This window comes from Ipomoea nil, unplaced genomic scaffold (assembly GCF_001879475.1).
Source record: "Ipomoea nil cultivar Tokyo-kokei standard unplaced genomic scaffold, Asagao_1.1 scaffold1769, whole genome shotgun sequence".
Lineage (NCBI taxonomy): Eukaryota > Viridiplantae > Streptophyta > Magnoliopsida > Solanales > Convolvulaceae > Ipomoea > Ipomoea nil.
The window spans coordinates 292,186-364,274 of NW_017618197.1; the positions used below are offsets into that span (position 1 = coordinate 292,186).

At 39.5% G+C, this 72,089-nt stretch overlaps 4 protein-coding genes and 2 non-coding genes across 6 annotated transcripts; 4 read left to right on the forward strand and 2 right to left on the reverse strand.

Annotated features, from left to right (window-relative positions):
- Positions 1 to 16,988: 16,988 nt before the first annotated feature.
- Positions 16,989 to 19,226, reverse strand: LOC109192133 (zinc finger BED domain-containing protein RICESLEEPER 2-like). Its single transcript, XM_019342726.1, has 4 exons — positions 19,020 to 19,226; positions 17,283 to 18,929; positions 17,146 to 17,218; positions 16,989 to 17,044 (listed from the first exon to the last, which is right to left on the reverse strand). Exons 1-4 carry the CDS (start codon positions 19,224 to 19,226, stop codon positions 16,989 to 16,991), a joined length of 1,983 nt encoding a protein of 660 aa, XP_019198271.1.
- Positions 19,227 to 21,027: 1,801 nt separating this feature from the next.
- TRNAR-CCG lies at positions 21,028 to 21,100 on the forward strand. Its single transcript has one exon. It is a non-coding gene; the product is annotated as a tRNA-Arg (tRNA).
- Positions 21,101 to 23,322: 2,222 nt separating this feature from the next.
- On the forward strand, positions 23,323 to 23,395 carry TRNAR-CCG. Its single transcript has one exon. It is a non-coding gene; the product is annotated as a tRNA-Arg (tRNA).
- An 11,918-nt stretch (positions 23,396 to 35,313) lies between these two features.
- On the forward strand, positions 35,314 to 36,477 carry LOC109192117. The gene has a single exon (XM_019342718.1). The coding sequence runs from the start codon at positions 35,615 to 35,617 to the stop codon at positions 36,338 to 36,340; it is 726 nt and encodes a 241-aa protein (XP_019198263.1). The 5' UTR covers positions 35,314 to 35,614; the 3' UTR covers positions 36,341 to 36,477.
- A 1,814-nt stretch (positions 36,478 to 38,291) lies between these two features.
- On the reverse strand, positions 38,292 to 42,092 carry LOC109192109 (probable LRR receptor-like serine/threonine-protein kinase At1g67720). Its single transcript, XM_019342710.1, has 9 exons — positions 41,779 to 42,092; positions 41,127 to 41,673; positions 39,728 to 40,185; positions 39,421 to 39,556; positions 39,226 to 39,297; positions 39,072 to 39,140; positions 38,905 to 38,976; positions 38,720 to 38,791; positions 38,292 to 38,609 (listed from the first exon to the last, which is right to left on the reverse strand). Exons 1-9 carry the CDS (start codon positions 41,855 to 41,857, stop codon positions 38,576 to 38,578), a joined length of 1,539 nt encoding a protein of 512 aa, XP_019198255.1. The 5' UTR covers positions 41,858 to 42,092; the 3' UTR covers positions 38,292 to 38,575.
- Positions 42,093 to 64,389: 22,297 nt separating this feature from the next.
- On the forward strand, positions 64,390 to 65,438 carry LOC109192134. The gene is made up of 2 exons (XM_019342727.1): positions 64,390 to 64,665; positions 64,920 to 65,438. Exons 1-2 carry the CDS (start codon positions 64,390 to 64,392, stop codon positions 65,436 to 65,438), a joined length of 795 nt encoding a protein of 264 aa, XP_019198272.1.
- Positions 65,439 to 72,089: the final 6,651 nt, after the last annotated feature.

Here is a 72,089-nt window from a genome sequence, read left to right on the forward strand (position 1 = left end):
CCTCTCCACCTCACCAAGTTGCATTGATAATCGCTCATCGTGTGAACCAACCATTTCGACATACCTTGAACCCTCGCTCATACAAGCAGAGACTACAAACACACGCTATTCGTAGCGATCCCCACTAACGGTGCCAATGATAGTTTTGTTGGAATCTAGTCCACCATAAACCAGGTATATAGGTAGAATGGGGGTAGGAAAATAATAGCTTTATTACCCAGGGGTGCTGGGCCCAAAAGGTATGCGTACAAAACCAGAGGTACAGGCCTAGCACCCCGTACTCTTTGTATCGTATTTTGGGATTTAATGAGGTTCTACCTTTATTATATAAGTTTTAAAAGTCTTGAAAATCTGGGGTGTTACAGGTACCTTGTGTACTATGAAATTGGTGGTCTCGTTGGTGGTCGTTGGTGGGGGACGACGGTCCCGGAGGGAAAAGGTTGGACTAAGAAGTACAGGGGTCCTGGAGGTAATGGCTGGAAAGAAGAAACAAGGTTGGGGGTAGCCATAAGGCAGCCATATCAACTCGTGATGGGTGATGTCACGAGGGCTATTGTAGCCAGTGTTGTGTGTTCTTCTCTTGTGACGTGTGTAGTCACAGAGGCATGTGTTGCCTTGGCATGTGTTGCCGGTTGTGTAAGTCTTATTCTTTTGAGTTGTACTTGTCGGATTTTGATCTATTGAGTGATGATGGATCATGCCTTGACTCATTTGTGAGTCGTGTTGTTCTTGTGGTCTTGGGATGTGCTCCCGTGTGGTTTGTTGAGAGTGTTGAGTCGTATGTTGGCTTTGACTCTTGGTTTTACACTTATATATATGTATTACGTTTCGAAAATGGTTTGACAACTTATATCTTACCTATTTATGTTATTTCACATGTATTGGTGGGTTACCAGCATTATTCGCTGACCGGGCGTCATCCCATGTTTATCTTTGTGATCTTTCAGGTGATGTCTAGACGAGAGCGCGATGTCTAGTGCCCGATAGTGTAGTATCTTTCCCTTGCTTTACGGCCTGTGAGCCGATTTAGCTTTAGACTATGAGTTTTGGATAGTTGTATACCATGCAGATTTGGCCGTAGCGTTTATGTAACACCCCAAAATTTCAGGACATTTAAAACTTATAAAATAAAGGTGAAGTCTCATTAATTCCCAAAAACATAGCATAAAGAGTACGGGGTGCTATGCCACACCTGAGCTAGAGAACTCAAGTGCACAGGCCAACTAACTAATATCCTTAATAAAGTAAATGCATAACATGGCACGCAGGCCGAAAAGGGAAACTATCTACATCTACGCTCCAAAATCTAGCGCGCTCCAGTGACTTATTCTCCTGTGCCTGAAAACCAAATATATCTGTTCAGCGAGAGATGCTGGTAACCCACTCCAACGCGTTGAAATACAATATATATATATATATATATATATATATATATATATATATATATATATATATATATATATATATATATATATATATATATATATATATATATATATATATATACGAAAAGTCATTTCGAAGCATGAAGAAATATCCTAAGAGACTCTAGCTTTCAAATCAGGGAACCGACTCGTCAAGTAGGGGTACACGCAATCTGCAGTCATAACCTAGCATATACAATTCTCACATAGGAAACAGTCATAGATAAGCACAACCAATAATTAAGCATGACCAGCAAGAGTCCTATAGTCACGTTTCCATAATAGTCACCACATCAATCCTTCTTATCTCATCACATAGCACACTTTGTTGGCGCCACAGGACCAATCGCATGCCCATACATGAGGGTCAGCGCATATAGCTCTGACACGGCCCCGCAGCACCCTGCCCCGTCTCACAATACGGAGGGGTCGATCGCAACCGACCGATGAGCCGCAGCTCTATATAATATTTATATACCTGACCGGTCTTTACCAGCCTGGTTAATAGTTGGGATGGTTCTCAGCCCATTCAACTGCCCGTATAGTGGACCTTTGTCCTATATAATATTTATATACCTGACCGGTCTCTACCAGCCTGGTTAACAACTGGGATGGTTCTCAACCCATTCAACTGCCCGTATAGTGGACATTAGTCATATATAATATTTATATACCTAACCGGTCTCTACCAGCCTGGTTAACAGCCGGTATGGTTCTCAGCCCATCCGACTGCCCGTATAGTCCGATTGATCTCAACAAAATCGGGGTAACATGCACACATAACACATAGCAAGCACATGCAACCCACATTAACACATTGGGAAGGGGGGAAAACGTATAACAAAACCTACGCGTGATCCTTCACATACTAAGAATAGTCCTAAGGGGTTCATACTTCTTTCTCCTAGGTCAACGGGAAACCAATTCAACTAGCATGCAATATATAAGACTCATACGACTTACGAACGGTACCCGAAAATCAAACTAGACATAGGCACGATAGACGGAGTCCGTTGGGACACCACGGGGGTCGGGGGAACATCAAACGGGGAAGCTTGGGTCCCGAAGTGGGTTACAAACCAGCGGGTAGCCGGTGGGTGAGGGGTCACCCGCCGGCTGCCCGCCGGCGTTCTACTATTCCAGGCAGCGGGTGCCCGGCGGGTAGCTGCACGCCCGCCGGCTGCCCGCTGCCGGTGTTGCCAAACTTGGCCGTGGGTAGGTGGCGGGTCCCCTACCCCCCACTGACTCTTCTTCACCAAAAACGCCCCGGGAACCTTTGTGGAACTCGAAACCATGCTTAGACACTTTTAAACGCAATTGATAACACACGTAGACAATTAACGGATCAAAATCAAGAAACATATGGCACATAACCTATCACGCTTTTCTAAACATGACCAACACCCAATCATGCGAATTCCCACCCAATAACCAAGAATAATACCATACGGATTCCACGATATAACCTAGGGTTCTAATTATTTTTAAATCAACAAGAACACAATTCATCTTCCAAAATCAAGATTCGGTAGGAATATCATATAACTATCAAGAACCTCATATAATCATTAAGAACATCAAGAACACCATATAATTATCAAGAACGTTATATAATCATCAAGAACCCCATAATTATCAAGAACCTCTCATCATCAAGATCACCCATGGAATCAATCTGCCATTCATCAATAATAATAAAACATCAATACACAATAATATGGGGAAATCCTAAGAGGGGAATCATAGCTATGAAAATAGGTTTTGTTGAGACATGGGTTACCTCTTAGCCTTAATTAATTCCTTTGCTATGAAGGGTCTTTCTTTAAGCTTTCTTGCTTTCTTGATTTCTTCTAAGGGAATTCTTGGAGCTCTTTGGGTGGTGAGACGTTTATTGTGGTGGGGGGTTCTAGGTGCCTCTTAAGTCCCCTATTTATATATTTAGGAGTCCTAATTAGGAACTAATATTATAGGCTTGCTAATTCTATTCTTTTTGGGACTAAGGATTGGGTTTAGGGATAAGGGCCCATGGACTATGGTGGGCCTTTCCTAATTAATTATTGTGATTTAATTCTTTCTTTTGGGTAATTGGTTAAATGATTAATTAGTTTTTGGGGTCGTAACACAGGGTGTTACACTCTCCTCCCCCTTACGAGGGGCTTCGTCCCCGAAGCCCAGTGTGTTAATCCATTCTTTCACCCCTAGGCATCCCGCATCTTGGCCTCCCGGTTAGGAATGTGGCCCCACGTTTTGCCTTAGCTAGGGTAGACTGAATTTCTGGTGGTGTTGTGATAGAAGGGTTTTGGGTCTACCTTGGTCTCCTGCTCCTGAGCCGGACGCCCCGCGAGTGCCCAAGGTGGCCTCGGTTGCAACCACTCTCTGATCTAGTGCGCGTATCGTACGGATCAAGGATGAGAACCCTTCCTCCATGATTTGGTTTTGCCGGTTGAGCTGTGCGAGTATGCGTTCATTGATTGAGCCCTCGTTTTGCTCCCTTGGGTTCCCTCCTGATCGTGGTTGCACCGACGGGTTGGGTTCGTCATCATCCTCCTGGTCCTCATTTCCCTCCAGGAGTCTGCAATCTTGCATTGCCCGTTTGAGCTTCTTGTTGGAGATGTCTAATTGGTCGACCAATTCTCTTCGTTCATCCTCGGGTTTTTGGCAAATTTCTTCGAGGGTGAGGTAATGTCCTCCCTCGGTGTAGTAGATATCATTGTGGCGTAGGTTCTGGGCGTTAAAGACCATGCCATTTGCGGTCTTGACCTCGGTGTGGCTTAGGTCCACCCCCTTTTTCGCCATGATCCAACTTAGGATCATCCCGTAGGGTAGGCTAAGTCGGTTGCTTGATTTGCAAAACTCCATGTGCTTTAGCATGAGGGCCGGTAGGTTGAACTTGATTTTGTGGTTTAAGAAGTAGGCAAAGGTGCACTCTAAACTCCCCACGTCCTTGCTTTTATTGTTCGTGGGCAAGGGGCTATCGGTTACAATCATAACCAATATCTTTTGTTCCGCCAATAGCCACTTTCTATTCGGTCGTGTGGCCAAGGTGAATCCTTCCTCTTTCCCGAGGAGGTACCCGAGGTAGTCTTTGTACCCCGTGTTTTGGGTATCAATCCACCCCTTTCGGTCATAGCTTGACGCACCCGTGGTGGTCAACTTCAAAAGCTTGGCCAAACGGCCTTCGGAGAGTATGATTTCCTTGCCGCGGACCTTGGTGGTGATTTCTAGCTTATCGCCCCATTTGGTGGCTACAAGATGTTGATAGAATTCTTTCACCAATTCGGGGTACGTATCCCTCTTGATGGTGACATATGTATCTAAAAGCCCTTGGTGTCTAAGCATATCAACCAATTCCAGAGAAAATTGGTCGGGTTCAAAGGCTTTACCTCCGATCACGGTGTAATCGGCGTTGCTCCATTCCGGGGTGCGGGTTCCGAGGGGCTTTTTCGGCATTGTGGAGCTTCTTTTGGTGGAAAAAATATCCGGCGAACTTTCCGGTGGTTTTCCGGTGAGTCGGCGGCGAAGTCCCGGCACGTTTTCCGGCGAGGTTCCCGGTGGCGCGGTGTTTGCGAGGGAGACGGTGGCTAGGGGGGTTCCGGCGCCGGTGCGACGAGGGAGCGATGGCGGGGGCAGCGTTGGGCAGCGGCAGCGAGTTGCAGCTGGGCGGTGTTCGGGCGAGTGGCGGGTGGCGGTGGTGTGGCGGGTTGCTTCCGGGTTGTCGACGGCAGTGTACGGTGAACGTCGGCGAGGTGGCTGCTGGTGGTCCGGCTTAGTGGCGGTGGCTCGTCGGTTTGCTGGGTGGTGTCTTTTGGTCGGGAGGGGGGGGGGGGGGCGGCGAGATGAGATGGAGAGGAGGGGTGAGGGTGAGGGAGTGTGGAAGAAGGGGAAGAAGGATAAGGGTTTTTGATTTGGGGATTTTGTGGGTTTTTAGGGATTTGTAGGAGCTTTAACAAGGGAGTGTTCCCTTAAGGTTTCAAGAAACACTTATAGGCTAGTGGTTAAAGTCTTGGTCACTTAAGTGGGAGGTTAAGAGTTCAATTCTCATTGGTACCACTAAACTTTTTGATGATGGGGCCCTTGTCTTTTTCCATCTTTTGTCTTCTAGTGGTGAGGCTTGGCTAGATTGTATAGTTCTAGTTCTACCCCCGTAAATAGGACCGAATTTCGAACCGATCCTTTATTTATAATATCTCCGAAGTAATTAAGCTAAATAAGTAGTTCTACTACGAAGGTGATTACAAGAAATTGCCAACCTAGCCTAGACAGAATTCGTCTTCTTGGTTTTCTCCCACGGGGTTTGCGTGGTCCTCGTCTTCTGGGGTTAGGTTTCCTTCCTCGAGATTGCTCCCGTTCCCGAGGTCGGCTTGAGTGCGGCTCATGACGAATATTTTTCCGAGAGCGCTGTAGTTTCCTCGGTGAGCGGTGTCCCCATGTTGTCCCATGGTGGTAGTGCGTGGTCTTTGGGGTTGGGTGCAAAGGAAGGCCTTGTGTCCTTCTTCTCCGCAGTTGAAGCATCGCAAGGGATCGCCCATGCAATCCTTGCCTCTATGGTTCTTGTTGCATTTCGGGCAAGGAAAGCTTCTGGCGCTAGCGTCGTTGTTCCCCAGAGGTGGCCTTTGGTTGGTCAGGTTGCTTGGTCTTGTGTTGGCGTCGTTTCTTGTTCTCTTTACTGGTGGTGCCCCTCCTCCGGGGTTCCTCTTTCGTATTTGTTCCTGAACCCCGCGTTGGAGTAGTTGGATTCGGTAGAGATTTGCGGCACTGGAGTAAGCCTCGTTGAGAGTTCGAGGTCTGCTTACCACTAGTGCTTTTCGGGCTTCAAAGTTGAGGCCCGATACGAATCTCTCTATTTTGGTTACCTCGGTGGGGACTATTCTGGTGCGAAGCGTTCTAGTTCGAGGAATCGTTTGTGGTATTCCATGACGGTAGCTGTCCCTTGTTTCAGATGGAGAAACTCTTCGTACATGGATGCTCTTACGTGTGTTGGATAGAATCGCTCTCGTAGTCGTGTTTTGAGTTGTTTCCAGTTGAACCCCGGTTCTTGTTGGTAAGTGGGACCCTCGTGGATCCACCAAAGATCGGCCTCGTGTCCGAAGTAGAATGAGGCTATCTCCACGCGGCGTTCTTCTGGGCATTCTACTAACCCGAGAATTTTGTCGAGGGTTCGGATCCATTCCTCCAGGATTACGGGATCCTCTTCTCCTGAGAACGTGGGTGATCGATGGTTAGAGACTTGTCGGGCGAAGTCTGCGTTTGCGTTCGATGGAGGTGGTGGGGGCCTGTTGTTGCGGAGAGCCACGTCGCTTAGTGCTTGGGCGACTTGTGTTAGTTGTTTTAGTGTTTGGGTTAGGGGGTCGTGTGCGGCGGGTTCTGGAGTCCTTTATTGTCTTCTGTTGGGTGCCATGCTGTCGTCTTCCTGGGTCAATGTTTATAAGAATGTTAAATTAGGGCTTGGTGTCCTTCTTTGACGTGATAAGCGGGGGAAAGTTTTCTTCAGGTTAAGGGAGGAGAGGTTATGTGTAGGTCTCACAATCTCACCGCGCGTCCTATGTTCCTAAATATCTAGAGTTCAAGCTTAATGTCTTAAAGTCAAGTTTAAGAGTCTTATCCTAGGGTCAACTTAGGCTCTGATACCAACTGTAACACCCCAAAATTTCAGGACATTTAAAACTTATAAAATAAAGGTGAAGTCTCATTAATTCCCAAAAACGTAGCATAAAGAGTACGGGGTGCTATGCCACACCTGAGCTAGAGAACTCAAGTGCACAGGCCAACAACTAATATCCTTAATAAAGTAAATGCATAACATGGCACGCAGGCCGAAAAGGGAAACTATCTACATCTACGCTCCAAAATCTAGCGCGCTCCAGTGACTTATTCTCCTGTGCCTGAAAGCCAAATATATCTGTTCAGCGAGAGATGCTGGTAACCCACTCCAACGCGTTGAAATACAATACATACATATATATATATATATATATATATATATATATATATATATATATATATATATATATATATATATATATATATATATATATATATATATATATACGAAAAGTCCTTTCGAAGCATGAAGAAATATCCTAAGAGACTCTAGCTTTCAAATCAGGGAACCGACTCGTCAAGTAGGGGTACACGCAATCTGCAGTCATAACCAAGCATATACAATTCTCACATAGGAAACAGTCATAGATAAGCACAACCAATAATTAAGCATTACCAACAAGAGTCCTATAGTCACGTTTCCATAATAGTCACCACATCAATCCTTCTTATCTCATCACATAGCACACTTTGTTGGCGCCACAAGACCAATCGCATGCCCATACATGAGGGTCAGCGCATATAGCTCTAACACGGCCCCTTAGCTCCCTGCCCCGTCTCACAATACGGAGGGGTCGATCGCAACCGACCGATGAGCCGCAGCTCTATATAATATTTATATACCTGACCGGTCTTTACCAGCCTGGTTAACAGTTGGGATGGTTCTCAGCCCATTCAACTGCCCGTATAGTGGACCTTTGTCCTATATAATATTTATATACCTGACCGGTCACTACCAGCCTGGTTAACAGTTGGGATGGCTCTCAACCCATTCAACTGCCCGTATAGTGGACCTTAGTCCTATATAATATTTATATACCTGACCGGTCTCTACCAGCCTGGTTAACAGCCGGTATGGTTCTCAGCCCATCCGACTGCCCGTATAGTCCGATTGATCTCAACCAAATCGGGGTAACATGCACACATAACACATAGCAAGCACATGCAACCCACATTAACACATTGGGAAGGGGGGAAAACGTATAACAAAACCTACGCGTGATCCTTCACATACTAAGAATAGTCCTAAGGGGTTCATACTTCTTTCTCTTAGGTCAACGGGAAACCAATTCAACTAGCATGCAATATATAAGACTCATACGACTTACGAACGATACCTGAAAATCAAACTAGACATAGGCACGATAGACGGAGTCCGTTGGGACACCACGGGGGTCGGGGGAACATCAAACGGAGAAGCCGGGGTCCCGAAGTGGGGTACAAACCAGCGGGTAGCCGGTGGGTGAGGGGTCACCCGCCGGCGTTCTACTATTCCGGGCAGCGGGTGCCCGGCGGGCAGCTGCCCGCTGCCGGTGTTGCCCAACTTGGCCGTGGGTAGGTGGCGGGTCCCCTACCCCCCCTCCCCACTGACTCTTCTTCACCAAAAACGCCCCGGGAACCTTTGTGGAACCCGAAACCATGCTTAGACACTTTTAAACGCAATTGATAACACACGTAGACAATTAACGGATCATAATCAAGAAACATATGGCACATAACCTATCACGCTTTTCTAAACATGACCAACACCCAATCATGCGAATTCCCACCCAATAACCAAGAATAATACCATACGGATTCCACGATATAACCTAGGGTTCTAATTATTTTTAAATCAACAAGAACACAATTCATCTTCCAAAATCAAGATTCGGTAGGAATATCATATAACTATCAAGAACCTCATATAATCATTAAGAACATCAAGAACACCATATAATTATCAAGAACGTTATATAATCATCAAGAACCCCATAATTATCAAGAACCTCTCATCATCAAGATCACCCATGGAATCAATCCGCCAATCATCAATAATAATAAAACATCAATACACAATAATATGGGGAAATCCTAAAAGGAGAATCATAACTATGAAAATAGGTTTTGTTGAGACATGGGTTACCTCTTAGCCTTAATTAATTCCTTGGCTATGAAGGGTCTTTCTTTAAGCTTTCTTGCTTTCTTGATTTCTTCTAAGGGAATTCTTGAAGCTCTTTGGGTGGTGAGACGTTTATTGTGGTGGGGGGGTTCTCGGTGCCTCTTAAGTCCCCTATTTATATATTTAGGAGTCCTAATTAGGAACTAATATTATAGGCTTGCTAATTCTATTCCTTTTGGGACTAAGGATTGGGTTTAGGGATAAGGGCTCATGGACTATGGTGGGCCTTTCCTAATTAATTATTGTGATTTAATTCTTTCTTTTGGGTAATTGGTTAAATGATTAATTGGTTTTAGGGGTCGTAACACGGGGTGTTACATTTTATCGTGTTGATAAGCGTGGCATAACACCCCTGTTTTGGATTTTATGTTATCCAGTTACCCTTTTATCTTTCGATGTGCTAGTGTTTTGTTATGTTGTCTGCATGCGTTAAGGCTTTTATTATAACTTGTTTTGATGGAGTGTTACAATGCCGCCTGGCGCGCTGGCCACGCTAGCGCTGAACGGCTCACCTCGGTCGGTCGCTCCAGGTCGTCATCGGCTATGTCCCTTCAATCAGCCCACCTTCCACCTCTTGATCTCTTACCTCCCCTCTAGCCCATATCCTCAGCCTCGGCCCAGCAATGTAGGTCCAATAAATTGAGCTCATAACCAATATCCCCATCAGTACATCACACATGTAAAAAGATTATTGTCATCATTGTTATTGGCTTTTTCTTAAAAGAAATACAGAGTATATAATTTCTATTCTAGAGTACGTGAGTCTCCTGTGAGACCGTCTCACAAATCTTAATCTGTGAGACAAGTCAGGTCATGATGACTATGTAATACTTATGCTGGAAAATATAATACTAATCATGAATAAATTATTTGTTACTTATAAGAAAAATGTAATACTTTTAATTCATAATGTAATATTTACGGTTGAATAGTTACTTATAAGAAAAATTGTAATACTAATCATAGATAAATTGTTTAATTATTACTTACGAGAGAAAATGTAATACTTGTGTTGAAAAATGTGATACTTTTGATGAAAAATATAATGCTTTAGTTGTAAATTAAAATTTAATATTAAGAGTTGAAGAGTTACTTGTGAAAAAAAAAAAAAAAAAAATTGTAGTACATATGTGAGAAAATGTAATACTCCATACTTATCAAAAAGTCGACTCGTCTCACAGATGAGGATCCGTAAGACGGTGTAACCTCAAGGAGAATTTGCCTCCAAATTATACTAACTACTAGAATTGAAGATAGCTGCTTGTTGGTTGGTTTACCTAGCAAGAGGCACTATATATTGGTGCAACCAACTTGAGTGCATTCTTAAAAATCTTAAGTGCATGTACTTTTAATTATTAACTGATGTAATTTCAAAGTTTATACAATGCACTCTCGAATCATAATAATTACACAAGTATCATCATTTTTTTTTTTCCTTATTTTGGGGCAGTCAAATCTGACCCAATATATAAATGCACTCTCAATCTAGATAGTTCCACATTTTTTACACAACATACATACACTTCATTATTGCCAAAAAATCCATTATTAATCATTTTCATAATTTGGCATGTGAAGCTTTTTGAGTTGCAAAAATCTCCAATGGATGGAATTGGTGGTGATGAAGCCATGTGAGATGGTCTTATTGTAACAAAACAATAAAGCTAGCAGAAGAGAGATTCTTATCAAGTTGTATAGTTAAAGCCATCATGTTACAATTTCTTTTGATTTGTTGCCCAACAAATTTTTGTCTGAACAGAATTAAGCCATTGTTAGAAAAACTCAAAAACCGGACAATCAAACATGCTCAAAAGCAACTAATGATTGACAGGTCCAACTAAAATTTCTGTGTTTGTACTTCGTACAAGTATATTATTGGGGAAATGACTATTCTCCAACTTTGAGGCTCATATTCTCTGATTTGACACATTGATTGACATCCAACATTGGAAGATTATTCTAGTTGTTTCAATTTCACATTATTTTATTCATTAACAATAACAAGTTAAGTTCAAAAGTTGTAAGTACTCCTTGAGAGCAACATTATCAGTTGAAGTTATTTTGTGGTTTTTTATGCGTCATGTAAGAGTGAGGAGAGAGATGGAAAAAAGGAAAAAACAAAAAAAACAAAAAAAAAAACAAAACTTAAAGCCTGACAAAAAATTAAAAAGAAATACTATGAAATGAAGAGCACTCACGCCCCAGATGGAGCGTGCTAGGCACGCGTGGACTGAGTGTGCAGTATGCGCATTACGCGTTGTGCTGTGCTTAAATGATCGCTGGCCCCACTTACTCTGTAATAACTCGATATTTACAGAAAGATTATTTTTTCTCTCTTTTCATTTTCTCACTCCTACACATCACTACAAAATTCTTAAAAACGTGAACAATCCACAGATGTGGATGCTCTAAGAGCTTTGTAGGAAGAAATTCAATTGTCAAAATTAAATATTAAAAATACGTAGTAATAATTATTATTATTTTTGCGTTGTTAGATTTTAATTTGTTTTATTGAATTAAAAGTAACAAAGTTTGTTTTATTGAATTAAAAGTAACAAAGTCATTTAATTCCTCGAAAACTAAATTTTAAATTAATATTGTTTTACCTAAAATAATTCAATGAAACTTTGGAAGAAACCAAGCTTAAAACACATGAAATAAGGGCTTTGAAGGAGGGCACTACCCAAGGCTGCAGCGCTTGCTCGCCGCAAATTATTTTGTGCATCATGATCTTGAGCAGGCCCTAATTGTAGGAGGTACCTTTAAGCGCATACAGGACCGGCCCAGAGGGGTGGACAACATGGGCACCCGCACAGGGCCCAATGTTGAAAGGGGCCCCCTAACTTGAATTTTTATATTTTGATAAAGTTAAGAGAAAAAATTTTTCTTGCATGAGCAGAGATTTGAACTCAACTTCAAAATTATTATTTAACATTAAATCTACTTTAACCATTACAATCATTTAATATAATAATTCAATTAATAGATACTCCGTATATATTAGAGAATATTAAATTAATTTATAATTAAACTTCATATAGGGGCCCAAAATTTGAATGATCACTATTTCGGGATTAGTCCAACTAATTTTTTTTTAAACAAATAAAGTCTTAAAAAATTATACATTCATAAAAATTCAAAGTTATCATTGAATTATTTTCAATTAACAAAATCTTTTAAACTATATATATATATATATATATATATATATATATATATATATATATATATATATATATATATATATATATATATAAAACATTTTAACTTTATATATTAAGGGCCCTTATTTTTACTTTGCCCCGAACTTATAAAATGATAGGACCAGCCTTGAGCGCATACTATATTCAAACTAATCTCCATCATGTTCCATACAATAATGATTGTCCATTCACACCAGACCGACCTAATTAAAGAGCAAAATACTGACTAGATTGATTTTTTATACGAAATGGAGTTCAAACTCCCGACCTCTCTTAAAGGACAAAAGTTAATTGGTATTCATAAAGTCACTAAACTTTCTCCCCGCGAACTCTACCAACTTTTTATCCAATCTAAACTCAATATACTTTTTCTATCCATCTAAACTCTACATATACATTTTCTTCCTCCTTAAATTCTACAAACATTTTCTTTTTACTTAAACTCTACCAACTTTTTATCCAATCTAAACTCAATATACTTTTTCTATCCATCTAAACTCTACATATACATTTTTTTCCTCCTTAAATTCTACAAACATTTTCTACTTAAACTCTACGAATTTACTCACCCTTATAGAATTCTACAAACTATTTCTCATTGCATAAACTCCATATACTTCTCCTTTGCTCCCCATGATGCCCAACCTAATCAGCATTTCAATTTAGATTTTGCATTCTGTGTTGGTGATAATGAACCAAAAATCGATTTAATATCGTAAAATAATATTTATATATACACACACGAAGTATATAAAATATTATTCGATATATTATATCCGATATATATATATATATATATATATATATATATATATATATATATATATATATATATATATATATATATATATATATATATATACACACACACACACACACACACACACACAAATATATATATAAATCAGACCACCATGGTTATATACATGAGTATCTACGGAAAAGATATATGCATATCAACCAAATGGAATTTATAATACACAGATTATAATTCCAACCAAACTATAACATAAAAGGAGGATTTTTGCTTAGAAGCATAATCCAAAACCGAATGAAGGAAAGATTGGCTCGTGTTTGGGTAAGGGTTTTTAGCGTGAGTCAAGAGACCACTCTTTCCTTAAAATCTTATTTGCCACCTCCCAAAAGTGCTAGGAGCGCCGTGGCCTAGGTTTCCCAGGATAAAACGCGCTACGGTTCGACGTTTGAGCACCCAAACGAACGGACCGGCGAACTAGAGCAAAGCTATGAACACAGTTTAGGCAAAGAAAGGAGTGGAAGCAGAGTTTTGAGGCGAGAAACCACTTTCTGTGTTGTGTGTTCTTGTCACTATGTGCTTAGAAAATCTGCTCCCTTTACCCCTTCTTTTATAGGGATGTAGTACTAAATAGCATTAAACAAGGCCATTAAACCTTCGCTTTGTAACATCTGAAACAGCCAGCCATAACCCATTATTTAAATTCAAAATTACATCTGAATTAAATGGAAATTAATTCTGTAACAGAGAAACTTAATCCCACATCAGTCCGTTGGCCTTCAGCCCCAGGCCAAAACCATACTGACAGTATTTCGGCCTCAGGCCGAAACCAGACAATGTTTCGGCCCAGCCCGAAACAATGCTGTACTGTGGCTGAGTTTCGGCCCTAGGCCGAACTTTGCTTCACATTCGGCCTCCCAGGCCGAAACTTCAGTTCGGCCTAGACCGAGCTCATTTCGGTCTTGGCCAAACCAAGTGGCTATTGCGTTGGAAAATATGATACCGAAAGTTGGCATAACTTAGCCCGCAAGGCCAGCCAATTTCCGGACGACATTCGTGCCCGTAGGTGCCGGCGCACACGAGCTCGGGCTTGAATCAAGCCTTTCCGAAGTCATCTCTAGTTGGAATTTGATTTGCACCCCCCACCCACGCGAGAGAGCCTCTATGCTATGCAATTCTACAAGCTCTTAAAAAGCTCTTGTATAAAAGGGGCGGTCAAATCCTCTTTCCAAACCAATGTGGGACAAAAGCTCACTTTTTCCCTTCATTTTTCCAACTCAATGGGTCTACTTTGAGAATCAATATCTTATTCACCCATTATCCGTTTTGAGCGTACAATATATCAATCTCTTCGTCTCACTACGAAGAACCTGAATCCACTTTGACCCAATCCAAATCGGAAGTGGACCCCACTGATAATTGTACCACAGAATAGCCACTTAAAATGCCATTTTAATACTATTTTTCCAACATTCTGCTCATATATTTAGCAAAACATATCCTCCTACACATCTTCTTAGGCATTAGTATTAGGTAAATAACAATTGTTTATCTATTTTATATCTTTACCGTTAATTACACTACAGTATAAATACACTTATAAACTTTACGTAATGTATATCAAATATCATTCTTTCTCTACAAATCTTCTTCTTTACCATCTACCGAATTTTTCTTCTTCTTACACATATTTATCTCAATAATATTCATCTTGCATCTACACATTTAATTATTCACTAAGAATATCCACACCAATGATTTTTGGTAGAGTTTTTTAGAAAACAAAGATGATATGTAGGAAAGAGGGAGAGAAAAGAGAATAAATGAGATGTTGCAGGAAGATGGGTTTTTAGTCTAAAAAGGTGGGGCCCGCATGGAGAAAAAACTATGCATCACCCGCGCGTTCAGTGCAACTTGGGCCCCCCTGGGTGCATAAGATCTTATTTTGTAGTCAGATTTACTTTTATTTTCCTCTTTCCTCTCTCAATTTCTCTTTCCTAGTGATACCTGCAAAAACTCTTCAAAAACCGCAATTGTTGAGGATGCTCTAACAACAAGGCAATGTTAATGTAGGTATATATATTATAGGGAAAATATACAAATAGGCCATTGAACTATTTCGGGGATAGCAATTAAGCCACCGAATTTGAATAAGCTCCAAATTCATCTATGAACTTGGATAAAAAGAGCAATTAGCATTTTTAGCAGGTTAACAAGTTATTATTTTTATTATCCTACTAAGCATTTGACCCTTTTCCTGGATACCATGTTTTCCTGATTTTATTTTCTGACGTGTCGGGTAATGTATTTAAAAATAATTTTTTAAATTTATTTTAATAATTTCAAATAAAATAATTGTTTTCAAAAATAAAATAAAATAAATAAAATAATTATTATGAAAACAAAAACAAACAACCTTGCCGGAGATGAAGGGGACCCCTTTGTCTCCATGGCCAGCCCTTCGTCTCCGTGGCTAGCCGGAGACGAAGGGTCCCCTTTCGTCTCCATGACCAGCCGGATCGACGACGCGGTGGAGACCGCCTCGTCTCCGACTAGCTATGGAGACGGTTCCCTTCGTCTCCATGGCGGCCAGAGACGAAGGGGACCCTTCGTCTCCAGCTCTCCATGACTGGTTGGCTGGAGATAGGCCTGTGCAATGGACGGGTTCGGACGGGTTCGGACGGTTCGGGTTCGCGGAAGGCTAATCCGATCGGACTTCGGATACCCTATTCTAGCACCTAACCGTTTATTTTCCCACCTAATTCCGTCGGATATTGTTCCGAATTACCGTTCGGATATCTGACTCAACCGTCGGATATATCGGTTATTGATGATAAAAGTGTAAGTGCAAAAATAATAAATTTATTTAACAAAAAGAACTGATTTTTAATAGTTAACCACTTAAGTAGTCTAAAATACAGAATTACCTAAGTAGTAAAAGTGTAAGACACTTCACAAGTTCACAGTTTCAACTTACAAATTAAAATTTACATTCATAACTCATAAGCATTTACTGATTACAGACTAACTGACTAAGCAATTAAGCATACAAAAATACAAAAACACTGAAGTTCAGACATTAAGCAGTAAGCAATTAAGTTTTAATCCAAGCCTCCAAAACTTGAAAGTCTAATGTCCAAGCCACCAAGCATCAGCCGTCAGCAGTCAGCAACTCAGCATTCATCAAAAAGAATACCAGTAGACCCTAATAATATGATAATAACCTAATAATATGATAATAACCTATTTGGCTATTCCTCTTCCTGATAAGTAAAAACACAAAACTTAAGCTTTAAAATATATAAACTTTAAAGTTTAAACAATTGAACATGAATGAGTTATGAATGTAAATTTTAGAGTGCTCAGATTGCTATTTTTCCAGATCAACCAAGGATTGGGGGAAATTGCTCAATATGAGTATGGCACAAAACACCACACTACATAGGCAACATGTCAAACCCAATTCTATATATTCAGAAAACATGGTGGAAGCATCATCATTGCACAAGGGGCCAAAGACAATTAAGTAATTAACAATAAGTCAATAACAGAGATATGGAGACTTGAGAGAAGTGAAGCCATATACATTACCACTTTACCAGACACCATTCATCATTCAGGTGTCAAATGCTCAATGGCAGCAACATTTAAAATGTCACCAAGTCATTGAACACTTTCCAATTCCATTGCCCAGCCAAGGAATGAGGGCCTGAGGGACATTGATATTTGATACACATACACTGTAACACTGATGCAGTCATACAGAGATATCATATAATAATCATTGATCAAATATCAAAATAAATACAGAAATGCTTTATGGAATAAAAGTTATAAGTATATAATCATACAGGTATTGTAGGCAATAATCCAACTCCAGTGGTGGATGTGCTGCACAACTCTGCGAAAAGAAAAAACAAAACACAAGTATAATTAAAAGAAGTATTAATATATAATAAATAGTTATAATTCTAAGTTAAAATGTAAATTTTAGAGATTTACCTTTCTCAATCCTTTCAACATCTTCAATATTTTCTTCAACAGAGATTGGTTGATTGGCTAACCTCAACCAATCCTGTGCACACACAAGTGCCTCAACAATTCATAGGAGTTAGGGAACTCCTAAAGGCATCTAGTACTCTCCCACTGGTACTGAATGCTGATTCAGATGCAACAGTAGAGATTGGAACAGCAAGTACATCCCTTACCATTTTAGATAACACAGGGAACCTATCATAATTCAGCTTGCACCATCTTAGAAGGTCAAAAGAATCCTCATCATCCACAATGACCTCAGACAAATACACCTCCAACTCAGTTCTTTTCATTGACAAATCACCAGTACCCAATTTTTGTTTCTTAATCTGGGATTTCAATAATGCTTGAGGTTTCCCAACAGAAACACAATCAGAAATTATAACTGAAGGGGCTGATTTGGCATAATTTTTAGGAACAGACTGGACAGGAAAACAGGACACATAATCTTGAAATAACTCCTTAAGGCCAACAACAACCTTATCAAACATTGTTTTACCTTTGTCCTCACCATATAACTGGGTAAACTGAATGGGCATATATTCTATTTTGTCCCAGGGGTCTAAGATATTTGCATAGAATATGAGAAAGTTCATTTTTTCAGGCTCACCCCAATACTTATCAAACTTTGCCCTCATATTTGTACCCATCAGTTTAACACTATCATCAACTTCCACCATATTACTTAACAAGCAAGACAGATCAGAAATCTCAGAGAAAAAAGTATTAGAAGTCACATACAGTGAACCAGAAATTCTAACAGTCATTTCATAAAAAGATTTTAGAATTTGTACCAAACCAGAAATGGTTTCCCAATCCATGAAGTTAGGTATATTATTCTCACCCAAATCAGATTTAAATCCACTGTCTGAGCTTGCATACTCTTCAAAGACTTTCTCATACAACAAAGCAGCACTCAGCATCATATAGGTGGAGTTCCACCTTGTAGGAATATCAAGACACAAAGACTTCTTGGCTACCACCCCCATTACATCAGCTAGCTCCCTAAACCTTTGAAGCCTAGCAGGTGAGCTTCTCACATACCTAACAGAATCCCTCACTTTTTTAACAGCACTACCAGATTCTTTCAACCCATCCTGTACCACCAAGTTAAGGATGTGAGCAATGCACCTCATGTGCAAGTACTTATTCCTAACAGCAGTACAACCCCATGACACAAACTTTTTCTTTAAGAATCCTAGGGCAGTATCATTGCTAGAAGCATTATCAACTGTGACACTGAAAACTGATTTTAGACCCCAGTCCATAAGATAACTTTCTAAAGCCTTTGCAATACTTTCACCCTTGTGGGAATAGATAGGAACAAATGAAATGATTTTCTTTTGGAGCTTCCACTCACTATTAATGAAATGTGCAGTTATGCACATGTAGTTTATTCTCTGGACTGAGGTCCATGTATCAGTTGTGATACTAACCCTCTGACTACTAGTCCTAAAGAACTTCTTCAAGTTGAGCCTCTCATCAGAAAAAATCTTAAAAATATCCCTACTGATAGTCCATCTTGAAGGGATTTTAAACCTAGGACAGCAAACAAACACAAACTTTCTAAACCCCTGTCCCTCAACTATCCTAAAAGGCAATTCATCCAGAATAATCATCTCAGCTAAGGCTCTCCTTATCAAGTCTTGGTCAAATACCCAAGTACCTAACACCCCTTTTGATCCTTCACTACTTTCAGTTCCAGCAGAAGAAGGTTCACGTTGGAAAGTAAGCAAGGACTGCCTTGTATCCTAAGAGTGAGGATTTTTAAGGCAGTTTACCACATGGAGTCTAAGAGAAGAAGTCCCATGTTTCTTGGACTCACTACAATACACCCTAACACAGTATAAACATTTTCCCTTGATAACAATGCCCTCAGAGTCTTTGATCTTTTCAAAGTGATCCCATACAGGAGATCTGGTCTCAACCACTTTCCTTTTCTTAGGAACAGGTGGAGGCAAAGGCTGCTGAGACTGAGATGTATTTGTCTCTACAGCTGTGGCTTCCACCTCAGGTTGACTTCCAGATAAACCACTAATACTTTCCATCTAAAAAAAGTAAAGTATCAGTGAATGGGAAATCACTCAGGGAAAATCATCAACAACTATGGACAGAGGTATCAAACATGCACATTACCACATATATTCATATAATTACTTTCAGTTAATTTCACATGGCATCATGTATGCAGAATTGCACATAAAACGATTTAAGGGTCACATATCCATAAACTTAATACAATTTACAATTTACAAAGAAATCCATATTCAGGCATTCAAGCTAAGTAGATGTATGCCACTTCATAATGCTCATCATCTATATGGATTTCACACACAGGGGCTAGGGCTTCCACTAGATTAGGGACAATTAACCCTTTAAGCCTTTAACTCCTTTAAGGGACAACACAGTTACACAGATTTACACTTATAAATTATAAATTTATAATGCTCATCAATCATCATTTATATGGAATATGGATTTCCAAGGGCAAAGGGACACATGGGCTAGAGCTTCCACCAACAGATCACAAATTAGAGACAAGCGAGTGAAGTGACATGCAATCTGAAACTTCTCAACAGATCACATTACCACAGTCCACACAAATCAGTGAATCACAATCACATAAACCCTAATCAAACTATCAAAGTATCACAAATTAGAGACAAGTAACATGCAATCTGGAACTTCTCAACAGATCACATTATCACAGTCCACACAAATCAGTGAATCACAATCACATAAACCCTAATCAAACTATCAAAGTATCACAAATTAGAGACAAGTGACATGCAATCTGGAACTTCTCAACAGATCACATTATCACAGTCCACACAAATCAGTGAATCATAATCACATAAACCCTAATCAAACTATCAAAGTATCACAAATTAGAGACAAGTGACATGCAATCTGGAACTTCTCAACAGATCACATTATCACAGTCCACACAAATCACAATCTATAAGAGTATAAGAATATAATCTAAGTATCTAACAATCTAAAAGACTAGGATTTAGAGAATAGAGATTACTTCGTTTCTCTAAATTAAACCCCCGAGAACAAAGGGCTTCGATTCCTAGCCAGCGAACTGCAATCCACCGGAGACTCACTTCGACTCAGACTCTCAGAGGTCAGGGGCTACCGGAAAGGAATGGGGCTTGAGGGCTTCCACCGGAGAATAATAGCTTCCACAGTCCACACAGTCACACTCTCAGAGATTGAGAGAAGCTGAGATTCTGAGAACTGAGAAGGGCTGAGAGAGAAGTCAGAGAACGAGAGACTTTGAGAGAACTAGGGTAGAGAGAAGTTAGAGAGTTCTCTGGAAGAAGGGAAGAGCTGCGCAAATGAGACTAGGGTTTGAGAGTTCTCCGCTCCTTCTTCTATATATACTCAACCTACACGACGTCGCATTACTTAGGTTATACGAAGCCTTAGTCTAAATCGGGTAGTCGGACGGGTTCGGGTGGAAAATATACCCCCCCTCCCCGAACTCATTAAACCGGCGTCGTTCTACGCCGCGGTTCGGATTTGGCTTCTTGGGTTCGGTTTTCGAACCATTCTCGTGTGTCGGGTTCGGGTTGGTTGGGTTGGGCGGGTTATGCACAGGCCTAGCTGGAGACGACCCCTTCGTCTCCGGCTAGCTAGGGAGGCTATTTTAAAAAAAAAAAATATTTCAAAATAATTATTTTATTTAAAATTATTAAAATAATTTTTTTTTTAAAATTGAAACAAAAAAAAAAACTATTGTATTATTTTTAAATATAATATAATAAGTGACACTTCAGGAAATAAAATCAGGAAAACATAGCATCCAGGAAGAGAGTTCAAATAATAATAATAATATAACAAGGTCACGTGGCCTAATGGATAAGGCGCTCGCCTCCGGAGTGAGAGATTATGGGTTTGAGTCCCACCGTGATCGAAATATTTGTTTCACCAAGTGACAGAATACTAATTGTTATCCCCAAATATTTTGCCTATTTATGTACCCTGAGTAAAAACATAAAAATAATTAAATTGATTTTGATTTTAAAGAATAATGATTAATTTCTGTTTGATTTTTCGTAGGGTGTATTTAGTTGGTAGGTTTAGCACTCAGGTATATGTATGAAAGTGATTGTTATTGTTTTGTTGACTGGTTTTTTAAATACTACTATGGGTTTGAAATATCTCATTAATAGAAAAATTCATTCCCTTATTTTATAAGGGTTTCATCCCATTATTCATCCTTAACCTAATCATTTTCATTCCACCCTACTATCAAACATTCAAAATACTTTTACCAAATTAAACTCATTACTATTACCAAGTATTTAATACTCAATCCGATTCTGATTTTCATGTGCGAATCAAACACACTCGTATTTTTCAATTTTCTGACCTTTCATGAAAATTTCAACGTACGTTATATCGCCATAGTTACTCCAGGACAAAGCTCTGTTATAGTCGTTTTTTTTTTTTGAAACCTGTTATAGCCGTTATAATGTCAGAAAACAGAAGAAATTACAGTCAGGCTGGGATTATCCCAGCCAATATTGGCTTTGCAAGCTGATGTGGCAAAGCCACATATACATTTTTTATTTTTTTTTTTAATGAAATGGGTTTGCAAATTTGCACTGCAAGCAAATTTGCAAACCCTGAAAAAGCTGCCGCGGCTGTACTGCCGCGGCAGCTTTTGTATATATTTTTTTAAAATTTTATTTGATTTTTGTACTTTTAAGTATTTTAATATTATTAATAATGTTATTTTAATATGTTGGGCCCACTTTTGAAGGTTGATTGGATTTGCAGGGTTGTAGTGTGAATAGTAGATGATTTGCAAATGGGATGATGTGGAAGTGGGACCCATTTTTGAAAGTAGGAGATGTTTGCAGGGATAAGGACAGCCTCAGCGTTTTATCTACAGTTCTCCATCATTTTATTCCGTTTTTTACTGGCTTGACCCTTGTAGATTGACCCAAGACATATGTTTGTTTTTAGAAAAAAAGGCCAAATAAATCATTTAATTTTATAAATTTGTGCAAATATTATTTTTAGTAGGTTACTTTTAAGTTAAGCATGTAAAATAATTCTTTCCAAATTTATAAAGTTAAATAGTTTAATTGCACAGTTTATTTGTTCGATGACCTAATTGCACAAACATTAATAGTTCGGATCGTTGGCATATTTGATACTTTTTCCTCGTTTTTATTGTATATATTTCATATCTTACTAGAAGATGACGGGTGATAGAATCTAGTAGGGTGAAGCAAATGAAGCGAAGCACAACAAAGATGTATATTAAACAATAGAACTACTTAAATATTGTGATTACTGTAGGCATATTGTTGAACCTAAATATATATTATTATCACAATTAATAAAAGAATTGTTTCGCTGTCATCACCGTATGCACTTTTTCGAATCACATAAATCTTGTGTCCTTTTTTATTTCCATTTTTGCTATTGATTTCTAGCTTCATCTTGTTTTTCTCTGCAATTTTTTTCATTTTTTTTCTCCTTTAGTAAAATCATAGTATGGACGAAAATAAAATTTTCTTTTTTAAGAGCTCAATATTAAATAGGTTGTTTGATTTACAAGAAAATAAATTATTTTCTTCAATAATTTTTTGAAATTATAAACCCCTATATGAGCTTAGTCGTAGATTTTTCTTCTTTAAAAAAAAAAAACAATTTATTTAGGTGTCTTAGATATTTGTTTTCGTACTGGAATCCTCAGAGTGCTAAAAAAATGAATATATAACAAGAAATATGTATTTTTTAAAAAAAAAAAAAAACTATGTTGTTAGAGATTTATATAGTAGATGGGTAAATATTATATTTCAGATATAGTTATCTGAAATTTAAATACTCCACAATATTTTAGTGTTGTAAAATTGTAAATATTATTTTAATTTTGACAGAGATTCTATTGATTAAGAATCTTCTTATTTGATTTTTATAAGAGTTTGTTTTCTTGGTTCTTATATCTCTTTAAAATGTCTTCTAATTTTGAAAGAATTAAAAGAGACTTAACCAGAAAAGTTAAAAGAAAAATTACAAGATAGGAAAAATTAGAAAAGACTTGACAAGAAGAGACTTGAGGAGACAAAAACCATAATAAGCTTGATAGAAGAGAATCAAATAACAAGAAATGAACAACAAGGTCGCGTGGCCTAATGGATAAGGCGCTCGCCTCCGGAGCGGGAGATTGTGGGTTCGAGTCCCACCGTGATCGAAATATTCGGTTTTGTGGTTTCTTCAGGTGCCTGCCTTAATTTTGACCGCTAGCTGCTTCTCATCGTAACACCACACCACTCAAATGTTTCGCAATAAAAAAAAATTGAAAAATTATTTTTTATTTGTTGTCTCGCACAATTCTTAAGAGGTCATTTGTGGTGTTTTTATTTTACCCACCATAATATATCTACTCTATTTCACATCTATTTATCTCAATATAATCTAATTTTAAAATTACGTTTTTTTTTTTTAATATGATCTGCAATAAAACTCGAAATTCAAATTAAATTTTGAATTATTGGTTAATTTTTTAAATATTTTTAGTTATGATATATTCAAAACTAGAGTGAGGATGTAGTATTATTCATAACGTAAATGCGTTGTGTATTCTTTAAATATCCTTTTTTTTTTTCATCCATTTAATTATATTTCATCAAATTTTTTATATTAACTAACATTTTCATCTTCTTTTTCTCCATCAAGTTTTAAAAGGTGGGAGCAATGTTAGGGGAGGTGTTTGGTTGGTAATTTTTGTATCTTGTTGTTGGATTTGATACTTATTATTATCTTTGTTAGGCTATTTTTGCTATTTTATTATCGGTTCAATCTTTTAGTAATTATAAAACTCACTATATTTTTATTTCCCTACTTTTGAACAATAGAATAAAAAATGATGAAGAAAAAAAAATAAAAAAAAAAGGTATTGTGTGTACATTCAGTATGGAACTTTTCACACACACACACACACACACACACACACACACACACACACACACACACACACATATATATATATATATATATATATATATATATATATATATATATATATATATGTATGTATGTATGTATGTATGTATGTATGTATGTATTATATTTTTACATATTTATTTATGTTTATTTTTATTAATTTTTTATTTGTTTTTATTCCAACTACTAAATTATCTGTGCGATGAACGAATAAATTTTTTTTATTATATATTTAGATAATAAAATTATAAACAACTCTAATATTTGTAAGTACGCATTTATTTGATTATAAGATTAGTGAAAAAGTATCACTAATTAATTAAGAATTAATATTTATCCATTAATTAAATAATATATGACGCAACTATCTTTAAAAAATTGATATTGTAATATGATTTAGACAATTATATTATTACTAATAAAGAATAGAAAAAAAAAAGGAAAAATAATTTAAAAGGCATAAATCGGTGAAAAAAAATTGAATTAAATCACCTAATTTAGAATTGTTTTGTTCTTATATATGATTTAGGTAATTTTTTAGTATAAATAATAAATATGTTTCAAAAGGAAAAAAAATAAAATAAAATTAGGCAGTAGTTAAGAATTACAAATACTTGGAATCAAAACATGAGTAATTTCATTACTCTTGTAAATTTGTGTTAGAATGTAAAAAGATAAGAAATTTAATAACAATTATAATATTAAAATATGATAATATAATATGGACAAATTTTTACAAACTTTGAAAATTTTCTTGTATGCAATATTTGCTGTTGAAGTTGTTTTGTTGCTTACATGGTCACAAATCAATATTTTCAACACATTTAGAATATTGTAATTTGTAAGATTTTTCAAAATGAAAGTATGAGGAAGACAATTATACTAGGCAATTATGTTAGTAAATAATTATTGTTTTGATACATTAATTTCGGCGAGTTAGTAAATAGAATTAATTCCTTAATTATAATAATATTATGCGTTTGTTAAAATATATATGTATAGAATTATAAATTTGTATTATTTTTTAAACAGAAAGTGTAAGACAATTATATCAAGAAATTATGTTAATGAATAATTATTATGTTTTGGTATATTAATTTTGACCAATTAGTACATAGAATTAATTCAATAATAATAATAATAATAATAATAATAATAATAATAATATAATAATAATAATAATAATAATAATAATAATAATAAGTAATTATTATTATTTTCGTAGATTAATTTCGGTCAGATAGTACATAGAATTAATTCCTTAATTATAATAATATAATATATTATACATTAGTTTATATATATATATATATATATATATATATATATATATATATATATATATATATATATATATATATATAATTTAGTTCCCGTGCGGTGGGGTGTCTCCCATGCTGCCGTGCAGTTGTGCCGTTGAATCTGAGCCATTAATCTTGCCTAAATTAACATCCATGATTATCAATGATTAAAAAATAATGTGGTGACAATTTGGTAATTTTGCATCCTTCCCCCGTACCCCCGGATGAGAAGGCGACCAACCTGCTAACCAATAGCGGGTAGTCAACCCATCGACCAGCACCCAGTCAGGAGCACCAAGTGGTTCGGCCGGTCAGTATAGTGCTCGCTAGGCGGTTGGTCGCAGGTGGTCGGGAAACAAGGAGACTAGCGGGATGTTGCCCAGGAGCTGAAGAGTAGTATCTTGAAGATTTTTTCAAATTCGGGGCGAGATTTCCTTCTCTATCATTAGAAAATGGATCCCATAACTTAGGAAATAAATCCCAAATTCATTTACCAAGATTTGTAAAGGTTAAATTTGTTAATTTTTTTTTATTTTTATTGTTTTGCTTTCTTCACTCCATTCTCTATGTATAAATACCCTTAGGGTCACATTGTAAAAGGGGAGACATCCACTCTCTAGTAATAAGGGTTCACGACTACCATTGTCTAAGATGACACAAAGGTCGCCACTCTCTAGCCGCAAATGGGAACTCAATTGATATATATCTACATTTCTCTAGAGAAAAATACAATTGTACAAGTACAAACTACCTACAAAATATAATGGATTTCAGTTGGCACCAGCACCTAAAAGGGTTTGTGGCTTTCACCTTTCAGTTTCCATATAAATATTATCTTATCCCTTGTTTTTCCTCTCATCAATTATTTATATTATCTCTTATTAATCTGATGGGCTTGTCGAATGACTACCCCGTTAGTCAAAAACCCAACAGATCGACATGTACCTGAAGATAAGGCGATGGAGACCAAATGAACAATACATGTTTTAGCTGCGTATAGTATTCCAATTTTCAGACATTTAATTTGCTGGATGGTCTCAACCTCAGACTTAAACATGTTGCGTGCACGTATAGTACGACATTCAAATACAGTGTTGTGAATTAATTAAGGTTTGTGGGCGGGTGGTAACGTGTGGTGAGCTGAGACGACAAAAACAATATTAGGGAGTAGTCATTTCATGTGATTGACAGTGGCCAAAAATTATGTGATGGTTAGGTATAGGTTATCCCTTAGCTGCTTGTCTCTCCCTGTCCTCATAAACCATTGACAAATGTTGGTTGTTTGTTGCTTCAACAAATCACAAGCCTACAAGACAAGAATGTTCGCATCAAATCGTGTGTTACGTTTTAACTAACCTGCCTCTTTTGTCTCTTTAATTTGATCTCATGTGAAACCATTAGCTTATCATCAATTCATTCCCTCTCACTTTTACTCACTTTTACTCATTGACGAGGCCGTGGCTATCATTGATAAGTTATCTTCATTTTGTAGGTCAGGGAGTAAAATTAGAGAATATAAGTATCATTTTCCCTCTTGGAATACATGCATAGTTTAGTGATCTAGTTGTACCCGTGCTATACTAAATCTTACTGACAATAAATCTGCATTCAAATTCGATCTACTATTATCCTTATCTTGTATACTAAAACGTTGATACGTTCTTACATATAGTGATAAAATTAATACATTTATCCCGGACTTTGGTCTTGATCTTGACCTACTTATTAAAATTTAATGATGTGTTCTGTCTCAACTAAAATGTCTAAGATGATAATTAGCTTAGGCTGCACACACTATCTGTGGATTGTATGTTGACGAGAGGTAAGTTGATTCTAATATCAAATTGAAAGATACATTTTGTTTCAACTAAAAATATAAGCTTATAATTGAGATGCACAATTATATTTATATATTAAATATGCTCAACAACTAATATAAGACCTATTTTTCTATATTCTCAATTTGTTCATTTGTATATACACATTTTGAAATGGTCTGTATTTAACTTTTAAACTTGGCTAATTCTATGTAAGGAAAAAAAAAAAAAAAAAAAACCCCAACCACACAGTGTGTACTATAATAACCTCAACCTAAGCTACACATTGATTCCTCTTTCTATTGGATTATATATAAACATAGGGAATTCTTTTTTTTTTTTTCTTTTTTTTTTAAAAGAAAAAAAATACTTAGGTCAAAACACAGAGACCAATTAACAGCTATTGAGATCATAATGAAGGCTATTTAAAAAAAGCTGTGGTTCACGTTAACAGCCAGACTTTGCATGAAACCAGGCTCCCAAGCCGTTATAATTTAATGTTTTTTAATTAATCCAAGAATGGTCCCCCCCCCCCCACGTACCCCAACCCACCACCCCCCCCCCCCCCCAAAAAAAAAAAAAAAAAAAAAAAAAAAAAACCACCCTTCTTCAGTTTACAGTTGTTTAGCCATGCATCGTTTGTGATTGAGAACTTTCACAAGTTTAACAAAATCTTAGGAATTTTTAAGGTTACAGGTAGTGTAAATATACCCTTTAAATTTTTATTTCTTTAGTTAATAAAGACAGTTAAAGTATAAACAGAAAGTATATTATTGTCGAATTGTGTAGAATGCAACCGTATGAGTCGTAAACTGTGAATGGAGAAGTAATGCAAGTACAATACACATTCAAAATTTGAAGACATCGATGAATAACAAAACCTTTGTCGTCCTTTTCATGCCAGACATCACTAATGCATACATTTTTTTTTTTTGAAAGAAAAAATTTAGAAAAAAGGGTCAAATAGGCCATTGAGCAAAGATCAAATTAAAGTTCAATTAAGTGACTAAAAAAAAAAAGTTAAAATAGGATGCTGAACTAGAAATTAAATTCCAATTGAGGTATCGAACTAAAAAAGAGTACAATTAAATCACTTAACATTCAAAAGTAATCTAATTTTTTCATATAATCGTTGAACTAGAAACCAAAGTTCGATTGAGCCACTGTACCCAAAAAAAAAAAAAAAAAAAAAAAAAAAGTTCAAATAAGTCATTGAACCAAAGACTAAAGTCCAATTGAGCCACTAAACCATAAAAAAGCCAATTAAACCGCACAACATTCAAAAGTCATCCAATTTTGGTCATTCAAAACTAACCTACATGAACTTGGAGTTGGAACAATGGATGGAAAAATTGGTTAACTTTTGAATGTTGAGTGGTTTAATTAAATTTTTTAATGGTTCGTGGTTCAATTGGATTTTAGTCTCTAATTCAATGATTTATTTGAATTTTTTTTTATTTTATTGTGTGATTCAATCGAACTTTTGTTTCTAGTTCAGTGACTTATTTAACACTTTTTCATTAAATTTATTGAATCATAAAAGTACCACGTTGTGTTGTTTACCTCACGTTGTAATAAATTACCTTACTGCCTTCTGAAACCACTAAAGAGCTGTGTTCATAGTAGTACTGGACAATTCCGTTACGCTTATTAAACACTCTTACAATTTATTTATTTATTTTGGTTCTTCTATTCTTTTCTACCTCCTTAAATTTACCGCTACTACCGCACTCACAATCAATCAGCTACTTACGTCTTCACCCTACCCTATCTATCTAGTTTAGGTGACGAGGAGAGTTCTAAATAAGAATGTCAATTGTTTCAGTTCGTTCGATTTTGAGTTAACAATCGTTATGATGTAATGTGTACACTGTTTTATATTTATAATTACTGTATTATATGTTCATAATTATAAAGTTATATATTTATATTTTTTGAATTTCATATTTATAATTATTGAACTCTATATTCACAATTACAGAACTCTATGTTTATAATTAATGAATTATATCTTCATAATTATAAAGCTATATATTCATAATTTTTTAACTTCATATTCACAGTTATTGAATCTCTCTATTCATAATTACAGAACTATATGTTCATAATTATGTTCACAACTCTACGTTCATAATTATAGAACTATATATTCATAATTTTTGAACTATATATTCATAATTATGAACAGTTTTGAAACCGTGTCCATCTTACAAGGTGGACACTGTTCCACAGCATAATTTGCCTTGAGTTAATTAGTCCTATCGAATTATCGGACTTATATATTCTTTTGACGGGTTTAAAATTCTTAGCCTTAACCCCAAAACCTCAAACTATTGTACTTATCCGACGTGCTCAATTAAAACTTTTGACATTTTTAAATTAACATTTTAAACTTTTAATTTTAATAAATTAAAATATTTTCACTACAAAATATGAACTTATATATCATTCAATCAATCTAAATCTTTATTTTCGAATTCCAACGTAAAACAATTAATATACTTACACTATAATATCATATGAGTTAATACCTAAAATGATCCTCGACTATAATGGTTTTTCTCAATTTCGTCCTAAACGACTTTGGTGACCTAATGTAGTCCCAGATTTTTATGCTTTTGCTCAATTTAGTCCCAGACTTTTATGCTTTTGCTCAATTTAGTCATCTGTTTGGTGTTCCGTCCATTTGGTGTTAAATAGATAGACAATTCAGTAATTTCAATATTGACATCTATTTACTCCTAGACCGGCAAAGTGCGAAATCCCTCTTTTTTTTTTTTACTAATTACTCCCAAATCTACAAATATAAAATTTGACTCGCAGGTCTGTTAGTAATTCTGGGAGTAATCCGTAAAAGAAAGAGGAATTTCGCACTTCGCAGGCCTGAGAGTAAAGAGATGTCAATATTGAGATTACTAAATTGTCCCTTTATTTAACACCAATTTGGCGGAATAACAAACGGGTGACTAAATTGAGCGAAAACACAAAAGTCTGGGACTACATTAGGTCACCAAAATCGTTTAGGACAAAATTGAGAAAAACTACTATAGTCGAGAACCATTTTGGGTATTAACTCAATATCATATTTATAGTAAAAATTTTTATTTTTTTCATTATTTATCTTCATAGAAAGTATTTTATTTTGTAATAAATTTATTAAAATTTTAATTAAAAATACTAAAGATGAGCTTACATATAAACTCCATGCATATTTTGTTCCATATCACTTCTCTGTAACAAAGAATAGCCTTAATTAAGTGGTTGGGGCTATCAAGCTAGACCACTAAATTTCGAATTAGTAAATACAAGATTTTAAATTCAATCGTAATGACATGATAATCGGACAAAGTACTAGATCTGACCCGGTGCGACTAACCCGTCAAAACAGTCAAACAACGTACGGTCAGAAGCAGAGAACATGTGAATCGGTTACAAGAGAATGCATTAAGAACACCGCCTCATCAAAGATAGGAGTTATGGATGGTAGTGTCACTTATTAGGAGCCGGTCGTTGCTATCACTATTGTAACCATTCCACATGTTCTTTGCTCCTGACCATTGTTTGACTGCTTTGATGGGTTAGACGAACCGGGTCGGATCTATTACTTTATTCAATTATCCTCGCTTATATAGGTTTATAGTATTAAGACTGACCATATGTAGCAAAAGAGGACGCGCTCCTGTTTATATATGGTACACAAATCATAGCAATACAATTGTTTCTGTTTACTAATACATAAAATATATCCGATAACATTATTACCGGTCACCTAAAATACCAAAATATACTAATAAATCAAAAGAGTGAAATATATTTTGACTCACTGTGGTAGCTAGCACCTAGCAGTAAAAAAAATGCAGTACAAATGCAGCTATATGCCCTGCAGGACCATTGCACTTCACCATTATGCCAACAAAGGGTAAGACTTTAATTTGATAATCCCAATTAGCAGAAGCATTAATCAGGGCAAGTGATATAATCCTGCAAGATACTATCATCTGGAAACACTAATTATTGTTATTTGTTACAGCACAGAGAGCATATAAAATAAAAAATGAAGAAGATTCACCCTCCATTGATTAGATGTCTAGAGTAGTTAAGAACCCTCCAAATCTTAAAGCAGGCTTTTCAAGAACTTGGCATGATCCCCACCACTTGTAAGCTTTATGAAGGTACAAATGTACCCATCCTCAGGGATGGACAGTAACACTACACACCAGGGGAGAAGAGGACCTTTCGGAGGGGCATTCTTGTCAAATCAATTTTTGATTGGATTTTGCTGGGAATTAGTGCATAATCACATGGGTGTGAAATTAGGTCTCATGTGCCCACATGCATGGGAATCCTCTCCTCTTGTGTTATTATGAGCTCTGTTAGTTTAATTTTAAGCTATATTAAGGGTCAAACTTGCAAAACCCTCTCTCTTCAGACCATTTCATTTTCTTATATAAAAGGATATATAAATGCCATCCGATTGAGTAAAACTCTAATCACGTATCATAATTTTACTGAGAGAAGGATAAAATCAACATAAAAAGTCATTTTTCATATACCTCAACTCTGAGAATAGAAGTGATTCCCTTTATTTCGGTACATAATTAAAGGTTTCGTTTGTGTTCATGTTGAAGATTTCTAATGAGAACTCGACAGGCAGGGTGTCCTCCTTCTTACTGTGACCTTTTTTTTTTTTTTTTTTTTTTTTTTTTTTTTTTTTTTTTTTTTGTGTAACAAAAAAAATCTGAAGAGTCATTATCTAAAAATATGCAAAAGGTAAACCCTACTCATGTGTGACTAGCTCAACCGAGACAGTGGCTATGTTTGACAAACCTAGCTGAAACGGTAGCTCAGTCACACAATCTTTTTTTTAGACCAATTAAAACATGTCACGTCAGAATAGAGTAAAAAACGAAACAAAAAATAAAAATAGATGTAATATTACTCTTCTAATTCATTTTTAATACTCCCATTGCAACTAAGCTCACACTCTATAGACGGGCTTAAACAAAAAAATTTATTTGCCAAAAGTTTTAAATAATTTAACAAATTTTTTTACAATATCTTACACCATTATTTCTGGTATATTAAAAGCATTAATCAATACTAGTACTTTTTTATCTTACGCAACTTTTAATATTATTGTACTAAGTATTGCGAAGACAATAACTAATGCTATCATGTACAACCCAAAAAAACATATAGTTGTACTATGGAGCATTGGAGCATCATTATTGTAAACTTTTGTCAGGAAATTAATTCTAGTTAAAATTTATTTTAATTTTTTTGTTTGATCAAGTCATGAGGTGTTCTGAATGGACCTTAATTGTAAGATGCACCTTTAATCTTATATCATATTCAAATTCATTCTTATTTACATTGAACCGGCCTAATTAAGGAGCAAAGTGCTGGCCAGATTGATTTTTCTTTTTATTGTCCCATAGTACTTTTCCATCCACCAATCCAAGAGTTTTGTTAATGCATGAACAGTTTTGCCCTGTCATGCATGAACATAATAATTGTATTCTAAATAATGGATAATGCCTAACCATTGCCATAAAAACCCATCAATTAGTGCAGCTTTTAGGGCAGCTAGCTCTTCTTGCTTTTGAGGTGTAGGTTGGCTGCATAAATAATACCAACATAGAAGAAGAAGCATGGAATTGACCTTATTACTATATTTTTTGGGATAAGGGTTAAATAAGCCCTCCAACTATGTGTCATAATGCAATTAAATTCTTGAACTAAAAAAATGTTAAATTCAATCTTTACACTTGTTAAAAATATACAATTAACACATTTAAGAGGTTACCAATATGTAACCAGTTAATTTTGATTGCATGACATCCTATGTGGCATTTCAATTAAAAAAATATAAAAAAAAAAAAGTCGCCAACTTCTTCGTCCCCAGGATTAAGAAGCTGGCATGCTTCACCGTAAGTTAAGAACGGAGAAACCATGACTGCTCCGTTCAAATCGGACAGAGAAGCCCGCGGCTAGTTTCTCCATCCGTTTCGGACGAAGAAACCGACAGTTGCCTTCTCTGTTCATTTCGGATGAAGAAACCGGCAATTTTTTCGTCCGAGCTGACGAAGAAGCTGACGAGTTTCTCCGTCCAGATCGGACGGAGAAACCCGCAAGCTACTTTGTCCATGTCGAACTGGACGGCTCTGACTCCTTCCAATTCAACGTGGACGAAGAACGGAAGAAGCCATGGCAGCTCTCTGCCATGGTGGTTTTTTTTTTTTTTTAATTAATTTGATTTATTATTTTAATAATTTTTAAAAAGAATTAATTTCACTTTTGATCCCACGACTTTAGAGGATCTATCACTTTTGGTGCACAACTTTAAAAGTTTTCAATTTTGGTGCCTAACTTTGTTGTTTTTATCAATTTTGGTCCTTTCAATCAAATTGACGATGAAATATTGCCAGATTTTATATTTTTAGGGGTAAAATCGTCACCCCAAGGAAACATCTTCAATATCTAAACAAAATCACTCTAAAATCATATCTATAGGTGTTTGATCGATGAGAATAATTGGGAAGACGGACAGAAACTAGACACAGATCTATGAGATTTATAGCATCGACGATTGCCAAACTCTTATATTTCTCTTAACATGATTTTTCTTTTGTTTAAATATTGAATATCTTTCCTTGGGATGACGATTTTGCCCCTAAAATGTAAAATCTGGCAATATTTCGCAGTCAATTTGATCGAAAGGACCAAAATTGATAAAAATAACAAAGTTAGACACCAAAATTTAAAAAATTTAAAATTGTGCACCAAAAATGATAGAACCTCTAAAGTCGTGGGACCAAAAGTGAAATTAGTTCTTTTTAAAAATATTAATCTATGTGACATTTTATTACGTGGCAATCGTGTGGCATGTGACTTGAAGATAACATGTTATTATAGGTCAAATTAGTTAATTGCACATTTTTAACAAGTGTAAGGGTTTTTGAATTTCTTTTTAGTTCAAGGGTCTAATTACATTTGATATATAGTTGGAGGGTTTATTTGACTTTTATCCCTATTTTTTTACTGGAAATAATTAACAAGAGAAATACTGGGCTTGGCCATAAAATGTCACAGCTCTATCCTCTGCAAATTAAGAATCTTGGTTAACAAAGCACAAAGATGCAAAATGTCCGATGATGCAATGTCACAATCTTAAACAGCCAAACATTATTTGGTAAGCTCAGCAGTAGAATATCCAAACAAATTTTATCAAAAAAAAAAAAATAAAATATCCAAACAAATTCAAGGGGTCCCGGATTCGGGTGAAATCAGAGTCAGAAACCGTACGGTTCATGGTTAAAACGGAAGAAGTTTCAGTCGGCGATTTATCTTCAGATCTAGTTTCTTTCTCCTTAAATAAGAGTAGGGGTTATGGAATTTCCTAATACTAAGGGGGTGTTTGGTTGGCATGAATTGCATTGATATTGAATTGTAATATAATTCAATGAAATGATAAATTATATTGTTTGGTTGGAGAGAATTGCAATTTATAGGTTTTCTAAGAATTGTAATTCACCCATACAAAGAAAAGGGAAAATGAAGGAAATGATATATTTGTCCTTGAATGTTATTATTAATATTATTGCACAAGAGTATTTTAGTTTTTATATCATTTCTCTCATTTCCATTCCGAATAATTCTATCCTCCTACCAAACAATGTAATTTTAAATTCTTTTCTCAGCGAATTACAATTTCTTTCACCCTTAATTCCTTCCTTCCAACCGAACGCCTTGGAAGAGTTAATACCAACCAGGGTCTTCTGAGCATAGTGGCCACCGCCACCACATATAGTCCTAAATTTTCAATGGTCTATTTTCAAATTTAACCACTCATGGTCATTTAACCGTCAAGTTAACCACACTCATGATCCTTCAAACTTCATAATCTTAACAATCTGTACATGGTCCTAACTTTGGTCTTATTCATTAACGGTTAAATTTGAAAGTTGAATGACTAAACGTGGCAGTACCACTATATTCGGAGGACTTGAAGTGGTATTAACTGAAAAGTGGCAGCTGTATGACTTTATTGTCCTACATGCTATGGATTTAAAATTAGAGGTAGCTAGACAGGGGGATGCCATAGAAGAAAGGTTTTGTCCTATAGCCCTAAAGTTGTCCATGTGCCTGTTTTCTATATTCTAAACACCCCCTTAGCTCATCTGGTTTCATCTTCACCAGACCACTTGGTTTAAATATTCTCACCGGCCAAAAGCTTTATATAAAAGAAGCTGAGTGAGAGAAAGATCGAACCTCAAAACTCTCCAACAAACACGTACTAATAATGCAGTAAAGCTTTTCTTTCTTTCTTCTTCTCTTTTAACGCCATCCATGGAGCCTTCTACTACTACTACCTCGAGTCCCAGGATTTCCTTCTCCGCTGATTTTCTCGACGGCGGCGAGGAGGAGGAGGAGGAGAAAGATTTCATATCCATAACCCCTAGTTCGGACACAGAGAAAGATGTTCGTAAAAAGGAGAAAGTGAGGAATAATGTAGCAGCGGAGTTTGAATTCCTGTCGAGCAAGATGAACAGCGAGAGCATGATAACCGCCGACGAGTTGTTCTTCGAGGGGAAGTTGCGTCCGTTCTGGCAAATGCAGCAGCAACAGTGCGAGAAGCTGAGCAAGATCAGCCTGAAAACGGAGAAGCACGCCGCCGCCGGCGAGGAGGAGAAGGAGGAGAGCTGCGGCAGGGCGGCGGCGGTGAGCTGGTTTCTGGACGAGGATCCATCTCCGCGGCCGCCGAAATGCACGGTGTTGTGGAAAGAGCTGTTGAGGCTGAGGAAACAGCGAGGTTCTTCTTCGTTGTCGCCGTCTTCTTCGACGTCGTCGTCTTCTTCCTCCGGGAGCTCTGTGTCCGGCGGAGATGAGAGCAAGGAAAGGGAGAATAAGAGTAATGTGAAGATGAGGGTGAAGAAAGGGCTGGAGAGAACTAGATCGGCGACTATAAGGGTGAGGCCTGTGATTAATATGCCTATTTGCTCACAGGGGAAGACCACTGCAGCACTGCCTCCCATTTTCTCCTCCTTCAAAAAGGCTAGTAAATTAGAGAGATGATTATGATGATGTCTCTCTCTAATTCAACATTCATTTTCGATCTGCTCTTCATCTTTTAGTATATCTTTTCTACTGTAAAATTTAGATTATTTTGATGTTCCCTCTAATGGATCTCATGAATTTCCCATTTTTTTCCATGTTTTGTCATCATAGCTTTGAATCTACTGCATTCCATACTTCACTTTGGGTATAGAAAAGTCTTAAATTTTTAAGTAAGCTGTTTCATCTTTAGAGGTATTAATAATGTATTTACAAAATCTTTACATTTTAAGTATAGATCAGCCTTATATCTCTATGTCAGCTGTTTCACCTTTAAAGGTGTCTATAATGTATCTATAAAATCTTGACTTTGGATATGAATAGCTTTAAATCTCCAAATCAAGTATTCCACCTTTAGAAATGTCTACAATTACTCATTATGTTCGACCGTTAAAACCCTGAATTACATCCAAAAAAGACCTAATCCCATTTAGTTCTTCAACAACCTGCAATAACAACACCATTTAAGCTCATCAAGTACATATATATATATATATATATATATATATATATATATATGAATGACGAGGAAACCGCAATCATTATACGAGAAAATATGTATTGGATAAGTCTCATATTTTGATCTTAGCAAATAAAGAATCACAAGAAAGTAAACCAGTTTAAGTTGTCTATAATTCATAAGCATATTTAGCTCTTGAAAATCCTGCAATAACACCATTAAAGCTCTAGCTTCATCAAGCATATATATTTAGTTACGTTCTTGAAGCACCTGCAATAACACCATTAAAGCTGCTCTAGCAATTCATCCAAGCATATTCTAGCAGTAAGGCTAGAATATCGCTTCATTTGGATGAAAAGAATTAAGAGTATAAAAGAAGCAAAAATGGGTAGACAAAGGGATTCATCAGGGCCTAACCATACAAATTTTCATGCATTTTACTAGCTCCATCTAAGGGAAATCTCAGATGCTTGATCTGCAAATACTATCAAACAGTAGTATAATATAATAATCTTATCTTAGAGACTGTATATATATATATATATATATATATATATATATATATATATATATATGTGTGTGTGTGTACTTAAATTAATGGTAGCAGTACCTTTTTTCCCCAAAAGATGCTTAATGGTCTCAAGAAACAACAAAAGTAGCCAGTGCAACACAGTATAGAGAACATGCAGATTAGTCCTCCAAATAACACAACCAATTCTTTCCACTATTCCAAAAGAAAAAAATAAATAAAGGTGAGCAGAGACATAATATCATTCTGAAATTATGAACATAATCCTGTTGGGCGAAAATCGGTAAAGGCCAAGTTTAATACCGAATAGCAGGGGATTGTTGAGCGAAAATAGGTAAAGAGTTTAAAAGGCCAAGCCTAGCACCCAGCATTTAAAAAATGTGTGACGGTGGGGTGTTTGGTAAATAGCTGTGAGCTGATTGGGTTAGTAGGTTTGACTAGTTGATAACATTAGCTGATTGTAGAATAATGTTTGATAAATTAGCCATTAGTTGATAGTTGATTACATGCAAAATGACTTTCTCAAAAAGCTTATTGAAAAAAAAAAAAACCTAATTTGAGCAGCTTTTTAAATTTTAGCATTTTGGAGCAATAAGCTATTACAAAAAACTAATTAATCAAATACTTATATTGGCTGTTTAACCAAGTCAAACAACTAATAATCGTCAAGTAAACCAAAATTAACTGACAAGCTAACTATGTTACCAAAGACGGTAAGAAAATAAAATTACGACTTTGCTACTAGCTATACCTTTTGACGTAAGGCGTAAGCGCTTCATCCTAACAAATCCATACAATTTTATTATGAGTATATCATTTGTAACAGTATACACTTCACTTGCATCATGGCAAATTGCAGGTACACAAGAAGGAAATCACATCACAATACAATTAAAAACTGTAAACCAAAAAACAAAAAAGATAGAATTAAAGAATCTAAACAGAGCTCTTTTCTTTATGTCAGTCTATACACAACCAATTAATTACACAAAATTGAGCAAACATTTCTTTCTACTGAACTATGGTGAGTTAAACAACAAATGGGGGACCATTTTCCATGCTCAAGAGTCAAGTCCTGGTCATTGTGTTGTACATATATGATTTACAAGAAAAGAAAAAAATGCAAATGGAGATTGTGAAAGTGTTGGACCCAAAATAATATACATTTATATAGTCTTCAATTTATCCACTTCCTCATCTAGGTGGTTCATGGTTGCGACAAGAATGGATTCCCAGAAGTCCTAAACGAAGAACAACAAATTGTTCAGTATAATACCAAAACGAGAAGGAAGGGCAGGCGATTAAATTCCTAAATCAGCAACTAAGAATTCAAACATCGTACATAAATTACCTAAGGTTTATTCCAGGTTTCCCAACAAGGTTGTCCGGTATTTTGCCAGTGAGATTATTGTTTTGCAAGAAGCTACAACCACATAAACAATACCAAGTCTCGTCAAAATATTCAGACACGAAAGAAATAGGAAGCCAAATGAAAGCCGGTTATGGACTAACGTTTAATACGATAGTGGAACTTACAGTTCATTAAGGCTTTCAATGCTCCCAAGTGACGGGGAAATCTCTCCACCGAGCAGATTGTCTTCCAAATGTCTGAAAGGGCAGATAATGAGTACGAGGAATTTCGGGGGAAAAAAAAAAAGATAATGAAATTGCCAGTGAAAGAAATAATGCAGTTCTTGACTTACAAAGTTTCCAATCTCTTTAAAGAAGATAAATCCGGGATATCTCCAGACAAATTATTGTTTCCAAGCCAGCTGTTAAAAGTCAGATAATAATATTAGCAAATGTATTTGTCCCTCGCAATGTACTAAAACCCGAGAGAAGTTTTTCGTTGCCTACATGCCACTCAATGCAGTCAAGTTGGCAATGCCCGGGGAAATTGTTCCCGATAGTCCCATCCTAGTCAAGTTTCTGCAGAGAAGAGGGAAAATGCATACACCTTCTAGTTATAATAGTCGAGACCAATTTACTTTTTCTTGATTCGTCGGGGATGGGGCATAAGCAACTTGGTAAATTAGAATAATCGCAACTTACAAAGCTATCACACGAATTCGGGATCCTCCAGAACACACAACTCCGGTCCACGGGTACTGAGGGGGAAGACATGGATCACCACTCCAATCAAGCGGAGGATTCTTGAAACTTCCCTTCAATCTTTCCAAAGCAATGACTGCAGGGAAAACAAAATCGATATCCCGGTTATACGAGTTTTCCTTTCTTTTCTACTGCAATTTATACGAGCCATAAAGTCAAGGGTCATCCAAGATGAGCTCATATGACACAACACGAGAAGACCAAGAAATAGTTACATACAGGTAATATTAACTAGCATTAGCCTTACCATCTCGAGTGTGTGTTTTCCCACCGAGAGGCAACACTTCAAAAATCTCTCCCGCATTGATCAGAGGACCAACACTTGAACCAGGGGCAGGGTTTAAAGTTATATTCGTAACGCCAGAGAGAAGCCATTCATTTGTAAAGACAGCTAAACCAGATGGAGTCACATTAAGGTTGGGGTAATAAACTAAACCATTCAAGCTTATGTTGAAAACTCTCCCCGAAAATGTATCCCGATCATCAGCAAAGTAAAGAGCAATATGATACGTTGCGTTTGGCAGAGGCGAGGGAGGCCACAACAACTCCAATGGTTCAGGCCTGTTCATTCCAAGGTGTGTCTGAAATAGTTTCTGAGGGGGAAGATTCCAAAAACCCGAAACAGACACATTGTTGAGATTTGGTTCAGCAGGAGAATGCACTCCAAACTGCTCCCAGTATCGATCAAATTGATCATCAGGGTATCTGGTAAAATCAAGTCATTACATACAGTCAAACAAAGAGGGGTATCTACAGTCAAAACATCTCTACAAAGCTATGGAAGCCTGTTTTATAACTTATATTATAGCCACTAAAAAGTTAAAATTACTCCTCTTCAAAACCATTGTTATCCATTCTTGTATTTCAAAAGCTTGAGAATTAATGTAATTGCAAGCTGTTCCTATATTACACTGAACCAATTCTTAGAATCAAGCGCTTACTACTTAACGCCAAAAGTTATAGCTAGTAGCGACTCTGGGTGCTGGACTAGGCCCTTTACCAGCCTCAGCCCAACAATCCCCCCTCCTAGCACCAACTGTGACCCTGATACCACTTGTTAGTGTCAAAAACTTACCACTTACGCCAAAAACTACAACTAGTAACGAAAACGCAACTTTATTTCCTTATAGACCGTCATCACATTCTCGGACTAGGTCCTTTGTCAACCTCTGCCCAACAATTCCCAGCCGGTACTAGACTTGGCCTTTACCGGCCCTTGCCCAACAATTTCCCCCTCCCAGCACCAACTATGCGCCAAAGGCTATAGCTAGTAGCAAAAGCGTAACTTTATTTCTTTATACACCGCCATCACATTTTCCCGACATTGGGTGCTGGACTAGGTCATTTATCAACCTCTGCCCAACCGTGAGTCCGTGACCCTGATACTACGTGTTAGTGTCAAACGCTTACCACTTACTCCAAAAGCTATAACTAGTAGCAAAATCACAACTTTATATACTTATAGAGTCATAGACCGTCATCACATTTTCCAGACGTTGGGTGCTGGACTAAGTCCTTTGCCCAACAATCCCAGGCATCCGGTGCTAGACTTGGCCTTCGCCCAACACCAATCAAAGTTAACTTAGCTTTAATACATTGAACCAGGCAAACTCAAAGCAAATAGCAATGAGATAGTAAGAACTAACCGAATAGGTGGGCCATTGTACCCAAAACTGTGCCTTGCATACAACCTAAGAGAATAATTGTTGAAATCAGTGGAATTGTACAAGGAATCCCCCACCAACAGAATCTCCAGAGCCGAAATAAACGGGTCGGAATCCGTATGATCATTGGCTCCCAAGCACACCCTCATGGCCTTATCCGCAGCCAAAAACATCCCTTCATAGTAAGTAGGGATCTGAGCAAGGTAATCCTGGGTTGTATTCACAGCGCTCCACAGAGTCCCATCCACAATCTGGTCAAATACCGGCGGAGTAGGATTCCCGTTGACCCCGCCGTAGAAATACGTTGTACGGACCATGTACTTCCCTCCGCGAAACACGGGGACAACGTAGCAGAATTTCTTGAAATTGTTGCCCACAACCGGGAATGTACGGGCGGTCGAAAGCCTGGGGTCCATACCCGGAAAAGACACGTTCTTGGGTGCCCCAACGGCGATATAGTCCCCGTCCGGCGACCATTCTTGGCCGTCGATCACCGAGCCAACAGCAGCGCCGCAGTCAATCAGAGCACCTGGGGAACAACAACAAAAAAAACGAACTTTAAAAACAAAACATAAACGAGAGACTATGAGTGCAAGCAAGAAAGAAAGATATGGAGATAAGGGAATTGAATTACGTCTAGGGGGTTGAGAAAGGGAGAGGGAGAAGAAGAGAGAGAGGAAGAGGAGGAGAGAGCAGAAGGGTATTGGGGACATGGTTGAAGGTGGGCGGCGGTGGGGGAGATGGAAGGTGTGGCTATGAAGGCTATGGTGGGTGGGCAGTTGAGTTGAAAGGGTTGAGGAAGAAAAGAGGAAGTATTAGTTTAAGTGAAGTAGGTGGGGAATTGAAGAGAAGAAATCAAATGGTGAATTGGACAATGAGGGAATTACGCGGGAAGAGAGACAACCAGGTCAAAGAGCTCCACCAAAAGCTTTGCTGCTCTGGCCGGCCTCTCGGCTTAATTATGGCTTTAGGGGTAATGAAATGAAAGGGCCGGAAATGATTAGGTCGAGAGAGAAGTATCAAATAGCCTCATCTATAATTTATAAGTGTTTAATCATTTTCAGTCTTTTTATTTCATTAAGTTTTGACATTATAAGTAAATTATATAACAATTGTAATATACTACAATGTAATAGAGCCAATAACATTCAAAAAAATATATATATAACGATTGTAATGGATTAATGGTCCTTTTCGTAATTTGTAATTATATATATATCTTTTGTCTTATCCATAGATGGTTGTTGGAATAAAATTTATTGTGTAATTTATTTTGTCTTTCTCTTTTCTTTTGCTCCTGTTTCATTGCACTATTTAGTATTCACTTCCATTTCACTGAGGACACACTATGAGCTAAAGAAATCAATTTAAACTTTCATATTTTTAACATTCTTAATAACTGATAGTACTAATTTACGGGCGTATGTACTCGTGGAGTAGGCAAGAAGTGTACCGTAGGTAATACATGTGTGTGTAATGTCGAATGTATGTAGGATATACCATATATAATGAGTATGAACAAATAAACAAGAGATATAGATCAACAAATTCTTTTATTCATGTTTGTTCTTCTGCATTTTTGTAGAGGGAAGGGGGAGATCATGCGTATAGAGAGAGAGTGGTGAGAGGAGATAACCCCCCTTCCCCCTCCCCCCCCTAATTGAAGGGCAAAAGGCCCTTTTATAGGCACAAGAAGATGATGAGTTTGACCCGTCATCTTTGACCTCAACCCGAACCGTTTGACCCTACTGAAGCAGGAAGACGGATCGTACCAGGAGCCTGAACCCGGGTATATTCTCCATCAATAACACAATTACTTTGATATTTTAGTGAAAAGTTATTAATTTTTAGATACAAGTGTCAAATAGATGAATTTATTACTTCGAAGTGTTCAATTCCCCCATCAATTAAAACATAATCTAATTGGACAACACTTACCTCTAAAAATTTGTTAACTTTTTTTTTTTTTTTCAGGTTGCCACTCTCCTAATATGTAATTTTATTTAAATAAAAATGGTGATATGTAGAATTTACTTCCTAATATCTAGCTCCCTAGTCTAGCGTGCGAAATAAATTTGTACACTCCCGAGAATTATTCGCATGGCATGGTAAGCCCATCTTTCAGATTTCAAACAATTAACGAATACATTTGCACGATTCTTTCCGGATACGAGAATTGAATAATTTGTCTGAACTTTTTGCGGAGTAGAAAATGTTGTTTCGAAGAAGCGAGTCGAAGCTGTAATGCCTATTGCGACAGGTCACGAACGGGAAGAGCTCGAAGCTGAGCTTGAAGTGAGTTTTCTGACATCCTTTAATATTCTCCCACTTTATTTACTGGTTTTTTTTTTTTTTTTTTTTTTTTTTTTTTTTTTGGCTAACACGGAGTATCATTTGTATGTTTCGAACGGTGGCCTAGGTTTCTCGCGGGAGATTAGAAAATAAATTCTAAATCATTACCATTTTTATTTAAATAAAATTACATGTCAGCAATGTGGAGTGGTAATTTGGAGGTAACCTACAAAAAAAAATAATAATAATTGACAAATTTTTAGAGGTGAGTGTGCAATCGTTATACCGTGCACCAGGGTGCACATAGCACTGTGCGCCCCGCGCCTCCCAAAACAACGTCGTTTTGTTAAGTTGTTAAAAAAAATTCACTGTTTCTGACAGGATAATAGGGCTGGCACCCGACCCGGATCACAAATGAGCATCTGACTCAGCATCACATGGGAACCCAACGGGGCAGAACTCCAACGGTTAGAATTCCAACAGGTGTCACCTTTATTGTCATTGAAGCCACCTTTGATGCCACCATTGATGAGAGAGAGTTAAAGCCTCAACGCCTCATTCATGACTCTTCATATTCTTGCCGTTAGCTCAACTCCCCAAGGATGTCTCTTCATGTTGTTACCGTTAGGACCTAGCATAAATAGAACTTCCCTCAGCTGAGCAGGGGACACACTGTACTTTCTATACTGAGACAAAGGCAATACAACTATTGTCACTTTCTTATTCGTTACTCTTATATTATATTTTCGGTAACATATTTACCGTCATTGGTGCTTTCATTGAGAGCCTGAGTCCAATACTCAAGCAGGCTATAACACAACTCTTTTTCTATTTCAACAGCAAGCTTGAAAGAATGGCGTCCCGCAGCTCCCACGGTTCTCGCAACGTGAACAATGGCAACGCCTCAGGTGACCTCCGTGACCTATTCACCAACAATCGCGGAGGGGACCTCCAAGAACAGCTCAACAACGGGAGGCCCGGGGACCTTCGAGACCAACTCAACAATGGAGGAGACCTTCGAGACCAACTCAACAATGGAGGGGACCGCCGAGACCAACTTCACAATGGAGGGGCGAACCAAGTCGTGAACCTCCAGGCGACCATTCAGCAAGCAGTGACGGCGGCACTAAACCAAGTGGCGGTGGGACTACAAGGCCAAGTGCCCCCGCCGCGGCCTCAGGAAATAGAGGTAGAATCCCCACAGAGGGTGGATGCCCAGGACGCAACCCGTGCCGCGAGGGACACAGGGCGTCGCACTAGGACCGGGGGTCCGGGAGAGGGCACCCAAAGAAGCGGACCGGCCGGACGGCAACCTAGGCCCTCCCACTCTGCCTTAGAACGGTTGGGACACGCGGCGCCCACTCGGCAAAGGCCGGAGTCGCGTGCCGAGGGGTCCTCCGCTAGAGGCCCTCGCTGACACGAGGAAAGGGAAGCGGAAAGATCGCGCATAGAAAGGATGGGCGCATCTCGTGGGCCGGCCCCGCGCCGGCACTGTGACGAGTCGGCCCTGCGTCGACACTCGGATGAGCGACGCTTCGATGAACCGGCCCCGCGTCGGCACTTGGCGGAGCGGCGCGATGAGCCGACTCTGCGTCAGCACTCAGTGGGCGAACGACGCGCTGATGAGCAGGTTCCACACCGACACTTGGATGGACAAAACGTCGAGGAACCAGCTCCGCGTCGACACTCAGATGGACGGCACGTCGATGAACTAGCCCCACGCCGACACATGGAGGAGCGGCAGCCGGCTCCGCGCCGGCACCCTGACGAGTCGGCCCTGGTCGAAAGGCTGCAGAGAAGGATCGAGGAGTTAGCAAGAAGGGTGGAGGCACGGGAGCAGTCGCCGGAACCTGAGGTACGGATGGCAGCACCGTTCTCCCCAAGCATCATGGACGTACCTCTGCCGAGGGACTTCAGGTTACTCGCCATCAAGGCGTACACGGGAGTCACTGACCCACGTGTCCACATGACTAGGTACAAGGCTGCCATGGTAATGATCGGGGCAGAGGACGCCATCATGTGCCGAGCGTTCTTGTCCACCCTGGATGGAACGACCCAAGCTTGGTTCAACACCATCCCGGACGGGTCGATCCAGAGCTTTGGAGAGTTGTCCAAAAGCTTCCTGACATACTTCTCCGGTAGCATACAGCGTAAGAAACCCTTCTCTCACCTCTGCGTAGTAAAGCAAGATAGAGGCGAGAGCCTCAAAGACTTCCTGATCAAGTGGAAAAAGAAAGTCAATAATGTCTACGACTTTGACTCCAAGGCGGCGATCCCGATATTCATCCATGCCTTGAGATCGGGGTATTTTCACAAGCAGCTGAACGCCTACCACCCCCGCTTTTACGAAGATTTGATGAGGATGGCTAGCCGCTATGCCGAAGCGAAGGAAGTCGACAAGAAGAAGAAAGATGAGGAGGACGACAGGAAAAATGGGAAACCTGGGAAAGCGGGTTCGCCCAGCCAAGCGCCACGTTCGAACCACCCGGCCGCAGGGAAAGGCCGGGAGCATGAACTGCCTCGCCTGGTTCCCTTGCGTAACCTAACTCCACTTACCCATCCCGTCAGTGTCATCCTAAAACAGGCTGAGGAGATGGGAATAGTCGAGTTCCCACCAGAATGCATGAAGGTCTCCCCAAAAGGAGACCAAGCAAAGTATTGCAGGTTCCATAGGCAACCTGGGCACGACACGGATGAATGTAACGTACTGAAGAGACAAATAGAAGAACTCATCCAGCAGGGCTACTTCCGGCATTTTGTCAAGCGATCCAAGCAGCAGCAGCCGCAGTGCGATCCATCAAAAAATCCAGCACCAAAAAATGTCTGGAGAAATGAGGATGTCACCGAGCCGTCCACCTTGAAAAAAAGAGAACACGACCAAATATCTGAGCAGAGTGATAGCGAGAAAGAAACCGAGGTGGCGCCTAGACGACAAAAGAAGCACACCATAAACTTTATCTATGGTGGACCTGCAGGGGGCGACACGCCTGCGGAAAGAAAGAAGTGGAGCCGGCGGCTATACGTGGGAAAAGTGGCGAGTCTTCCCAGAGAAAAGAAACAGAGACAGGAGGCCATCACCTTCTCTGGTGATGACCTCCCAGAGGGCCCGTTACCCCATCATGACGCCCTGGTAATTGAGATGGACGTCAACGATGTCATTGTCCGCCGCATCTTAGTCGACACGGGAAGCTCAGTCAATATGATGTGTTACGATGCCTTCACCAAGTTAGGAATACTTAGGAACCAGCTCAAAGAAGTACGTACCCCACTCTTTGGATTTATGGGTGCTTCAGTGGAGACGGAGGGGTCAATGGTCTTACTAGAGGAGATAGGCACGAGCCCTAACATTCGAAAACTTGACTTGAAATTTATCGTGGTAAGACTCACTTGTGCACACAACATCATATTAGGGAGACCGGCACTGGAGAACCTCAAGGCCATAGTGTCGGAGGAACACTTGTGTATGAAGTTCACCACTCCGAGCGGGATAGGGGTCATCAGAGGAGACCAGCGAGCAGCCCGCATTTGATACGTTAAAGCATGCAAAAAGATTGGCAGAAATGATCCATAAGTCCACATCATCTGTAAAGATAATCGATCAGGTATGGAGCTAGGAACATTTGATTAAGTATTTTCTTTAATATTCTAGTAGTCGTTTGGGACTAGTGTTTGGTAATCGCGGTCCGCCCGCTTTGCATTCTGAAATCTTTTAGAATAATATATCGTGCTTGTGGTCCGCACATATGCTTCAAAAAAAAAAAAAAAAAAAAAAAAAAAAAAGGAACGAGTCACACGCCCCAACCACAGGTTGGCCGAGACGTGACTCAACTCGGATGGCCGAGGCGCCCGCCTCGGCCCAGGGTTGGTCGAGGCACCGGCCTCGGCTAACGCCGAAGTCCGTCTTGGCAAAAAAAAAAAAAAAAAAAATATAATAAAAATAGTCCGGAGCCTGCCCCAGCCACGATCGGTCGAGGCTACGCCTCAGCCGTGATCAGCCGAAGCGCACGCCTCGGCCACGATCGGTCGAGGCGACGCCTCGGCCACGGTCAGCCGAGGCGCACGCCTCGGACACGATCAGTCGAGGCGACGCCTCGGCCGCGATCAGCCGAAGCACACGCCTCGGCCACGTTCGGTCGAGGCGACGCCTCGGCCACGATCGGTGGAGGCGACGCCTCGGCCACGATCGGTCGAGGCGACGCCTCGGCCACGATCGGTCGAGGCGACGCCTCGGCCACGATCGGTCGAGGCGCCGGCCTCGGCCACGGTCGGTCGAGGCGCCGGCCTCGGCCACGGTCGGTCGAGGCGCCGGCCTCGGCCACGGTCGGTCGAGGCGCCGGCCTCGGCCACGGTCGGTCGAGGCGCCGGCCTCGGCCACGGTTGGTCGAGGCGACGCCTCGGCTGACCGTGGCCGAGGCGTCGCCTCGACCGACCGTGGCCGAGGCCAACGCCTCGACCGATCATGGCCGAGGCGTCGCCTCGACCGATCGTGGCCGAGGCGGCGCCTCGACCGATCGTGGCCGAGGCGTGCGCCTCGACCGACCGTGGCCGAGGCGTGTGCTTCGGCTGATCGCGGCCGAGGCGTCGCCTCGACTGATCGTGTCCGAGGCGTGCGCCTCGGCTGACCGTGTCCGAGGCGTCGCCTCGACCGACCGTGGCCGAGGCCGGCGCCTCGACCGATCGTGGCCGAGGCGTCGCCTCGACCGATCGTGGCCGAGGCGGCGCCTCGACCGATTGTGGCCGAGGCGGCGCCTCGACCGATTGTGGCCGAGGCGTGCGCCTCGACCAACCGTGGCCGAGGCCGGCGCCTCGACCGATCGTGGCCGTGGCGTCGCCTCGACCGATCGTGGCCGAGGCGTCGCCTCGACCTATCGTGGCCGAGGCGTGTGCTTCGGCTGATCGCGGCCACGATCGGTTGAGGCGCACGCCTCGGCCACGATCGGTCAAAGCGCCGCCTCGGCCACGATCGATCGAGGCGCCGCCTCGGCCACGATCGGTCGAGGCGCCGCCTCGGCCACGATCGGTCGAGGCGCCGCCTCGGCCACGATCGGTCGGGGCGGTCGGTCGAGGCGCACGCTTCGGCCACGGTCGGTCGAGGCGCACGCCTCGGCCACGGTCGGTCGAGGCGCACGCCTCGGCCACGGTCGGTCAAGGCGACGCCTCGGCCACGGTCGGTCGAGGCGACGCCTCGGCCACGATCGGTCGAGGCGACGCCTCGGCCACGGTCATTCGAGGCGCACGCCTCGGCCACGATCAGTCGAGGCGACGCCTCGACCGGAGGCACGCACCTCTGCCAACCTAGGCCAAAGCCTATCTCGGCTAGCATAAGAAATAAAATAAAATCATATGTGATAAAAAAATATATAAAATCACATACACAGGATCAAATAAAATCACATATCCTAAATCAAGCAGGATTCTACACAGGATCAAGATAGATTCAGCCTTACTCCCAAGTCAACTCAAACACATCCGTTGACTCAGGAGTAGGGGGGACTGGTGACAGGGTAATAGGGCTGGCACCCGACCCGGATCACAAATGAGCATCTGACTCAGCATCACATGGGAACCCAACGGGCAGAACTCCAACGGTTAGAATTCCATCAGGTGTCACCTTTATTGTCATTGAAGCCACCTTTGATGCCACCATTGATGAGAGAGAGAGTTAAAGCCTCAACGCCTCATTCATGACTCTTCATATTCTTGCCGTTAGCTCAACTCCCCAAGGATGTCTCTTCATGTTGTTACCATTAGGACCTAGCATAAATAGAACTTCCCTCAGCTGAGCAGGGGACACACTGTACTTTCTATACTGAGACAAAAGGCAATACAACTATTGTCACTTTCTTATTCGTTACTCTTATATTATATTTCCGGTAACATATTTACCGTCAGTTTCGAATACACATAAACTCATAACAGAATACACATAATCTAACATAATACATAATACACATAAACTCATAATACAATACACATAAACTTTTAACTGAATACACATAATGAGTTTGGTCTTTTCGGATGGACGTAGTGACATCAACATGACGTCAGCATGAAACGCGCGCGTTGCTGTGGTGCACGATATAAATTGTTGTAGGTGTGTCCAATTAGATTATGTTTTAGTTGATGGGGAAATTAAGCACTTCGAAATAATAGATGAGCCTATTTGACAGTTGTGCCTAATTTTTATTTTAAGTACAATGGCAAATTATACCATGAATCAGAGTCTATCTTTCAAAGTCCACCTTACATTGTGAACCTTTTTTCAAAATAATATTCAATTATGGGTTTGCAGTTAACATATTATGCGTATATAAATAAATTGAAGACACGTCAACTATATACAAATAATATGTTAATTGCAAACACTTAATATGCAGTTAATATATTATGTGTCTGTATTTACTATATTATATATCTGTAATTAACATATTATATTAACTGAATGCAAATAATATATTAACTGCAAACACTTAATTTTTGAACCATGGTTCACAATGCAAGATGGACCATGATCTATAGTATAACAATTGAAGTCCAATTATTTAGTTCAAACTAAAATAAAGAGTTTTTTTTTTTTACCCAAAATAGTCCCTTGACTATTACTCATTCTCAATTTTGCATTTCGACTTTCAATTGCACCAAATGTGGTCCCTTGACTTTCAAAAATTCACCCAATTTAGTCCTCCGTTAGGTTTTCCATCTATTCAGTGTTAAATTGGGGGGCATTTTCGTCCGTTTACATGTTATACCTCTAATATACACTGAAAAATAGTCGAGGGACCATTTTGGGAATAGTCGAGGGACCGTTTTGGAAAAAACTCTTTTATTTATTTCATTGTTGTTTATTTTTATTTTTTAAACACTATCAAATTAGAATTTCTATAGATTTTTTTCTTACAAATATAATAGATAAACTCACAGTCCAACCTCAAAATTTTAAACTTTTCTACAAACTTTTTTCGTCTGTCTAAACATACAAAGTTTTCCTCTATCCCCATTAAGTTTTACAATAAGTTTCGTAACTTTCATAAATACTCATATACTTAAAAAAAAAAATCTTTTTATGTTTATATATAAAATCATAGTAAAAGTTCAATAGACAATCAATCACTATAGTCATGGGACCAAAAGTGCAAAAAACTCCAATTAGGTTTAATTTGGTTAAGGGATGAAGATGTTGAAATGGGTCATTGGGTTTTGGGCTTACAATCTGATCTTATTTATTTTAAAGGGATTATGGGCTTTCTTTAAATTTAATGGGCCTATTTGGTATATTTAGGTAAATTATGTTGTGGAAACGTACCAAGATTATGTGATTTAATGGTATTCGGGTTCAACTTCTATTTGGAAGATTGTGAGTTCAAGCCCTATCCCGTTAACAACAAAATGAAAATCCCAATTATGAATCTACAGTATAGAAATTATGGATCTATCAATGTGTTCACCATGCGCATGGTGAACACGTTTCCACAGCATAACTATTGGTATATTTATGCCATTTGGACTTGCTTTAAATTCTGGACTCATTTCAATTAAGGCTCTGGGCTTAATTTTCCCAATTTCGGATCGATCCAATTTCTTAAAATTTTCTTCCACCATTTGTTATTTGTGCCAATATTTATTAATTTGTTTAAGGCATATGGGCTTGTCTTAATTATGGGCCGATTTGGTTTATAAAGCCTTATGGTTTTAGAAAATGTTTTTCCATTTAAGTCTCCTAATTGTAATATTATTATGTGATTATAGCTATTTATTGTAGTTATAGATTTCTTGCAATTTTTGCCATAATTTGAGAAATTTTTTTAATTATGGAGTGTAGTTTTGAATCACATTTTCAGAAAATGCATATGTTTATGGCAATTGGATATTGTTTTCCTTTTCAGTCTTGCCATAATGATTTCGATTATGATGTTAAGAATTATATTTCGAGATTCTTATTAAATTTTCTTATTCAAAACTTTTATGGTAATAATGATGATATGATGTAACATTTAATCTATACATAATTAAAAGTAAAATCCTCCCTCTACCATTTCCACTCCCAAACTCATTGTAATGGTCAAATTATTTAATTATGGTAGATTATAGAAAAATTAATGATGGTAATAGAAATCCTAAAAGAATGTAGAATAGAAGAATATTTAATTATGGTTATATTATTATTGTGCCTCACAATCATTCCACTTTTATTTAGCACATTTAACATTCCGCTTATATATATAGATTATATATATTATTATTATTATGATAATACTAGAATATATAGTAATTACACTCACACGGTCATTATTATATATTAACAGAACTTAACAGGATATATATATATATATATATATATATATATATATATATATATATATATATATATATATTTAAAAGTAAAATCCTCCTTCTACCATTTTCCCGCCCAAACTCATTGTATTGGTCAAATTATTTAATTATGGTAGATTATGAAAAAATTACTGATGGTAATAGAAATCTTAGAAGAATATAGAATAGAAGAATATTCCATGCAACGCACATACAACATTCCGTTTTTAATGTAGCAGAATATAAAAGAATATTTAATTATGGTTATATTATTATTATGCCTCACAGTCATGCCGCTTTTATTTAGCACATTTTGTGACACGCCGAAAATCCCATCCTTTAAATAGGATTAATGGAGTAATTAATCCAAAGTTACCCTTGTTAATTCCCTAATCAATTTTCTAATTGATAGTCGAAGGACCAAAGTTGACCAATTCCTTAGTCAATTGATTTAAGTCAAAGAGTTGTACCTTTAGCCTTGTTGGTTGTACCTAATTCCATGGAGTCTTCCTAAAACTTTCTAGGAAAAGTAAGGGTAAGATGGTCTTTCTCCTTACTTGGTCTTGAAGCCTTACCCTACCCAAACCTAAAATTCATTCCCTCACTTTAGCAAGACAACTTTTCTCTCCCTTCTCTCTAAGAAACTTGGCTTCTTCCCCAAGCCAAGAAAGACACCACCCAATCTTGCAAAGATTCATCCCAAGATCCCACCTTTCAATCTTCCAAGCTTAGGAAAGGGTAAGATATGAAGTTATTTAGTGTTTTTGGTTAGCTTTAAGGTGTCTTGATCTAAATTTGGTGTTTTATTGTGGTTTGGCTTGTGTAAGAAGGTTGTGAGGAAGAAAAGCTTCCAAGTAGGGCTTAGGAGGGTTGAAAGGAAGAAGGTTTTAGTCTACAAAGGTAACTCATGCTCTACAAAACCTATTTTATACATGCTATTGATGATTCTTGATGATTGTGAGTGATTTGATGCATGATCTTGTGATAATGCATGTTTAGAGCTTGTATCTAGGTTTCTTGAATGTTGTTCTTTGATCTATTCTTGGGTTCAATTCATTTCTTTGTTATGTGAGATTTGAGGTGTTTTGGACTTGAACTTGACCTTGGAGATGAAATTTCCTGAAGGAAATTATTTGTGTTCAGCAGTGTTCCCCGCGGGCGGAACTCCGAGTACCTGTCCACTCGCTGCCCCACTCGGGAGTGGGAGGTTGTACCTAGCGGGGGGCACCACGGGTAGGTGACCACCCGTGGTTCCACCCGCGGGGTACAATCCCAGTGGTTTGTTGGGTGTTGTTTTCCCGTGGTTCCATCTTTTGGTATGTGATGTTTTGACCTCCTTTTGTTGGATTGTTGAGCTTTTGAGTGTCTTCTTGATGTTTCGTATGTCTAGAACGATGTCCTAAGTATCTATGTTAGGATTTGGTGTCTTGAATCGTGCTTATGCTCCAACTTTGTGATTCGTTGGATTTATGTGAGTCTTTGAGGTTCGTTGGAACCAATTTGGTTTACCCATTTGGTGAGCATGCTAGATATGTTGTCTTTGATACTAGTATGAGCTGTTTGTCCATTCCTTTGAGGATTGGCAACATGTGTTGCCAATCGTGTTGATATTGGATTGAAGTCCATTGTTGTTGTTGAGTATTGTTTCATGTCTTTCATTGAAACCTCTTGATTGAAGTCTATGATGTGATCTTGTACATTTGATTGTACCCTTTGTTGATGCTTGATTGGGCTATTGATGAACCTCAATCCTCTTGATGATAACTATGTGTAACTATGAATGAGATTGGTGGTAATATTGTTTGAGCTTTGCTCACGAGATCGGTGATAATATTGTGTTGTGTAATGGTACCCTCATGTACTGAGAGATCGGTGGTAATACTATGAGATTGGTGGTAAAGATTGGTGGGGGACAACGTTCCCAGGCGGAATAAGGTTGGACTCAGAAGTACAGGGTGGCACTAGGAGGTAACGGTTGGAACTGAAATAAGGTCGGGGGTAGCCATAAGGTTGGGACAAGGTATAAGGTTGGAACGTGAAACTTGTCATTATGTGATTGTTGTGTTATTGCTTATGAGCATGTCTGTTGAGAACTCTCCCATTAAGATGGTAGGTTGTGGTCCTTGTTGAGTATGTTGCTTGTGATTCGTGTTGAGTATGTTGATTGTGGTTCTTTTTGGCTTGTGTATTGTGGTCGTTGGTCTTTGTTGAGAGTGTGGATTGTGTTCCTTAACATTTCCTTCTTTTGGCTTTGAAATGATATATACTGTATTCCCATGTCTCAAACAGTTTTGAATATATATATATATATATATATATATATATATATATATATATATATATATATATATATATATATATATTATGTTACTTAACGCGTATTGGTGGGTTACTAGCATTATTCGCTGACCGGGTGTTATCCCTTGTCTTTACAGGTTTTGTTAGATTGAAGAGCGCGATAGATGTGGACCATAATTAGTGTAGCTCTCGTTTTGCCTTAGTATTCTATTTGGCCTGCGAGCCGTAGACTTTTGACAATGGTTTTAGTTGTAGCCTGTGCACCTATCTTTTGGTATAGGTGTGTCATAGCACTACCCGAATTATGTTTAGCTTCCACTTTATTTAATGATTAATGATTAGACTGTCTATCTCTTATTTATGTTTTTAAATATTGGTAAATTCAGGGGTGTTACAATTGGTATAAGAGCCTAGGTTTGAGCTTAGGATGTTAAGAGTTGAACTTTAAGAAGTTGAGTTAAGTTTGAGACTCTAAGTTGACCCCTAAGTGTCTAAGTGTTAGGACTTAAGACTCTTAGGACGCGCGGTGAGATGTGAGTTTCCTTATCGTTCGTTGTGTTTGCTTTGCTTGTTCTTGCTTAATCTTAGTTCTCTCGCTTTGAGCATCGGGTAAGGATGCAAGTCTCTTCGTTTCTTTGCCGTAACCGTGTTGTTTCTGTAGAATCTTGTGATGGCACCTCCTCGTTATCGTGCCCGGACCCCAGAACGCCTACGAATGAGCAGCTCGCCCAGAACCTTCAGCACCTCACGTAGATGATGCAGACGTTGAGCAACGCCCTTCTGCACAACAACAACAACCCTCCGCCACAGCCAGCTGGTAATCGCGATGTTGGCCGGCTAGTCTCGAGTCACCGACCTCCCGTGTTCGCCGGGGAAGAAGACCCTGTTCTCTTAGAGGAGTGGATCCGTGCATTTGACAAAATCTTCGCAGTGGTTGGTTGCCCTGAAGACCGTCGTGTGGATCTAGCAACGTTCTACTTCAGCCACGAGGCGGACCTGTGGTGGGTCCACGAGGGTCCAGCATGTCTTGAGGTACCGGGGTTTGATTGGTCAGCTTTGAAGGACAAGCTCTGAGAGAGGTTCTATCCGGCGCATGTGAGAGCGGCTATGTATGAGGAGTTCCTCCACTTGAAGCAAGAGACTCAGTCTGTAGTGGAGTATCATAAGTGTTTTCTTGAGTTGGCCAGATTCGCGCGTGTGTTGGTTCCCACCGAGGCTGCCAAGGTGGATAAGTTTGTAGCCGGGCTCAACTATGAGGCAAAGAAGGCCTTGACAGTGAGCAAACCGAGGATGCTCAATGAGGCTTATTTGAGTGCCGCAGATGTAACAACTCGAAATTTTGAAACTTTTAAAACTTATATAATAAAGGTAAATTCTCATTAAAATCCCAAATAGAGTATCACTAAACATAAGGGTGCGGGGTGCTATGCCACATATGAGCTGGAGAACTCAGATGCACAGGCTAAACTAACTAATTATCCTCGATACATAATTGTGGCACGCAGGCCGAAAAGGAAAACTATCTATCTACTCCAAGCTCTTCTAGCGCGCTCTGGGAGCTAATCAACTGTGCCTGAAAGCCAAATATATCTGTTCAGCGAATGATGCCGGTAACCCACTCCAATGCTACACACCGCTGACGCGCACAGTCGGTAGACTATGGTCCCCTTTACAAGGTGGGACTTACAACCCTACACATCGTTGATGCGTACAGTCGGTGGACCGTAGCGGATCAAGCCCTACACACCGCTGAGGGACTCAGTCGGTGAGAGAAGACCTCGGAGACTACGACCCTACACACCGCTGTCCCATCACTCGGTGGATCGCAGCCAGCCGTAGCCCTACACACCGCCTGATTACTCAGGCCGGTGGACTACAGCCTTTCTCGGGTTTATTGGCCCTACACACCACCTGGGGCGTCCAGTTCGGTGGGTCATCATACCCGAGGCCCATGTGGACCTTAGTCCTATATAATATTTATATACCTGACCGATCGCAACTGGCCTGGTTAACAGTTGGGATGGTTCTCAACCCATTCAACTGCCCGTATAGTGGACCGCAGCCCTATATAATATTTATATACCTGACCGATCTCAACCGGCATGGTTAACAGTTGGGATGGTTCTCAACCCATTCAACTGCCCGTATAGCCAACTTGATCGCAACCAAATTGGGGAATCATGCATCACATAACACACAATAGCACATTGGGAAGGGGAGACACATAATTAAGCTTACGTGTGATCATTCACGTACTAAGAATTGTCCTAAGGGGTTCATACGACTTCCACCTAGGTCAACGGGTTACCGATTCAACTAGCATGCAATCCCTAAGACTCTTTTATCCTGCGAACGGTTCCCAAAATATCAAACTAGACTCAAGCACAACAAACGGGGCCCGTTGGGACACCACGGGGAACGGGGAACATCAAACGGGGAAGCCAACGACCCGGGGTGGGTACGGACCAACGGATAGCCGGTGGGTGGGGGGTCACCCGCCGGCTGCCCGCTGGTGATCACTGCCCGGGCAACGGGTTGCCGGCGGGCGAACACTTGCCCGGCGCCTGCCCGCTGCCTGGCGATGATCTTCGGGTAGCGGGTAGGTGGCGGGTACCCCTACCCCCACCTTCCCCCCACTGACTCTTTCATCACAATTACGTCCCGGGATCCTTTGTGGAACCCGAAACCATGCTTAGACACTTTTAAACGCAATTAACGACACCACGTAGGCAATTAATGGATCAAAAGCAAGAATCACGTATAACTCATCCTATTACGACTTCTAAACATAAACCACACCCAAACATGCAAATTCCCACCCAAATATATATCAAGAACATTACAACACAAATTCCCAATCCACCCTAGGGCTCTAATCCCTCCCAATTCATCAAAATCACAATTTATCTTTAACATCAAGAAATATCAAGATTTGTCAAGAATCATCACATCAATATCAAGAACCTCTTTTCATCATCAAGATCATCAAGATTTCCGAGAATACACATAAATCATCTTATCAATCATCAAGAATATATCACAATTAGCATAGAGGAATTAATCAAGCCACAAGCATATAGAAGGAGGCCAAGGAAGGAGATTATAGCGAAGAAAATAAGTTTTGTTGAGACATGGGTTACCTCTTAGCCTTAATTAATTTCCTTGGCTATGAAGGGTCTTTCTTTAAGATTTCTTCTTTCTTGATTTCTCCTAAGGGATTTCTTGGAACTTATTTCTTGGAACTTCTTGTGTGGTGAGAGATTATTGTGGTGTGAGTTCTAGGTGCCTCCTATGTCCCTATTTATATAATTAAGAGTCCTAATTAGGGTCTAAGTGGCATGGGTTTGCTAATTTTATTTCTTATAGGACTAAGGGATTGGCTTTAAGGATAAAGGCCCATGGACCATGGTGGACCCCTTTTTAGCAATTTGATGGACTTAAATTCCCTTTTTAGGGTGGGTGATAAATTAATTAATTTGGTTTTAGGGTCGTAACATGGGGTGTTACACTCTCCCCCCCTTACAAGAGGCTTCGTCCCCGAAGTCGGTGCGTGGATCCATTCTTTCACCCCTAGATGTCACGTATTTTGGCCTCCTGATTAGGAAATGTGGCCCCACGTGTTATCTTTGCTGGGGTAGACTGGATTTTTGGTGAGGTGGTTGTTTGGGAAGTTCGGGTTTACCTTGATTCTCTGCTCCTGAGCTGGATGCCCCGCGAGTGCCCAACACGGCCTCGATAGTTGCCACCCTTTGGTCCAAAGCGCGTGTCGCACGGATTAGGGACGAGAACCCTTCATCCATGATTTGGTTCTGCCGGGTGAGTTGTGCCAGGATTTGTTCGTTGATGGACCCTTCATTTTGGTCCCTTCGGTTTCCCCTTGCCTGATTGGCTATCGGTGGGTTAGGCTCGCCCTCGTCTTCTTGCTCCTCATTTCCCTCCATTCCCCCGCGTTTTTGCATTGCCCGTTTGAGTTTCTTGTTGGAGATATCCAGTTGGTCAACCAATTTTCTTCGTTCTTCCTCGGGCTTAAGGCAAACCTCTTCGAGAGTGATGTATTGTCCCCCTTCGGTGTAGTAGATGTCATTGCGACGGAGGTTCTGGGCATTGAAAACCATACCGTTTGCGGTCTTGACCTCGGTGTGGCTCAGGTCTACCCCCTTTTTCTCCATGATCCAACTTAGGATCATCCTGTAGGGTAGGCTAAGCCGGTTGCTAGTCTTGCAAAACTCCATGTGTTTCAACATAAGGGCCGGTAGATTGAACTTGATTTTGTGTTTTAGGAGGTAAGCAAAAGTGCACTCCAAACTTCCCACGTCCTTGCTCTTGTTATTTGTGGGCAACAGGCTATCAGTTACAATCATGACTAGTATCTTTTGCTTCGCAGTTAGCCATTTCCTGTTTGGCCGAGTGGCCGAGGTGAAACCTTCTTCTTTCCTGAGTAGGTACCCGAGGTAGTCCTTGTACCCCGTGTTTTGGGTACCAATCCATCCTTTCCGGTCGTAGTCTGACACACCCGTGGTAGTCAATTTTAAGAGCTTGGCCAAGCGTCCTTCGGAAAGTATGATTTCCTTGCCTCGGACCTTAGCGGTGATTTCTTGTTTATCGCCCCGCTTAACGGCTATCAAATGATGATAGAACTCTTTCACCAATTCGAGGTATGTATCCCCTTTAATGGTGAGAAACGTATCCAAGAGCCCTTGGAAATTAAGCATGTCGACCAATTCCGGCGAGAATTGGTCGGGTTCGAGGGCTTTACCTCCGATCACGGTGTAGTCGGCGTTGCTCCATTCCGGGGTGCGGACTTCGAGGGGCTTTTTTGGCATTTTTTATTTTTCCCCTAGGTGGCGTTTTCCGGTGAGGCTCCGGTGAAGTTCCGGCGAGGTTCCGTCGGTGTGGGGCGGTGGTGCGGCCTACTATTTTGGGGTCGACGACGAGGGTGCGAGGGCCGGGCGGAGCAGGTGGCTGTTGCTGGCAGTGGGCGGTGACCGGGCGAGCTGCGGATGTAGCGTGGCAGCGGGTCGTGGCCGGGCGAGGGGTGGTGGTCTCCGGGATGTCGACGGCGGGTGTACGGGGTGGTGGCGCTGACCGTGTGGCGGGCGGCGGCTGTTTGATGGTGGCTGCCGGTGGGGTGAGGTCTTCGGGTGGCTGACGGCGGTGCGGTGTGGGAGAGAGAGAGAGAGAGAGGGATTGTGGGAGAAGAAGAAGTTGAGGAAGAAGAAGTGTTTTTGATTTGGGGGTTTTGGGGTTTTTAGGGATTTGTAGGGGTTTAAGAAGGGAGTGTTCCCTTGAGGTTTCAAGAAACACTCATGGCCTAGTAGTTAAGGTTTTAACTTGTAGATGAGAGGTCCAAGGTTCCATTCCTATCGGTAACATTAGTCTTCTTTGTCTTTTCCCTCTTTCTTCTAGTGGTAGAAGATTTGGTTGGTCTTTGTTGTTGTGGGTAGTCTTAGTTCCCTTTCCTTATGCTAATATTATTTTGATCTAGCCCTTTATTTATAATAATTCTAAAGTAATTAGTCTAAACAAGCGATTCTACTACGAGGGTGGTTACAAGGGGTTTGTTAGTTATCCTAAACAGAATTCATCTCCCTGGATTTTTTCTGGTGGATTTGCGTGATCTTCGTCTCCTGGGATCGTATTTTCTTCGTCGGGGTTGCCCTCGTCCTCGAGTTCGGCTTGCGTGCGACTCATGAGGAATACTTTTCCGGAGGCACCGTAATTTCCTTGATTGTTCGTGCTCCCGCGTTGGCCCATGGCTATGGGGCGTGAGCTTGAGGGTTGAGTGCAATGGAAGGTCTTGTGCCCTTCTTTCCTGCAGTTGAAACATCGTAAGGGGTTCCCCATGCAGTCCTTGCCCCCATGGCTTTAGTGGCATTTTGGGCAAGGGAAGCCCCCTGTATTGGTTTCGTTGTTTCTTGGGGGTGGCCTTTGTCCAGCTGGGTTACTTGGCCTGGTGTTGGTGTCGATTCTTGTTCTTTTTATAGGTGGTGCCCCACCCCCGGTGTTTCTTTTTCGAATCTGTTCCTGAACCCCACACTGTAGTAGCTGGATTCGATAGAGATTGGCGGCACTGGAGTAGGCCTCGTTGAGGGTCCAGGGTCCGCTCACTACTAGAGCTTTTCGGGCTTCAAAGTTGAGGCCTGATATAAATCTCTCTATTTTGGTTGTCTATATGGGGACTAGTTCTAGCGCGAAGCGTGCCAGTTTGAGGAATCGTTTATGGTATTCCATGACGGTAGCCGCTCCTTGTTTTAGGTGAAGGAATTATTCGTGCATAGATGCTCTTATGTGGGCTGGGTAAAATCGTTCTCTCAGTCGTGTTTTCAGGCTTTCCTAGTTGAATCCTGGTTCATGTCTGTAAGTGGGTCCCTCGTGGATCCACCAGAGGTCTGCCTCGTGTCCGAAGTAGAATGAGGCTACCTCTACGCGACATTCTTATGGGCATTCTACTAACCCCAGGATTTTGTCGAAGGTTCGAATCCATTCCTCAAGGATAGCGGGATCTTCCTCACCCGAGAAAGTGGGTGGCTTATGGTTCGAAACTTGTGGGGCGACTTCTGAGTTTGTGTTTGGTGGTGGTCGGTTGTTGCGAAGAGCTACGTCGCTTAGTGTTTGGGCGACTTGGGTTAGTTGTTGTAGGGTTTGAGCCAGGGGGTCTTGTGTAGCGGGTTTCGGGGTCCTTGATTGTCTTCTGGTTGGTGCCATGATGCTGATCTATAAAGCCAATGTTTATAGCAACGTTTGAGTTAGAGTGTTGTACCCTTACCTTGGTATGATAAGCGAAGGGGGGTTCTTTTAAATTAATGAGGGATGAGGGGGAGGTTATGGGATTTCTTGGAACTTTTTGTGTGGTGAGAGATTACTGTGGTGTGAGTTCTAGGTGCCTCCTATGTCCCTATTTATATAATTAAGAGTCCTAATTAGGGTCTAAGTGGCATGAGTTTGCTAATTCTATTTCTTATAGGACTAAGGGATTGGCTTTAAGGATAAAGGCCCATGGACCATGGTGGACCCCTTTTTAGCAATTTGATGGATTTTAATTCCCTTTTTAGGGTGGGTGATAAATTAATTAATTTGGTTTTAGGGGCCGTAACACGGGGTGTTACACTCTCCCCCCTTACAAGAGGCTTCGTCCCCGAAGCCGGTGCGTGGATCCATTCTTTCACCCCTAGATGTCACGTATTTTTGCCTCCTGATTAGGAAATGTGGCCCCACGTGTTATCTTTGCTGGGGTAGACTGGATTTTTGGTGAGGTGGTGGTTTGGGAAGTTCGGGTCTACCTTGGTTCTCTGCTCCTGAGCTGGATGCCCCGCGAGTGCCCAACACGGCCTCGATAGTTGCCACCCTTTGGTCCAAAGCGCGTGTCGCGCGGATTAGGGATGAGAACCCTTCATCCATGATTTGGTTCTGCCGGGTGAGTTTTGCGAGGATTTGTTCGTTGATGGACCCTTCATTTTGGTCCCTTCGGTTTCCCCTTGCCTGATTGGCCATCGGTGGGTTAGGCTCGCCCTCGTCTTCTTGCTCCTCATTTCCCTCCATTCCCCCACATTCTTGCATTGCCCGTTTGAGTTCCTTGTTGGAGATATCCAGTTGGTCAACCAATTCTCTTTGTTCTTCCTCGGGCTTAAGGCAAACCTCTTCGAGAGTGATGTATTGTCCCCCTTCGGTGTAGTAGATGTCATTGCGACGGAGGTGACCCATGGACCATGGTGGACCTCTTTTTAGCAATTTGATGGATTTTAATTCCCTTTTTAGGGTGGGTGATAAATTAATTAATTTGGTTTTAGGGGTCGTAACACGGGGTGTTACAGCAGATTTGTGCCGAGTTCAGCAGTTGCAAAGGGGGTCCTTGGACTCGATAAGGAGAAGAAGCGAAAGCAACGCCGGTGCAGTGTTAAAAAAACCAAGGGTGACGGATGTTCCTAACACTTCTAGTGTTGTTGAGCATTGGGTTAGGAGTTGTGTTTCCACTCAGGTTATTCCCAGCAAGGTTGCAGCGCCACCACCTCGAAAGTAAAGACCGGTTGGGAATATGGTAGTTCGGGACTCGAAGGGGGAACCATCTCAAGGAAAGATCCTCGCAATGAGTGAAGCTCGGGTTGGGGACAGCGATGTCGTGACCGGAACCTTCTTGGTGTAGTCAATACCGGCATTGGTTCTATTCGACTCGGGGGCATCCAATTCATTTGTATCTTCGGAGTTAGTCAAGAAGCAGGGTTTGACCGATTGTGTAGAGGTGAAGTTGAGTGTGAAAGTAGCATCGGGGGAAGTTAAGCCGTGCAACTGGCTGTTCGAGAATGTGAAGATTGCCGTCAATGGGGAGGAATTACCTAGCAACTTGATTCAGTTTGGCTTGGACGGAGTGGACGTGATCCTAGGAATGGATTGGTTGGGACAACACAAGGCACAAATCCTTTGCGGGAAACAGAAGGTCGTGCTAAGAGGGCCGAGTGGGAAGAGAGTATCATACCGAGGCACCGTTGTGGAATGCGAAGCCAAGTTGGTGTCCATGCTTGGGATGAAGAAGTATGTGGAGAAGGGTCATGAAGTTTTCCTTTGCACCGTTGAAAACCTGGAAGTCAAGGAGAGCAAGTCGCAGTCTATACCGGTGGTGTGTGAATTTCTAGATGTCTTTCCCGAGGAAATTCTGGGTATGCCTCCGCCAAGAGAAGTACAGTTTCAGTAGATCTTGTGCCTGGGACAACACCTATCTCGAAGACCCCTTACCGATTGGCGCCCAAGGAAATGCAGGAACTGAAAGTGCAACTACAGGATCTATTGGATAAAGGTTACATTCAGCCGAGTACGTCGCCATGGGGAGCGCTGGTGCTCTTTGTTAAAGAGAAAGACGGGAGTACGAGGTTATGTATAGACTACCGGGAGTTGAATCGGGTAACTATCAAGAATAAGTATCCGCTTTCGAGAATCGACGACCTTTTTGACCAACTCAAGGGTGCGGGCGTGTTCTCTAAAATTGATCTAAGGTCGGGTTATCACCAGTTGAAGGTAGCTGATAAAGATGTACCTAAGACAGCCTTCAGGACTCGTTACGGGCACTATGAGTTCACCATCATGCCTTTTGGCCTGACCATTGCCCCGGGCAATATTTATGGACTTAATGAACCAGGTATTCAAGCCTCATTTGGATGATTTCGTGATCGTGTTTATTGATGATATCCTAGTCTATTCCCGAAGCAAAGAGGAACACGAAAGACATCTTCGGATTGTGCTAAGACCTTGAGGGAGAAACAGCTCTATGCCAAGCTCTCCAAGTGTGAGTTTTGGAAGGATAGTGTAACCTTCTTGGGGCATGTGATAAACAAAGATGGCATCTCTGTAAATCCAGATAAGATCCGAGCAGTAAAGGATTGGACAGTACCGACTTCAATCGCGGAAGTAAGGATCAGAGCTTCCTAGGTTTGGCGGGGTACTATCGGAGGTTCGTTTTGGACTTTGCCAAAGTGGCCCAACCCTTAACCAAGCTTTTAAAGAAGGATGTTCACTTTCAGTGGGACCAGGATTGTGATTCAGCGTTTCGGGAGTTGAAGGATAAGTTGACTACTGCACCGGTACTAACTCTACCGTCGGGTTCAGAAGGGTTTGAAGTGTATAGCGATGCATCAAAGAAAGGTTTGGGGTGCATTCTAATGCAAAATGGAAGAGTGATCGCGTATGTCTCAAGACAGCTTAAAGAACATGAAGAGCACTACCCCACACATGACTTGGAATTGGCAGCGGTAGTCTTTGCTCTAAAAATCTGGAGGCACTACTTGTATGGAGTATAGTGCAAAATCTTCACAGATCATAAGAGTTTGAAATATATCTTTACTCAGAAAGACTTGAACATGCGCCAAAGGCGTTGGCTAGAGCTCATTAAGGATTATGATTTGGACATTCAGTACCACGAAGGAAAAACAAATGTGGTAGCCGACGCTCTAAGTAGAAAGTCTAAGCACTCCATCAATTCCACCTGGGTTGTGGCCGACGAACTATGTAAGGAATTCCAAAAGATGAACTTGGAGGTTGTGAAACAGGGCGAAGTAGAAACTGAGGTCCGTATGTTCAACTTGAGGATTATACCCACCTTGATAGAAGAGCTAGAAGACGAACAGTTGAAGGATGCCGACTTAGTGAAGGTTAGGAGCGGGTTGGTTGAAGGAAAGCATGGACCCTTTGAGTCATTTGACGATGGAGGCCTAAGATACAAAGGTTGGTGGTGCGTGCCCGTATCTTGTGATCGTTTGAAGTGACAGATTCTTGAGGAAGGACACAACACCCCATATTCGGTGCACCCTGGGGTAACAAGTTGTACAAGGATGTGAAAAAGCTTTACTAATGGCCTAACATGAAGAAAGAAATAGCCGATTTCGTGAGTAGGTGCTTGAACTGTCAGAAAGTCAAGGCCGAGCGATGCAAGTCCAAAGGATTGGTGCAACCTTTGGAGATACCTCAAGGGAAGTGGGACTCCATTTCTATGGATTTCGTGGGTGGATTACCCATGACCCACTCAGGCAAGGACAAGATTTGGGTGATAGTGGATCGTTTAACTAAGACGGCTCGGCTAATCGCTATGAAAGAAACGTGGTCAATGACACAATTAACCAAGGCGTACGTGAGTCAGGTGGTGAAATACCATGGAGTTCCTCGGGATATCGTTTCAGACAGAGATTCAAGGTTCTTGTCCCAATTCTGGAGATCTTTGCAAGCTGCTTTGAGAACGAAGTTGAATTAAAGCACCACTTTCCACACCGCCACGGATGGGAAAACCGAGAGGACCATCCAAACTCTTGAAGACATGTTAAAGGCTTGCATGTTGGACTTCCAAGGCTCGTGGTAAGAGCACTTGGACCTGATTGAGTTCTCTTACAATAACAGTTACCACTCAAGCATTCAAATGGAACCGAAGCCCGTTATGGACAGAAATGCCGAAGCCCGTTATGTTGGGAGAATTTGGTTAATCCGGTGATGTTGGGGCCTCAATATTTGCATGATACCGCAGAGAAGATCAAGTATATCCAAGGTAGAATGAAGATGGCTCAAGATAGACAAAAGTCCTACGCGGACTTAGGAAGAAAACCAGCAGAATTCCTAGTTGGGGAAAAGGTTTGGCTGAAAGTTTCTCCCACCCGGGGAGTGATGAGGTTCGGGAAGAAGGGCAAGCTGAGCCCTAGGTTTATCGGACCTTATGAAATCCTTGAAAGGATAGGAAATCTGGCTTACCGTTTGGCGCTACCGATGGAGTTGGAGCGGGTGCATAACGTGTTTCATGTGTCACAGTTAAAGAAGTATGTGTACGACCCTTCGCATGTGATTCCGCCGGAAGTGGTGCCCCTTGACGGGACCATGTCTTATGAAGAAAGGCCGATTCGGATCTTGGACTCTAAAACAAGATAAACCTGTAGGAAGTCGGTGAAGATGGTAAAAGTATAGTGGTCTCATCATGGAGTGGAAGAAGCAACATGGGAGTCGGAGTGCGCCATGCGTGAGCGTTACCCCGATCTGTTTACCTCAGGTACCGCGAGTTACCCCCCTCCCCCCTTGTGTTTTAGCCGTGTAGATTTAGTGTTGGGAGAATGGTAGCTAGATTTTCAGTTAGATGTTGTGTTTGCTTGGTTAGAGCTTGTTGCCTAAAGCCTTGTTTATCTTTTCCTTCTATTCTTGTCACATTTTGGTCACTTTATCCTTTTTGACGATCTTTGTTGTACCCAAGCTTCGGGGACGAAGCTTATTGTTAGGAGGAGAGGATGTGACACCCCGAAAATCCCATCCTTTAAATAGGATTAATGAAGTAATTAATCCTAAGTTACCCTTGTTAATTCCCTAATCAATTTCCTAAATTGATAGTCGAAGGACCAAAGTTGACCAACTCCTTGGTCAATTGATTTAAGTCAAAGAGTTGTACCTTTAGCCTTGTTGGTTGTACCTAATTCCATGTAGTCTTCCTAAACCTTCCTAGGGAAAGTAAGGGTAAGATGGTCTTTTCTCCTTACTTGGTCTTGAAGCCTTACCCTACCCAAACCTAAAATTCATTCCTCACTTTAGCAAAACAACTTTTCTCTCCCTTCTCTCTAAGAAACTTGGCTTCTCCCCCAAGCCAAGAAAGACACCACCCAATCTTGCAAAGATTCATCCCAAGATCCCACCTTTCTATCTTCCAAGCTTAGGAAAGGGTAAGATCTAAAGTTATTTAGTGTTTTTGGTTAGCTTTAATGTGTCTTTATCTAAGTTTGGTGTTTTCTTGTGGTTTGGCTTGTGTAAGAAGGTTGTGAGGAAGAAGAGCTTCCAATTAGGGCTTAGGAGGGTTGAATGGAAGAAGGTTTTGGTCTACAAAGGTAACACATGCTCTACAAAACCTATTTTATACTTGCTATTGATGATTCTTGACTTCTATTGATGATTCTTGATGATTGTGAGTGATTTGATGCATGATCTTGTGATAATGCATGTTTAGAGCTTGTATCTAGGCTTCTTGAATGTTGTTCTTTGATATATTCTTGGGTTCAAGTCATTTCCTTGTTGTATGTGAGAGTTGGGGTGTTTTGGACTTGAACTTGACCTTGGAGATGAAATTTCCCGAAGGGAATTATTTGTGTTCAAGTGTGTTCCCCGCGAGCGGAACGGCGGGTACCTGTCCACCCGCCGCCCCACCCGCAGGTGGGATGTTGTACCTGGCAGGGGCACCACCGGGTAGGTGACTACCCGTGGTTCCACCCGCGGGGTACAATCCCGGTGATTTGTTGAGTGTTGTTTTCCTGTGGCTCCATTTTTTGGTATGTGATGTTTTGACCTCCTTTTGTTGGATTGTTGAGCTTTTGAGTGTCTTCTTGATGCTTCGTATGTCTAGAACAATGTCCTAAGTATCTATGTTAGGATTTGGTGTCTTGAATCGTGCTTATGCTCCAACTTTGTGATTCGTTGGATTTATGTGAGTCTTTGAGGTTTGTTGGAACCAATTTAGTTTACCCGTTTGATGAGCAGTCTAGATATGTTGTCTTTGATGCTAGTATGCGTTGTTTGTCCATTCGTTTGAGGATTGACAACTTGTGTTGCCAATCGTGTTGATATTGGATGGAAGTCCATTGTTGTTGTTGAGTATTATTTCATGTCTTCCATTGAAACCTCTTGATTGGTGTCTATGATGTGATCTTGTACATTTGATTGTACCTTTTGTTGATGCTAGATTGGGCTATTGATGAGCCCCAATCCTCTTGATGATGACTATGTGTAACTATGAATGAAATTGGTGGTAATACTGTTTGAGCTTTGCTCACGAGATCGGTGGTAATATTGTGTTGTGTAATGGTATCCTCGTGTACTGAGAGATCGGTGGTAATACTATGAGATTGGTGGTAAAGATTGGTGGGGGACAACGGTCCCAGGCGGAATAAGGTTGGACTCAGAAGTACAGGGTGGCACTAGGAGGTAACGGTTGGAACTGAAATAAGGTCGGGGGTAGCCATAAGGTTGGGACAAGGTATAAGGTTGGAACGTGAAACTTGTCATTATGTGATTGTTGTGTTATTGCTTATGAGCATGTCTGTTGAGAACTCTACCATTAAGATGGTAAGTTGTGGTCCTTGTTGAGTATGTTGCTTGTGATTCGTGTTGAGTATGTTGATTGTGGTTCTTGTTGTCTTGTGTATTGTGGTCGTTGGTCTTTGTTGAGAGTGTGGATTGTGTTTCTTGACGTTTCCTTCTTTCGGCTTTGAAATGATATATAATGTATTCCCATGTCTCAAACGGTTTTGAATATATATATATATATATATATATATATTATGTTACTTAACGCGTATTGGTGGGTTACCTGCATTATTCGTTGATCGGGTGTTATCCCTTGTCTTTACAGGCTTTGTTAGATTGAAGAGTGCGCTAGATGTGAACCGTAGTTAGTGTAGCTCTTGTTTTGCCTTAGTATTCTTTTTGGCCTGTGAGCCGTAGACTTTTGACAATGGTTTTAGTTGTAGCTAGCGTGTGCACCTATCTTTTGGTATAGGTGTGGCATAGCACTACCCGAATTATGTTTAGCTTCTGCTTTATTTTATGACTAGTTTTTTTTACGCGCATTGCGCGATTGGGATAATGTCCAATGCGTTTTTTAAAATAAGTACTTTAAAATATATTAAGGCAAGATTATATTGAAATTGTTCATGCATAGATAATTGAAGGTTGAATTTGCATATTTAAATAGGTAATTCTTCTCCCAAAGGTTAAGTCCTCAACCCCAAGGGCCCCCCCACACTCCGACCCGACAGAGCATTGTGGGAAGTTGTAAATCCCGGTGACTCAATGGTTCAGCAGATAGGGCCAAATGCTGGTACGCACAAGGAATCTGCCCACTTTGGACATAATTCACGCATTGCCGCCGCCGAGGTTCAAACCTTGGTCTCTTCTGCCAAATACTACCCACTAAACCATTGAGCTAAGCCCGTGCAGGTTAAATAGGTAATTCTAAGTTTACAAATGCAAGATAATATAGTCAATATTGATTATAATTGTCAATAAAATAATTGTATAGGTATGGTTGAAACCAAATACGGGACATAAGGGAGAACAAATAAAAATTAGGGCATAAAATATGAAATATATACTAATATTGTTTGAGGAGATTCTGACATTAGGATTTGTGGTTAAGTTCTATTAAGACTTTAATATTAGAATTAGATTAATGGTGTAGTTATAATTCTATATTAGACTTTAATATTAGAATTAGACTAACGGTGAATTAACGGAAAAGTTAAATGGATAATCATATAATTAAGGATAAATTAGAAAATATTAATAGAAAAAAATTAAAACCTGAACAATATGAACCATTCATTTGATTTAATAATTTGGCGGTCATTTTTTCTACTCAATGTTAATAATTAAATAAATTCGCTGGTCAAATCCGCTTGTATAATCCGCTAACGTTAACCGCTAAGTGCTGATTGTCAAACAAGGACATTGCGAGGTAGTTCTCACTTCAATTTGTTGTGTGATTTGAATACTCTCTTTGTCACAAAATCTCTCAAGTAGTTAATATGGTTGGCTTTATTAATTATATTTTTTTAATTTTTTTCATGGTATTAATAAAATACTTGGTAAATAAATATATAGCATTATTTTATGTTATAACTTTGATATTTAATTAGAAAAATAGTGCACAAAAAAGATAATAGATAATGTAGTGAATATAATCAATTGATGAATTTGAATGTAAAAATTTTTACATTTGAGAAAAATAAAGACAATATAACTAATGAAAATATTTCTTTTAATTAATTTATTGATAATTAATAATTTGTTTTTCACTGAATAAAGACATTGTAAGGACAATGTAGCGAATATAATCAATTAATAAATTTGAATATAAAGAATTTTTATATTGAAGAAAAATAAAGACAATATAACTAATAAAATTATTTATCTTATTTAATTTATTGATAATGAATATTTTTTTTTTTGAATAAAGACATTGTGAACACATAATTCTAAATTAAAGAAATGCATATGTATTATTTTTTGTTGTAACTACTAAATTATTATTTATATAATTTAATAAGAGTAAAATAGAGTACTAATTATGCCAACTTTGATTGGGATGAGGTTCGAACCTAAGACCTTTTTTTTTTTTTTTTTTTTTTTTTTATTGAAATCAATGAGTAAGTTAACGGTGAACTAACGACAATTCTTGAAATTTTAACGGAATTAGTAACGGTGTGTGGGTATTTTAGGAAATTTTAGTGTAAAATTTAAATCTAATCAATCTTTTAATCAATCTGAGCCATTCATTTGATTAAAATCTGTGACCGCCATTTTTTCTACCCATTATAGGCCTAACTCTCTTGGGCTCTTATTAGTATAGTAGATTAATGATTAGACTGTTTATCTCTTATTTACGTTTTAAATATTGGTAAATTCAGGGGTGTTACACATTTAACATTCTGTTTATATATATATATATATATATATATATATATATATATATATATATATATATATATATATATATATTAACAGAATTTAACAGGAAAATAATAGTATAAGTGGTAATAAGAATATCTAAAAGTAATCAACTGTCAGTAATAATAATAAAAATATTAACGTAAGAAAGAATTATAACATAGAATAAAACGTAATAATTAATTATTGTAATAACATAATAATTTGCTATTTAAATCGCTAAACCCAAATCGGTAAGCTTCCAACATTTCTGCCTTTGTACTCTCCTATTTACACCGATTTTCAATGACAGCTGAACTTCACAGCGAGATTGTTGGTAGTTAACTTCATCCAAGACTCCGGTGAAAATAGGAGATTACAAAGGCAAAAATATGGTCTTCCATGATTAAGCGATATTTTTTTTTTTTGCATCTTATTCTTTTCATCAGATTTCTATTTTCTTTTTAGTAAAATGCATCTTATATTATTTATATACACATGGAAATTTTTTGGTATGGGACAGGGAATGCAATTAATTGTTGGGAATGACGGCCAAAGATTGAAAGGCCAAGTGTGCGGAGGTAAAATTTATATATGTTTTAAAATGATTATTCTATTAAAGTATATACTCTTTTGAGAATTTTAATGTTATTTATTTTTTTAGACAAAGGAAGAAGTGCCAAGAGAGATTGATGCATTGGTACATCAATGCATGTCTTTTAAGGTGGCAACTAGGAAAGAACAATTTCAGAATCTTCATAACGCATTTGTTGTTATGAGGATCAATAGGGACATCAAATTTGTTGAAGATCATGCCCTTGAATTGTTGTCATCCTTAGATAAGGATTTGAGTTCAACGGTGTATATATATATATATATATATATATATACATATACATATATATATGCTTTTAGTCTTTATTTAGGTGTTCAATTTTTTTTGTATGTATCTTTAATTTGTTTTTAGTATTATAATGTAATCACTATGTTATGTAGGTATATTCAATTCCATGTTGTTGTCTTATATGTGTAGTGTTTTTTCCACTTGGTTATGTAAATATGTGAGACCAACTATGATCAATGAATAATATCATAGATACATTGTACATTGCCAGTAATATACATACATGAAATTTTATAGACTCCTTTGAGCCCAAATTACTATCCTCCATATCCAACACCAAATGAAGTTCTTTAACTGTCAAACATAATTATGATATCAGTCTACTAAGTCGTTACATGTATCAGTTAAAGCATAATTAATATTAGCATATATGATATAATGTATTTGTAGATTTCTTACATGCTATTTGTATATGACTATATCTTTTAATGGAATAACCAATGCCTGTGACAACTTCATTTGCTTATTTCAAGAAAAAGTGCTACACTGTCAATTTATATTGTGTGTACTGAGTGGTTTAAAGAATTTGCATCAAATTGTAATGTCATTCTTTGCTTCACATCAGATTGTAATGTCATAACACATGTTATAGCACTAAATGAATGGGAAATTGCATACATATGAGCTCTATGCATTTGAGATGTGTAACCAGCAACTCATAACTCATATCACACTTTAGTCTTGCCTTGGTCGTAAGAAATAAACCTCTGTACAATGCAGAAAATCATGTGTTATGACAAATGCTGTATCACGATTAAGCAACTCATTATGGTCAATAATGCTATAAAAATGTGTGTGCATGACATAAAAACTAGTGTCACATTACATACAATTAATAATGGTAAAAGGCATGATACGATCAAAGCATTTTTTTTTTTTTTTTTTTTTTTTTTGGCGAAACAATAATATTATCCAAGCTTGATCCTAATACCATTAAATTATCAAAACTAAACACATCATTCATTAATACCAGGTGATCTAAAATGACACCTACAATAACAATTAAAATAAACATTAATGATATTTAGATCTTAGGACCATAATTACAGTTAGGAAATAATTTACCTGATTCAAACATCCACATTGATTTAATAATTTATAAGCAAATAATTTACTTACTAAAAAATATTTACATCTTTTTAATTTCTATAAATTTCTTGCTGTGTATATTATATAAATGTTATTACTTAATTTATAAGTAAAGAACCAATTAATAA

Bases quoted from the DNA above. Each gene is read 5' to 3' on its own strand.
- LOC109192133 (XM_019342726.1), bottom strand. From the start codon at position 19,226: ATGGAAAGTATTAGTGGTTTATCTGGAAGTCAACCTGAGGTGGAAGCC. The intron at 17,219-17,282 runs GTACTAGATGCC...GTGTGTGCACAG, and splicing joins CATTCAGTACCAGTGGGAGA to GATTGGTTGAGGTTAGCCAA. The intron at 17,045-17,145 runs GTAAATCTCTAA...TTCTTTTCGCAG, and splicing joins TGTTGAAAGGATTGAGAAAG to AGTTGTGCAGCACATCCACC.
- LOC109192134 (XM_019342727.1), top strand. From the start codon at position 64,390: ATGAAGAAAGAAATAGCCGATTTCGTGAGTAGGTGCTTGAACTGTCAG. The intron at 64,666-64,919 runs GTGGTGAAATAC...TTACAATAACAG, and splicing joins CCAAGGCGTACGTGAGTCAG to TTACCACTCAAGCATTCAAA.
- LOC109192109 (XM_019342710.1), bottom strand. From the start codon at position 41,857: ATGTCCCCAATACCCTTCTGCTCTCTCCTCCTCTTCCTCTCTCTCTTC. The intron at 39,141-39,225 runs GTAGGCAACGAA...GACTTTTAACAG, and splicing joins TTGACTGCATTGAGTGGCAT to CTGGCTTGGAAACAATAATT. The intron at 38,977-39,071 runs GTAAGTCAAGAA...CTGCCCTTTCAG, and splicing joins TTAAAGAGATTGGAAACTTT to ACATTTGGAAGACAATCTGC.
- LOC109192117 (XM_019342718.1), top strand. From the start codon at position 35,615: ATGGAGCCTTCTACTACTACTACCTCGAGTCCCAGGATTTCCTTCTCC.